At 46.6% G+C, this 71,805-nt stretch overlaps 3 protein-coding genes across 3 annotated transcripts; all 3 read left to right on the top strand.

Moving 5' to 3' along the window:
* Positions 1-8,563: 8,563 nt before the first annotated feature.
* LOC142814177 (uncharacterized) lies at positions 8,564-32,591 on the top strand. The gene is made up of 5 exons (XM_075892204.1): positions 8,564-8,703; positions 9,041-9,176; positions 28,560-28,705; positions 30,310-30,433; positions 32,289-32,591. The coding sequence occupies exons 1-5, from the start codon at positions 8,670-8,672 to the stop codon at positions 32,533-32,535; spliced, it is 687 nt and encodes a 228-aa protein (XP_075748319.1). The 5' UTR covers positions 8,564-8,669; the 3' UTR covers positions 32,536-32,591.
* A 12,668-nt stretch (positions 32,592-45,259) lies between these two features.
* LOC142813857 (uncharacterized) lies at positions 45,260-48,045 on the top strand. The gene is made up of 2 exons (XM_075891817.1): positions 45,260-45,456; positions 47,390-48,045. The coding sequence occupies exons 1-2, from the start codon at positions 45,399-45,401 to the stop codon at positions 47,917-47,919; spliced, it is 588 nt and encodes a 195-aa protein (XP_075747932.1). The 5' UTR covers positions 45,260-45,398; the 3' UTR covers positions 47,920-48,045.
* Positions 48,046-52,223: 4,178 nt separating this feature from the next.
* On the top strand, positions 52,224-65,601 carry LOC142814178 (venom protein 302-like). The gene is made up of 4 exons (XM_075892205.1): positions 52,224-52,358; positions 54,152-54,212; positions 62,169-62,292; positions 65,396-65,601. The coding sequence occupies exons 1-4, from the start codon at positions 52,292-52,294 to the stop codon at positions 65,513-65,515; spliced, it is 372 nt and encodes a 123-aa protein (XP_075748320.1). The 5' UTR covers positions 52,224-52,291; the 3' UTR covers positions 65,516-65,601.
* Positions 65,602-71,805: the final 6,204 nt, after the last annotated feature.

A 71,805-nucleotide genomic window follows, 5' to 3' on the forward strand; every position in this document is an offset into this window, starting at 1 on the left:
CTAGAAAAAATCACAGCATATTCACGGTGAATATTTATGAAAGGGGGAAACGTGCGTCCATCCGTTCGTGATTGTGTCTGTCCGTCCGGCCGTTCTTCTGGGCGTCCATTCGTCTGTCTATTGATCCGTGTGTCTGTCCATCCATGCTTTTGTCCATCCGTTCATATTTCTTTGCGTTCGTCCGTCCTTGCGTCCATTCATGCGTCTGTTCATTCGTCCATCTGTCTGTCTGTTTATCTGTTTGTCTGTCCGTCTGTATGTCACTCACACTAGTGCCACCTGCTCAGTGAGTAATACAACTAGGTGGTCACGAACCGGTCACAAAAGACATGCACGAATAGACGTATGGCTTTGGGAGCTTCGCCCCTGAAATTTGAGGCCCTTATCGGACCGTTTGTGCCTTTTTCCGAACTATTATTTCCCCTCAAGCGTTGGCTTCACCACAATAGCCGTCGAAAACCACTGAGAAAGTTGATGCCCTTGTCACGCACGATAAGGCTCAACTTTTGTCTGACGTCATATATTAAAGCGACGGACCATCTGTGCCTTATTCCGAGCTATGAAGTCCCCTGATGCATTGGCTTTAACGCAAAAAACGTCGAAAATTACTGAAAAGAGTTGAAGTCGTTATCACACATAAGTTGCCACTTTTTCTGACGTCATAGGTCAGCGATGAACCGTTTGTTCCTCTTTCCGACCTAATCATTCTCCTGAAGCGCTGGTTTTATTGCAAGACCCGTCGAAAACCACTGAAAAAGTTGTGGCCCTTATCATGAATGATAAGGCTGAACTCTTGTCTGACGTCATACACTGCAGCGACAGACCGCCTGTGCCCTCTTCGAAGCTAATAATTCACATTAAGCATTGGCTTGCCCGCAAGAAGAGTCGGAAACCAATGGTAAATTTTCAGGCCTTTATCACGCACGATAAGACCCAGCTTTTGTCTGACGTCATACATTGCAGCCACGGAGCTTCTGTGGCTTTTGTCGAGATAATCATTCCCCTGAAGCATCAGCTTGGTCACAAGAGACGTCAAAAACCACACGAAAAAGTTTAGGCCTTTATCACGCATGATAATGACCAACTTTTCTGTGACGTCGTATATTGCGGGAATGAATCATCTGTGCCCTTCCCCGATCTATAATATCCGCTGAAGCGTTGGCTCCTCTGCGACAAGCGTCGGAAACCACTAAAAATGTTGAGGTCTTTATCACGCATGATAAGGTGAAACTTTTGTCTGACGTCATAGATTGCAGCAAGGGAGCATCTCTGCTTTTTTCCGAGCTAATATTTACCCTGTAGCATTAGCTTCACCGAAACAGGTTTCCAAAACCACCGAAACAAATTGAGGCCCTTATCAAGCACGTTAAGGCCCAACTGTTGTATTACATCATATATTGCACTGACGTATGATCTGTCCCTTCTTCCGAGTTAATAATTGGCCTGAAGTGTTGTTTTCACCGCAAGAAGTGTGGAAACCCCCTGAAAAAGTTTGAGGACTTGATCACGCGCGATAAAGGTGTACTTCTGTTTTACGTCAAAGCTTGCAGTGGTGAGCCGCCAAATGCGTTACTTCCCAGCTGGATATCCCTGGCACGTTGTTTTCCCTCTTGAATGCCTAAAATTGTCGAAAAACTGCCCGCACCTCCCCGAAGGAATCATGAGAAACTGCGAAGGCATTTCTTGCACTGAGAATAAATGGCGTAGTAATTTTAATGGCATAAATAACGACGAGACGAGGTTTTGTACTGTAACCATTTATTTACACATTCATCAGCCAGGGAACGGTCGAGAGTGAGGGGCGCGCTTCTACTTTTATATACAGCAACTAGCGAGCGGACGGGAGACTGGGATGCAGGCAGGAGAGAGAGCGAATGTTGATACAAAGATCAGCGATGCACTGCACCAACCCTCTCCTACACAGCCTCCACACACGCGGTAGGTCCGCCTAGTTCCGGCGATGCGAGCACCCTCACACGCCAGAGTGCGCTCCTCCCCTTCACTCTCCGCACTCCGGCCGCACCACCTGCTCTACTTAATGGCGGTGGTAGTGGTTAGAAGAAGGCGCCTAATTTCTGCAACCAGTTAGGGAGCATGGCGCAGCACCTGCGGGAAAGGGGAAAGAAAGAAAAGTGGATAGAAGAGAGAAAGGTTAGGTGAGCAGTGGCGCAGACGTCTTCAGCACGAACAGCAGTCCGGCTGCTTAGAAAGGTTTCCTATTTTTTTTCAACATCGTCTGTCGGCTCACCCCGCTGCTTAGCATGTCGGTGTTACCTAGAGGCTTCCTGACGTTTTGCTATGGCTCTCTTAGCTTCCTCATTCCACCAACTCTTGGGTTTTTGTCTTCTTTTCCGAGGTTACTTGTCACGTGCCTTAGCAAGCTCTTGCTCAGTCTAATTAGACTCGTGTATGTCCACACTGTTTAATAATCCTCAGTGATTACTTTCTCGATTTGTTTGGTAGCTATTTCTATTCGCCTTTCTGAATAAAGAATTTCCTGTAGTTGCTCATCTTGTCTCCTTCCCACTTTCACTGCTCTTCCAAAACTTAGCTTGATACGTTTGTGATCACTACCCAGACTTCTGGAGCCACGTTCATCTATGGGCATTCCTTTGAGCCCATCAGACATCCTATGTGACATCAGTGCGTAATCTATCGTCGACTGCAGCCTTCCCAACTCCATTATTTGCCCTTCACACTTCTCAGTACTGTTACAAATGATCGAATCAAGCCTTTCACATATATCCATGATCATTTTGCCTGTTGGGTCGGTATACCCATCTATATCGTCTATGTGCGCATTCATATCTCCTAGTACACTTATCTCGCACTCTACTCCTAATTCCTCAATGGCCTTTGATATACACTCTACCATTACCTGGCTTTCCTCTCTGGCCTTTGCTCCCGTCCACAAGTACACCAAAACAAGGAGTGTCATTTGCTCTGCCACTTTCTCTTTTAGCCATAAATCTTCCTCGCACTCGTGCTTGACCATTTACCAGTCTGTACTTTTATGAATGAATGCCCATATACCACCCCCCTTTTTGCTGCCTTCTGTCCTATTGCAATAATTCCACGCGTAGTCCGGGTTGTTAGGAGGCGGTTCCATGTCTATAAGATGTGTTTCTACAAAACCGTATACCACCGGCCTCTCCTCTCTTAGCTGTTCTTCTATTTCTTCCCACTTCAGCCTATTCCTGCCACCCTGCATGTTAATATACCCAATGTCTGAATTGGCTCGGCCCTCGTGACTAAGTCTCTTTCTGCCCCGGACTTTACCTATTTTAGATGCTGGTGCCACTTTGGAATCATGTCTGTCCATACAACCTGCCAAGAGTTTCCCTGGTTGTTTTCCTCGTTACTAGCTATCCTCAACTGAGAGAGCCCGCGTGCCCCCCCTCCCCCCCAAAAAAAGCTACTGCACATCCTCCAAGTCCCCAACCCACCTCATGACCTTGCCGCCCATCGAAGTGAATTTTCTCTCGTTGAAAACCACCCCACCTATGTATCTCTCTGTTTATTTCCACCACCTCAAAGCCTTTCTCTGAACTCATCCGCCATATCTTTTGGTTTGCGTTGACAACCGCTCTTTGCAGGTTGCCGTCACGCACCGGTACCTCCGGTATCGTGCATTGCGCTACCTGTACTTGAGGAGAAGTGGCGTGCATGTCATCGACCCCTTTCGCCAGTGTGGCCCCTACTCCTGCCGTATGTTAATTTAAGACATCGTTTAAACCACCTGAAATTATCACGAGGTTTCGTCTATCAGCTGTAGTTTTGAGTTTTGCGCTCGCTTGCCTCATGACTGCTTCTAGGTTGCGTCCTGGGAACGTCCCTATTGCAACCCTCTTGTCACCTCTTACCCTCTCTTTGATTGCTTCTGCGCATCGATTTAAATTCGAGTCCCCTGCGATTATCAAATGCTGTGACTTTTCAGCTGGTGCGTCTTGCACCTGGGGGTTACTTGCACCTGTGACGCCGGCTGCTTTGTCCCCTCCCAACCCCACCACTACTTCGCTGAAGCTGGGTCTTGCGACCATTGAACCGGCTGAACCTGTTTTTTCCAAACCTGCTCGCTCTTTATTCTCCACCGTTCTGGTTGCCGTAGCCCTACTGTTATCTCCATCGGCCGCTCCTTTGTTAATCTTCGCTAGTGCTTCCTCAGCAAACTTCAGCCTTTCTCCCATAGCCCTCGTTTTCTCTTGCTCAGTCGCCAATGCATTCTAGAGCTCGGTGATTTTCATCAGCAGGTCAATCTGGGTAACCATCATTTTCTTCACTTTTTCCTCGACCTCACATTACCTACACTTCGCGTCAGCCTCTTCTCTTTCCGCTTCTACACTTGGGTCCACTTTCAAACCAACCCCACCCACATCCTGAACGCTTCAAAGTCTTTTTAACCATGTCTTTCCGACACCAATAGCCCCTATGACTTGTCTCTCTCGATAATTAGAAAACTCGAGCCCTGTCCAACGCAAAAGAGAAAGTCTAAGCGTTACTAACAAGAAATTGCGTGTTCAATGTACGTGCACTTCTCCCACGGGGTGTCAAGAGAAAAAAAACACAAAGAAACACACACACACGCACAAACTAGTAAATACCTGGTGACTGCCCCTTGAAAAAGCCGTACAATGTAATAAGTGCTACAGAGCCTTTAACTGCTGCCTTATTATCTATGAAGGCAAGCTCAAAACATGCAAAACCACTTATCTGCGCAGTCGATCGGGCGTGCTCAAAAAACACGTCCATTCACCGTGCCAGTCTGAACTGAACTGAACTGTTCGACACAGAATGCGCACAGTGCCATCTGGTGTATGATCATCCAACTGCAGTTTGCATGCATCTCTCTGGTACAGCACTATCTATTGTATGATAAGGGAGACGCTACTGGGTACGCCGGATAGACGAAGGGTTGTCCTAGACTAAAAGAAGCTTCGCCCTTAAAGGTTCACGCGATTCGAGCCTAGTCCTTCACGCTGCAAATGCGAGTGACTTGGCCATAGCTAAGCTCCAACGATTCCTTGGCTGGAATGCATGTGAACAATGTAAATTAGTCGTACCCCCCCCCCCCCCAAAAGAAAAAAAACATATTTGCGTTGCAGCACTAGGAATCGAGCTTGACCATCTACGCTGCAAACGCAAGCGCTTTGGCCATTACCATGAGTACCAATTCTTTCTTGAATCGTATGCCTAGAAACCATATAAACTTATTATTTGTTCTACCGAAGAAAAAAAAAAAACGTTACGATGCAGCACAGTGTTTCGAACCTAGTCCTTCGGCTGCAAGTTCGAGTGCCTTAACCACTGAGCTACACACCAGTCTCTAGTTGACCCGTGTGCGTCTGAACCTTGGTCTGAGCTATATAAGTTTTCTGTGCCGAAGAAGAATTAAGTTTATGTGGCAGTATTCGGATTCGAACCTAGTCTTTCACGCTGTGAATACGAGCACCCTAACAATTGGGCTGAGCAGGAATGCTTCTTTTACTCGATTGCCTCTGGAGCGCATGAATTCGTCGCATCAGAGAAAAGTAAAGTTAAAATAGCAGCAGTGACACTCAAAACTGGTCTTCTACGCGGCGAATTTGAGCGCCTGAACCATTGAGCTAAGCACCAACGTTTGCTCAAGACGAGCGCATATAAACCTTATGAAGGCGTGGCACCGACAAATAAAATGAAAGTTTCATCCTAGCAGTACTGTTTGATCCTGGTTCTTCGTGCTGTGAATCCGAGGGGACTAATAGGACAGCACCCACAGAGGCTATGTGGGGACGGATCACATGACGCAGTGCCTGTGGCAGCAAAAAGAACGACAGGAACTAATCATCAACCGCCGCCAGTTAAGCAGCCACGGATGAGTGGTGGGGGAGTCCCATAGAGTGCCGAACTGCCTTGCTGAGTTGGCGAAGCAACTTTTCTAATGAAGGCGATATGAAGAAGGCCCGATTACGCTATCGCATTGCACTTTCGACGCGAAGCTCAAGCAGCGCCTTAAACATTTTTAATACTTTATCTCATATTATTATTAATATTTATGTGTGTATGTTAGACCAAATGGGCACGTTATCTAGCCTCCAAAAATCTCGCAAATTTTGAGTTTTGAAATTTTTATTTTAATTTAGTAAAACTTATTTTGGTTGCAGTTGTTACCAAAGAGGCAAGCAAGCCTGTTCGCTATTCCGACTGAGCGGTCGCCAACTGGTGGCCTCACCTTGAAACGGCACTAACAGGTTTGACCGTAAAAAGAGGTGTGTTATTACTTTGCGAGCTTTGAGAGCTAGCCCTCGGTTCCTTGATTTTCGCCATGCCACGCGTGCCGAGTACATCAAAGAAGGAAGCAATGTGCAAAGGACATTGCTTGTTGCCGCAGTGCGTGGATTCGCAATTCTATCTCTTCCCTTAAGATGCAGTGACAGAAAACAGCGTAGATCAATAACTTACCCTTTGAAAAGAAGGTGACTGACACTATAGTGGTTCATCTCAATAACTTCGCGCGCGACGACTTCAGATGAGGACAACATTAGCGCGTGCACCTTCTTGACAATATTTGGGCTCCTCCAAAAGTGGCGTACAGTTTAGCTTGTATAAGCAAGCGCTTCAGAAAACTAGTCGCCTTATGTGTGTGAGTGTATTTTTGGCGTATACGCTCCTTTTAATACAAGGCTTACTGTTGCCCACTTTCAAATCAAGCTGCTGTAATGCTTGCCCTGAAATTTGTTTTATTTCGCATGTGTGTAAATTATAACTTCGTGAAAATTGTGGAGCTCAGCCAAACCCAGTCATCAAATATATATAGTCCGCGCTTTGGGCTTACTTGGATTCACCCTCATCAAAAAGTTTCTGAGCCGGACTCTTTCAGACTCACACTCATGTAAACTTTTCTGAGCCATACTCTCTCATACTCACACTCGCGAAAAATTTAGGGGCAGAGCTCCTTATGCCGTGGGTGGTGGGTCCGTGATGTATGTAGTAGTAGTAGTAGTAGTAGTAGTAGTAGTAGTAGTAGTAGTAGTAGTAGTAGTAGTAGTAGTATTAGTAGTAGTAGTAGTAGTAGTAGTAGTAGTAGTAGTAGTAGTAGTAGTAGTAGTAGTAGTAGTAGTAGTAGTAGGTTGGTAGCCACCTATCGTTTAGTCCTTGGAATGTCCGCTGAATGGCGGTACTTCTATATAAGGAATATATGAGGAAAAGATGCGAGGTGGTGGTGTTTGGAGTGTTCACTAGATGGACGGGTGGATGGACACATGGACGGACAGAGAGACAAGCGGATGAACGGATGGATTGACGAATGCATAGATGGATGCTTGGACGGACAGATGGACGAACGCATGGATGGACTCATGGACAGACGCACGGACGGATGGATGGACGGATGGACGCACATATAAATAAATAAAATAATATAAATAAATAAATAAACGAATGAACGAACCCTCAGACGGATGGATGGACCGATGGACGAATGGACCAAAGAAAGAAGGAATGGACGGATGGAAGCGCAGACGAAGTGACCAAAGCTTCGCCCCACTCTTCATCATTCAATCGTGGATACGCTGTGATTTTTTTCTGGGCCGAACTCTCAGACTGGCAATCGCCAAATCTTTATGAGCCAGGATCTCTCAGAGATACAATCACGAATTTTTTTTTCTACTGGTCTTAAGTGCACTGAAACTCCCCAAAATATTGCTCACCTCGTCTGCTTCAGAGTCAAACTCGTAGCTAGACGGGAGTGTGAGTGTGTCGACTCATGAGTCCATCACTCTAGCAAAAGTTACTTTTTGACCCTGGTGTCAATGCTCTTTAACGCTATAAGGTGCTCTTCGTGGCATTTTTCGATATAGCACCTACGAATATGAGTAATGAGTGGTTGCAAAGCAATAAGGACATTTCTCTTGAAAGGAACTACAACGTTAAATAAATTAAAAAGTGCGCTAAAATAGTTCATGGGGGGGGGGGAATCTGAGGTGATTTTCTATGTATTCACTCATCTGTTCAATGAGTAATTTGTTGCTATGTGAAATTTCATGGCCTAAAACCACCATATGATTGTGAGAGACGCCATAGTGAAAGGCTCCGGGAATTTCGACCACATGGGCCTGTTTAACGTGCACCCAAATCTGAGCAGGCAGACTCCTCTGTTCAAAAAATATTGAAAAATGTATGAACAATACTACTTTAAAACACGTGTTTATTGCGGGTACACTTTTGAGGAGAAATGCAAACCAATGTTTTGGATGGGAGAATTTTCGACTATGAATGGGACAAATAAATGTTGCGAGAAATGGGGAAAAAAAGAAAAGAAACATTTGAACAGACCAATTGCGTAGAAGACGGGAACCTTTGGCGGTACATTTTTGTATACTTCAACTTGTAAAGCAACAAATGAGTGTGGGTACGAAAGGTTCAACAGCTCTACGCTATGGCCACTGTTCAACAACTCTACGCTATGGCCACCGCAGCCTGTGCGAGGACTGCCGTACAGGTGCATCGCTTATTCCGGTAATTGTATCACACTTTCTCTGGCATCGACTTCCGCGGGCTCGTGTTACTTCACCGGCAGCTCGTGCGAGCAGTTTCGCTTGGAAGCGCTCGCTGTCAGTCTGCAGCCTTCAGCTACACAGAAGACGCCTTGCTACGTGCCTGTAGAGGACGATCGGAGGGTGGCGAATAAGACGATGTCCATCTCATTCACCGTTCTTACTGCAGCAGGTGAGTAATTAGGAATAGTTTAATAATATGGCTCGATAAACTCTTATCGATAGCAGGGGCCAGCTGTCCACACAATGTGCTGGCACATTTGTTTTGTTTTAGCAGGGTATAACTTATTAAAGTCTGTTACATTCTTCAATCGTTAAACAAATAACTTTCTAAGCATATGTCTGTCTTCCCTTTGGGTGACACATCTATGTAGAGAGAGTTAGCTTTCTTCGAGTAGATTGCACGGTACTATCGTTCATTACATTTGAGTAACTACCATTCGCGTCAGAAAGAGCCCTCATAAACAAGACCTTTACGCTCTTTTTCTCTTGACTTTGTCCATCCCAAGTGCTGTCGGCCTTTCTTGCTGCCGACGCGTGCCAACCGGAGAACGTGGACCGATGCGTGAAGGGCGTGTACGACAGCTCCAAGGGTGACCCGGCCTTCCTTCCGCTGAGCGCAGAGCAGCTGTCGCACTTCTGCACGTTTGTATCCTCGGACGTTTTGTCTCGATGCCTTCAGTGATACTAGTTGCTGGGGTTTTACGTGCCATAAGCACGACACCATTAGGTACGTTGTTGTGGTGCATTGCGGATTGATTTTAAGCACCTGGCGTGCTCTAATGTTAACCAAAGTCTAAACGCGTGGGTGCTCATCTTCGATAAAATACTTTTCGGATTGAGTCCTTTCATACGTGGCAATAACATTGCCGTATTTCATATGTATGACGTATGAAGCTAACCTTAGGAGCACTCGACATACCTTCAATAAAACAATAAACCAATTGATCATATAAATAATAATAAAATTATTATTATAAAATAATTGATTAAATATTGATTTATCTGAAGAAATTTTCCGTGTAACGATATAAGTGTAGGTTGTCGCTAGCCAATTTGATGCCTTATAACGCTGCAGAAATAACTTCTCCCTGCCGCTTCAAATAAACTGCGGAGCTATCAGGCAGCCCTTGGGCCATCACTAGGAAAAAGTATGCGGAAAATCTTGCGAACTTCAATGCTTTGATGCAGACACTGCAGTCACACATTTTTTTTGAACGAAGTGCAGAATAAAATTATCAACTTCCTTTACCAGATGCCGACCAAATTCAAGATAACTAATGTTTTGTGTTGCTTAGTCTGTATATCCTAAGTGCTGTAGTTACTACCCTTTACAGAAAAAAAAACTGAGTTAGGGACATGATTCATTTACTCAGACTTAATTTGAGACTTAGGTTGTTGTTGTGTCCCCGATTACATACTAAATGATGAAGGGGCTGGTAAACGAGCTAACGTGAAAGTTTCAGACGACGAAAAATATTCAGGGAATGTGCCCAACAAATAAAGAGTAAAGCACCCTTTTGTGCGCTTTTAAGAATAACGAGGGTTGTCTGTAGTCCCAATCTCTGCGTTAGAAAGCCTTTATACTGTTCATGATAGGTTGTTTTTTGCGCTAATATAACTGAAGATGGTGATAAATGCGAGTTAATAATGTGACAAGAATGTAAAGTGCCTGCCCTCCCTTAGCAAAGCCGTCCAAAAGTGCTTTAGATTAAGCGATAATTAACAAAAATTAAGAAAAAAAAACTGACGAAAACATTGTAATTTTACATGGAAAACGTGAATGTTCGGCAACTACTACAGACCAATAAAGAAAACGACATCTCCAGGTGACGTTCTCTTTACGTAACTTCACCGTCTTTGAACTTACGCTTGTCGCAATTCTCGGCTTATCCGATCACACACAAACATCAATACTAAAACATAGGGGGTTAACCTGCCTGCAAACATGCCCGTCTCGTTAGTCTTATGATAAACCAATCGCCCCCAGTATGAAACACACAAAAGCTGTTCTGAGCGCCTAAACTCCAGACTACTCACGTCCACAAAGCACGCATGCAACTAAAATAATAAGCAAAAAAAAAGTTTCCGCATGGACCCTGGAAAACTTCTAAGCCATATTCTTGCTTCTTATTGCTCCCTCAAAACCAACTAGCGTCATCCTTCACCCACTCGTATAGGAAGTTTTCAGGCACACACTCCGATACGTGTCGTTTTGCAAACCGCGCAGCGCTTACCTTTAGAGAAAAAATATACATTGCTTTAAAAATAAAACATACAAGACGTTGGCCAAACCATACCCGGTAGCCGAGATACCGAAAGAAAACATTCCAAAACCAAAATAGTCAAAAGTTCAAAACAGAACAAACAAGTCTGGTAGTAACCATATTTCGAAAACTTACGACTGTCACTCATTTCGCTGCATAATTTGCTTTAATTCTAAAATCTTCTTCGAAATGATCTATCCCATTACTTCGAAACGTTAGTGACAAGATAATCATCTTGTAATCAACATTTGATGAAAACTTAAAGTACCAGAAAAACACACAGGCTTAGCGCTTTCAAGCTTTCTGAATAAACTATACTTAATGATCAGTGCGCCTGCAATGCTGTCATCAGACTTCAGTGCCATGTGGCTTTTGTTCTTAAACATTGCTCCACATTTAAAAAAACAACGTACTTGCTGAAGTTGAGCTCAACCTTGTCATACAAAGCTTCCTTTATGCACGCATGCGAAACAACCGGCCGGACCATGCCATGTTTCTTAATCGCACCCCACGATCCCTTGGTCCTGGCGACTTTCGAGTTGGCCCGTAGCTACAGAGGACATCACCTTTGCTCGCTCTCTGCTACCATTCTTTGTTCGGCCCTTAGGTCACGTTCCTTCTGTTCTGAGAAAGGAAAGCCAGAAGCATTGGGCAAGAACAATTATTGCCCCTTCCTTTCTACTATAGTTCCTGCGTAGCATCCCTCTACTGTGGCTTTTTGTCGCCCAGATGCGTCTTGTTTTTCGACAATGCGCCTCTCTAGCCGATTCTACCTGACCCCACACGTCAATAGACGTTCTTTAGATAGCGCGTGCTCTGACGTGGGGCCGCTCTCATGTCGGAACAGAAAGACCAAGTGTCTCTGCTGCGCCGTGGGCCTGGTGGACTGCCCATAACAGTTGTTCAAGTCCGGAGCTTGCAATAGCACCCTCCCATTTGGACGACGTGGTGACTTCCCCACAGCGGAATGCGGAGCATCGTCAGAGCAGTTCCAAGCTAGCTTATATTGTGGCAGTAGGAACATGGATTAGTTGGCTGTATTTCGGGATAAATTTTGTTCAATAGCGTGGCAAAAGGGTACGCCCTGACCTGAAGAAGCCCGAGTGTCAGAGCCTGAGATCTGCTTAGTTTTCTGTGCCGTAGAGAATATTGTCTCCGCACCATGTAAAAATGTTTTGTGAATTCATTATACGAGATGGAAGGTCACGGTTCTCCAAGACATCAGCGCCGCGCCCCCCGATAGCTACGCGGTTTAGTAGTCCTCACGTAGCTATGTGGCATGACTCGTTGAGATTGGGCGGGGCTCCCTCAATGCGTTCCATATGAGCTGGGAACCAAACAAGTGTGCGTGGCTTGATGTATTTGTCCCGAAGAATTTGCAAAGCTATTTCCGAAATAGTTCCCTTAGAAAATGTTCGGACCGCTGATCTCGAGTCGCTGTAAATTGTGGACCTCCTGTTATCCAGCAAGGTCAACGCAATCGCCACTTGCTCTGCTATTTCAGCCACCATGATCCAGACCGTTGTCGAGTTGGTGATAGCACCTTCGCGGTTGATTCTCACTGCCGCATGCACCTTCTCCTCGGAATATTGGGCCGCATCGACAAAAGAGCAGTACCCGGCATGTTCTTGAGCCCTTTGTAGTAGAGCCCTTACCCTGGCCCATCTTCTACCCTCGCTATGTTCGGGGTGGACATTTCGTGGGATGGGGACAACGGTGATTTGTTCTCGTTGTTGACGAGGAATGCTGCAGAAGTGAGACTTGATTTCTATCGGTGGAATCCCCAGCTCCCGCAGGATGTTTCTACCGAAACGCGTGGTGGACCGCCTAGCGAATTGTGCCCTCTCCTGTGCCTCTTCAATTTCTTCCAGTGGGTTGTGCATCAGTCTGCATCAGTGGGTTGTGCAACAGTCTCTCCGTGCTTGTGTACATGATAAGCCTCAAAAGCTCTCTTGATGGCCTTTCTGATTAACGTGTTGAGGTTGTCATGCTCCGATCTTTTTGGCTGCAGGGAGCAGTCTGTCGAAAGTCTTTGCTGCGTGAACTGCACCAGACTCTTTTGCGGCTGTTTCCGCAACTATCCTTCCCAGTTGCCCATTTCACGATAATACCCTCGAAGCTACCCGTCATCGGGGACCTATTGTTCTCAGACATCCTCACATTTGCATTTTTTCAGATGCCAGAGAGCTGCACAATTTCTGAAGCACCTCCACCTCACCGCTAAACTTTCAGGCTACTGGAAGAAATCTGATCTTAGCAACCAGTGCTGTCTAGGTTTCTCTCTGAACTCTTTCTATGGATAATGACGTTACGTTTATAGCTATTACTTCCTTGATTGCAATTCGCAAACGCCCAAGGCTAGGGTTCTTCTCTTGCTCACCCCTTGGTGAGCCTCAGTCCACTTGCAAAAGCCTATCTAAACTAAGTGTCCAGAGACACTCGGATGGACAATATGTTTTCTCTAGAGGAGCTTCAGGCAGCTTTGGCAGCATGCAAGCGCTCGTCATCGCCTGGACCCGACGGAGTCACTTACATGGCCCTTGCTAACCTAGGACAAACAGCTCGGCGTGCCCTTCTAGCAGCATACAATGACTCGTGGAGCAACGGTTTGGTTCCTCCTTCGTGGAAGTGCAGCCGCCTTGTGCCCCTCCTCGAACCAGGCAAATCGCCTCTGGACATGGCCTCCTATCACCTATCGCACTTGCCAGCTGTTTTGGAAAGGTGATGGAGAGAATCGTGCTGACTCACCTGGAGTGGTACCTGGAACATAGCAATATATACCCCGATGCTTTGACCGGCTTTCGACGTAGACGGTCTTCCATAGACAATGTTGTTGATCTTGTCACGTCTGTACAAAAGCAGAAAAGCCTAAAGAGATTATCAGCGGCACTTTTCTTGGATATTAAGGCTGCATACGACAATGTACTACATGAAACCATCCTGGATGCCTTGGACAGCATTGGAGTGGGAGGCAGCGTTTACCAATGGATCTACAGCTATTTGAAGGACAGAACCTTCTTCGTTCAGACAGAAGATGGCGCAACAAGGCCACATCATACTTATCGCGGCGTACCTCATGGTGGGGTCCTAAGCCCCATACTTTTCAACCTTGCGCTCATCGGCCTCGTTGACGTCCTGCCACACTCCGTACATCTGTCGATATACGCGGACGACATCTGCACCCGGGCATCAGGGGTAACGCGTCTTCACGTACGAGCCAGGCTTCAGACAGCGGCTACACTGACGTCAGACTATCTTCAAGGAAGAGGACTGGAACTGTCATCTGGGAAATGCTCACTGGTTGCGTTTACGCGCAAGACAATGACGCCATACAGCATCAGAATCAATGGACACACAATCAGCTATCAAAAGACTCACCGTTTCTTGGGAGTAATAATAGATCGTGATTTGTGTTGGAGCCCTCATATCGCTTACATGAAGAAGAAACTGACCATGATCACCCACGTCCTAAGGTTTCTTGCGAGAAAATCATGGGGTGCATCGGTACGAGCCATGCTTCAACTGCATGCTGCACTTTTTCTTGGCTTCATGCGCTACAGCCTACCTGTGCTTGGTAAGGCCCGCATAACAAACGTACGCGGCCTCCAGTCATTACAAGCTCAAGCACTGAGAATATGCCTCGGGCTTCCGAGATGCGCATCCTCAGCAGCAACTGTCGATATCGCTCATGAACACCCTATCACAACCTACATTCGTGTCAATGCTTTAAGAACGCACTTAAGACAAGCCATCCGGATGCAATCGCATCACCTCGCCTCCCTTCCAACTTCCAGGCCACAATCTGCGTTCTGTTCTATTATCGCCCCACAACGAACGGTGATTCCCACGAACTTCACGCACGCAGCAAGACCGTCGTTACCATTTTGGTGTCTACATCCACTGGAAGCCCTGACAACCACCAATGCAAAAGAAGAAAATTTTGTCAAACTTGGCCCTAAAACAAACAACATTACTGTTTCTGCATGAGAAACACAGTGGACGCATTCACATTTACACGGATGGGTCGGTCACTTCAACAAGTTCAACAGGCGCAGTGGTAATTCCGGAGAAATCCACCACGATAAAGTTCAGGACCTCGCATCTGACATCATCCACGGCGGCAGAACTCGCCGCCATTCGTGCCACTCTGGAGTTCCTAGTTGAAGAACCGCAACAGACATGGTCAATCTTCTCCGACTCCAAAGCAGCCCTCCAGGGCATTGCCTCGCCATATCGTGATGGACCAAACGAACAGCTAATTGCTGAAATACGACTGCTTCATCACCGGGCTATAGAGAAACAACATGACATAGCGTATAAATGGATACCAGGCCACTGCATTGATGGAAACGACGCACGGTCGTTTCCATCAATGCGCAGATCGGGCTGCTTCATCTGCACGGTCGTTTCCATTGATGGAAACGACCGTGCAGATGAAGCAGCCCGATCTGCTCATGATGATGCCCCTTGTGTAGCTATACCATTATCAAGAACAGACGCCGCTGCAAGGCTTCGATCACTTGCACGAGAACTGACACTCGCTCAGTGGAATTCACCGGCATTCACCAACGTCCGCCTTCATAATTTGGACCCATACCTACAGCTCCGTCTTCCATCAGGAATAACCAGAGCTGAGCAGACACTTTTGTGCCTTCTGTGGATTGGGGTGGCCTTTACGAATGCGGATTCGTTTCGAATCAGAATGGCCAGCAGCCCGACATGTGACAACTGTGGCTGCGCAGAGACTTTCTCCCATCTTCTCTGCGAGTGTCTTCGCTTTAGCGTGCCAAGAAAAGAACTGTCGAATGCTTTAGATAGACTAGACAATCATCAATTGTCGGAAGAAAGGATATTAGAGCACCGGCCGAGACCATCCTCTGCACGCAAGGCATTGAGAGCGTTGTTGCGCTTTCTGCGGGCAAGTGGTCTTAGAGACAGACCGTATAAGCAGCGTCGTGGATCGTCTGATGACCTTTCCTCTCCTTTTTTTGAACGTCCCCTTTCTCCCATCTTTTATCTCCCTTACCCTCTCCCCCAGTACAGGGTAGCCAGCCGGTCTGAAAACTGGCTAACCTCCCTGTCCTTCCTCTTTCAATCCTCCTCCTCTCTAAACTAAGCGAAACACCAGGCAGCATTAATTATTTCTCACTTCTCCTGCTGTTTTGTACTGTCAGATCTCATTATCCGCACTATGGCGGGTGTCCTTTAAAAGAGGGTGCTCCTCGACGGTACTGCTGAAGTTTTGAAGCATCACAATCTCATTGTGCTCAAGATTAACTTTTCTCTGCGGTTTCGGAAGACCAGTTTTGTGCTCAGCCACGAAGAATGTCTCCAGCTCTGCAATAACCCGTTTATAGCTTCTGATACAAGCGATCGGCCCCATAGCGAACACTTTCCTGATACGTCCTTGGCCCTGGACCAGCGATACCTCCCTCGAGTACGTTTTCTACATTATCCCATTCGTGTAGACACATGCATCGTTGTCTAACAGGTTCTCACAACTCGTGCCCTGTCACTCCTTTGTTTCAAGAAGTGATTTTGCTGGTATCTCCCTGTCCTAATGAGTGTCATTCACTTCTCTTTGAACTGCTAAGCGCTGTTGCTCAGTTTAAAGCTCTAACCTCTTCATTTCAATTTCATATTTCTCCTTTTTGTACACTCTCTTAGCTTCCTCCTCTTTCAGAGTCTTCTGAACAAGTTCCTGAACGATTTCAATCTTCTTTGCATTACTACCACTTCCATTTTTTTTCATTCGAACATGCTTTTTAAATTCTTCATCACACTTTAGTTCCAATTCCCTACACAAGGGCAACACTTATTCTTCACACAATTTTTCGGTCCATTGTCACTGCTTTAAACGCTGACTCCACTCCCTCATTGATGCTCAAACACATGCAATTCGCATTCCAACAAATTACCAAGGAAATCAAAATATTAACCAAGAAATTGAAAACCTGGCAAACCTTTATGCAGAAACGAAACGCTCACCCAAAATTGCAGTGTCATGTCACCAGGTCTATCTCATCCGCTGATCCCTAGTTGTTGAACTACCGATGTCAGCAGGTTGCCACCGCTGCCATCCAGTTGTTGAGGTTGAGGCCTTGCTGACTGCGCTGGTCTCCTCACGTCCAAAGCAGTCGGTCGCGACCCTCGCCTTCTCGAAGAGCTGCTGTTGGAGGGTACCCCACTGAAGAGCAAACGAAGAGTACGAGAGGTTTATTCACATTTTCACAGAAAGAGTATGCGGAACAAGAATGTATCTCTTCAGGCATTCGCCTGCCACTTTTTGTCCCTTCGCAGTACCTTGACGTTAAGCTGAAGGAAACAGAAAACGACGTTTTCACCCAATCATGTCGCTACTGTTGCGGGTAGTTTCTCCGGCGCCGCTCCCAACATAGACGCAAGCACAAAACCCAAAACATGTATTGTTCCGGCAACGCTGTCGCATCTGGTGAATCAGGCCTTGAGCAAGCGGAGTGTAGGGAGTCCGTCGTGTCGCTTTGAGGATCGGCCATCCATGTGGTCGCACGGTGGTAGCAGGCCTGGTAACTGCAATGACATGTGCTTGGTCATCTGGCGTTGATGTGAACATCAATGGTCTAACAGTCAGTGACGCACTGCATGGTAGTCCAACGTCCATCTTCTGCGGAAACTGGGCGTTGTGGCCTTTCGTCCTGGGGCGCATAGGCGCCACATGTCGCATTTCCGCGCCGGTACCAGAGAAAGTAGCGCTGCGTCAAGTAATTTCAACCACGCACCTCCCTCTACATGAAAAAAAAATCACAGAATGTCCACTGAGTGCATGTTGATGAGTGGGGTGAAGCATCAATCAGTTCGTCCGCACTCCCATCCGTCCGTTCGTTCTTGGTTCCATCTGTCCATGCGTCCGTCCGTCCATCCCTCCGTGCATCCCTCCATGCATTCGTCCGTGCCTCCATGCATCCGTCCACACGTGTGCTCATCAGTGTGTCCATCCGTCCGCCTGTGCAGCCATTCATCCGCGCGTCCAACTGTTCATCCATGCATCCATCCATCCGTCCGTCATTCATCAATGCATATATCTGTCTCTCCATCCGTGCGTCTGTCCAGCCGCCCGTCCCTCTGGTGTACACTTCAAGTACCGCCATCTCGCAGTTTTTATCACATATTCATTATATAGAAGTACCACCATCCAGCGCACATTCCAAGGAGTGAACGAGAGGTGGCACGGCCGGACTAGAGGAGCGGCACGCGCGCACTTCCTGACAACCATGCGCTTCGTGTCTAGATCCCACCTTTCGCCGCATTATAGTTCATGAAACTGCGGCCAACTCTCGCTAAACCTTGCTAAAACCAAGAAGGTTACTCCCAGCAAGTTTAAGGTAGCAACGCTTTCTGGTCAGAAAGTGCTCAAAGTGTGTCCTTCTGCTACTAGTTTTGTTTCGTAAGCATCAAGTTCAAGGCAAATTTTAATATTAGGGTAAGTCACCGATACTCGTCTTTGTAGGTTATTTCATCAGAAACAACTTTTTATTTATGATTAACGTGCGCGTGTTTTCTCCTCCTTTCAAATGAGTGCGCGCGTGCCCCTCTTTTTGTCTGGCCGTGGAGTTGGCTTCTTTCTATTACGACGCTCTACTACTACATACATCGCGGACGCACGACCTACGGCTTAAAGAGCTTCGCCCCTAAAAACAGTCCGTCCGCGCTCCCGTCCGTCCGTACACCCGTCTGTGCGTCCGTCCTTGCCTCCGTCCACCCGTGCGTCCATCCATGCGCCCATCCATGCGTCCCTCCCCCCATCCATTCGTCCACCCATGCGTCCGTCTGTGCATCCGTCCATCCGTCCGTCTGTCTGTCTGTCTGTCTGTCTGTCTGTCTGTCTGTCTGTCTGTCTGTCTGTCTGTCTGTCTGTCTGTCTGTCTGTCTGTCCGTCCGTCCATACATCCGTCCATCCGCCCGTCATCTAAGCACCACCATATCACATATTTTCATCTTATATTCATTGCGGCCTGCGCTTCGTGTCTAGAGCGCACCTTGCACCACCGCTATTTCAAGGCACTGTAGTACGAACCTCGCTGAACTTTGCCAAATCTAAGGATGTCACGCCCTGCGAGTTTAACGTGGCAACCTTTTCTGGTCCGACAGTGCTCAAAATGCATCCCTATGTTACCGTCTTTTTTAGTAAGCATCAAATTGAAGGCAAATTTTATAGGAGATACAGTCGCCAATACTTGTCTCTGTAAGTTATTTCATCAGAAACGACTGTCCTTTTATTTTTATTAACGTGCGTGGGTTTCCTCCTCAATTCTAAAGAGTGTGCGCATGCCGCTCCTCTAGTACGGCTGTGGAGGTGGCTACCTAGTACGATGACGACTACTACTACATACATCGCGGACGCACAACTCACGGCATAAGGAGCTTCACCCTTAAAACAGCCGGGCGTCTTCACGCTCCTCCTTATCGCCACAAAGTGAGGCTGCTGCCTTGCTTCTGTCCCAGCGCTCGCGGCATAGGGTGGCTTGCCGATCGCAACAGTGGTTACGAACCGGTCGCAGACATGTAGAGGAACTGCGGACAAACCATGCATGAACAAACCCCATGGCTTTAGGAGCATCACCACTAAAAATGAAAGCTGTAGGTCCGCCTTAGTTCAGGGAGGAGTCGTGATGCGATGCGTCATGTATAGTGGAGTTGATTGCACCACACGCTTGTCTGCGCGCTGTCCCACGGAAATGCGATAGAAAAATGGTCGAAAAACGTGGTATACTTGATACCTCCGATTTTCGTCGTAATTTTGCATAGCATGCACGTATCAACGAACAGCACGACACCGCATTATGGTTTCAAATAAAAAAATGTTTTGAACGAAGGATTAATCGAGAAGCATCATCGGGTGACGACGGCCGTTTTATGAAGTGTGTGATTTCATAAATTTGCTATCATGGTAACAGCGACGCAAGCTATATATCACAAAAATATTCTTGCGTAACGCAAATAGAAATAATTGAGAAAAAGCCCACTTAGTGTTTTTTTATGGGCACCTGAACTATTATGAAGAATTCTCGAAAATGCTGTGTTTTTGAAACTCACTTCCTCTTTCGGTAGGATTTCTGCTTCTGTGAATGCTCAGCTTGTTCACACTCAGAGCACTGATAGTCCTTTACGGGAATAACTATTATTAAACTCATATGTGACTAATAATTTTTATGTAAGGAATTTCGCTGCTCGAAACATCAAAAACAATAGCGTTTGTCAATTCAAAATCTATAATAAAAAGAACTACCTTCGAATTTTCTCAAGAATAGATAGATCGTTCTCAGAGGACTGCGCCATGATATCCTGAAAAACATAATGCATCATGCTCACAGGAACACACTTACAAACGTTCCAACTTTGTGGTGTTCATAGAGTGTTCACTACCGCTTAAATGGCATCTCTTGTACCAAGAATATACAATATTACGCTTTTTTCTTGCTCTGATTTTCCGAAATTCACATGTTCAAGGTAAGGTGACCTTGTTCCTATAAGCCATGGGCTGTAGTGAAGTGTGTATTTTATGTGTTTCGCGATCCTGTGCATTATCGACGGGACGATCAACTGCGGCGCGCGGCCGGACACACTATCTCTCCTATTTTATATTGGCTACTTCCACAAGTTAAACTCCAGTTTCATATCTGTCTGGTTGTCAACAATTTCTTGTCGCGCAGCGTCTTGCACCCGCCGTCTGAATCTCTTACGAAGCATTAGTACTACTGGTGCTAGGAGCGGAAGATTTTACTGGGTGACGCTTTGTCGAAACACTAGGGACTGACTACGATCCCTTCTGTTGTGATGCCTCGTTGTCTGGATTCGTGTTCCGCCCGAGCATCTGGGCCTTGTGACGGTGCCAGGGAAAACGGCCCCTGGGAGTGGTACCACGAATGGTTTAAGACAAAAATAAGACTGCCTCATGGACCACGACAGCGATGACCCATTTGGGTCTGCTGGAATAGTAGCAAGCCATCACTCTGTCACTGACTGCTGGGTCGCAATCATGCCCGGTCGTGGTGGTCTCGTGGCTAAGGTACTCGGCTGCTGAGCCGCTAGTCGTGGGATTGAACCCCGGTTGCGGTGGCTGCATTTTAGATGAAGGCGAAAATGCTGTAGGCCCATGCGCTCAGATTTGGGTGCACGTTAAAAACCCCAAGTGGTCAAAATTTCCGGTGCCCTGCACTAAGGTGTCTCTCAGATACATATGGTGGGTTTGGGGCATTGAACCTCACATATCGATCAATATCAAAGGTTGCGATCATAAAGTGGGGAAACTTGGGCAAGTTGGTAGGATATAACTGAATGTAGGAAGAGCTCAACCTACAAGTAGTTACTTCATTACTGCGGAAACGAAATAACAAGGACAGAAATGTCTTGAGTGACATCTTTCTCGCGCATAAAGATTGCCACATTCAAAAAGATCTTGACTTGTCTCTTGTTGTGAAGGTCTGTATGTTTGTTGGTGATTTTATTGCATTTGTTGATTGATTGGATACTGTTTTTGAAGTTGTTGTCCCTAGTCTTTTAGGTTTGTTTAAGAAGCACTTGTACCCTCTGGAACTTACTCATGAGCTACTGTCTGGTAATTCGATTAGGTTCTTAGACATAATACTCTGTCTTTGGAGCAATCATTTGTGCTGGCTGTTCTCACCGAGAAGTGGTAAACCCCTTTCACATTTCCACTCAGCTCATTCAAAATTGGTGAAAAGGGGTATCATTATTGTTTGTCTGGTAAACGCTCTTAAGAGGTCATGCCCACACTGGATGCAATGCAGTTTCAAAGCACAGGTCAAGCGCCTGTTAAGCGCTGGTTACTCGAACGCCCTGATTTCTGCTGTTGTCGAAAAACTTCTGAAGCAAATTAAAAATCAAGGAGAGAAAGCTCAGCTTCAAAACGCGTCAGTTCCTATGAACTGTGTTGCAATCTCTTATCTGCATAACGTGTCGCATCGGCTGAAAAAAAAATCGGTAAACGAGCTGGTGTCACTGTTGTAATTTCCGCTCCAAAAAGATTTCAAAGCTTTGTAAGCTGGTCAATAATCCAGCTGCAATTAGAGAAAGATGCACTGTGAAACGCAGAACGCGCATTGTAATTTGTGTTATTGGTCTCGTATATCTCATTTTGCTATTGTGCGGAATGGTATACATAGGTCAAACCGCAAGGTACCTCAACGAACGTTTAAGAGAGCACAATAATAATGTGCACATTGTGGCTAAAGGACACCTCGGAGTCCACAGCCAAGACTGTGGCTGCGTGCCCCTTTTTGAGCGTTGCGAGGTATTCGGCAAGCACAACTCGCAGACCACCCATGAGATAATTGACCCCTATCAAATAAATAAGTTTGACGGTAAATGTGTAAGTTACCCATCGGGTGCGTTGTTGCAAAAAGAGATTGCGTATCTCAATCTTTTTTAAACTACATGTGATTTTGTTTTCAGCTCATTCAACAAAAGACAAGAGTTTTGCTGACATTGTATCGCAGTGGTTGTTCATGCACCCTTCTACGCATGCCCAATTTTCTTTTTTCGCTTATATATGAGCCCCACTCCAACTTCAAATGTTGAAAGTCAGCGCTCTTTTCTGTCCCTGTTTTTTCGCTTCCGTAGTTAGGAAGTAAGTACTTCTAGGTTGCGCTGTTCCTACATTAAGTTGCGAACATGACGTGGGCGAGCCATAGTTTGCTTGAATTGATAGTACGCAAACCTTCCGCCCACATCTGGCTTGACCACATCCAGACAAATTCGCAGCCGTCGTCCTAGAAACAAGTTTGTTAGGAACTCATTAGTTGGCCCCACCGCGAAGGTCTAGTCGATAAAGTACTCGGCTGCTGATCCGCAGGTTGCCGGATCAAATCCCGGTTTCTGTGGCTGCATTTTGATGGAGGTGGAAATGCAGTAGGCCCGTGTGTTCAGACTTCAGTGCACGTCAAAGAACCCCCAGTGGGTATAAATCTCTGAAGCCATCCCCTACGGCGACTCTAATAATCATATGGTGGTTTTAGAACCTTAAACCCCCATATCAATCAACTCATTAGTTGTTGCGGGAGTGTGTCACAGGCGAGATCTTTGAAGTCTCAAATGCAACATGACCATTCCAGTAGATTTAAGAAGAGAGTGCTTGAGAGCGTGTAACAGACGCTCTGCCACCCCTTTGGAGCTGGGATGCTGTAAGTACATGACGACTGTCCATTCCCTTAACGACAAACTTCAATTCTTCTGGAGTGAATTGTAGGCTGTTGTCAGCGACAATCGCTTCTGGAAAACCGAACCATGCAAACTGTTCTCTCAATCTGTCAACTCTAGCATCCACCGTAGTTGATTTCATAAACCTCTCCAGACGACTTGGAATGCGGGTCAACGACTACAAGAAACATTACGTGCAAAAAGGCGCCGGTGAAATCTATACGTATGTGCTGCCACGACGCTGGTGGCTACGACCAAGGATGAAGGGGTGCTTTGCATGACTCACAACAACGTCCTTGACAACTTACGCAACTCTTTGCACAGTTCTAGAGGTTCACTTCGATGGACGGTCAGAAGACGTAGCTTCACGCCAGTTGCTTGTTGCGCACGATGCTTGGGTGCCCTTAGTAAAATTCGTCCAGCAGCAAATTACACAACTTTGCCGACACGGGCACCCACGTCCCGAAGATGATGCAGCCTTGGTAAACTGTAAGCTCGTGGCGTCTGTGAAAATAGCCTTCAATTTTTTTTCTAAGACACAGACGATGATACTTCGACACTAACAAAATCCATCACTTTACGAAAGAGCTGTAGTTCGTGCAATGTCTTGGCTTGAAACTGGTATTTATCGGAACTGCTATGAATAAAATATTTCCTTTGGTTCTTACGTTTAGTCTTCCACAACTGATAGTGGGAGGCACCCGCAAAAATTGAATGCCGCGTTCTCGCTTGATAGTCTGAAGATAGGCGGGTATTGATAAGCTGACAGTATGACAGCACGGTGCTGTACACGTGCTATATGGTTAGCATACCGGTTGTTGTACCAAAAACTGTCTGAAGTGTTTTATGGTCAGTCACAACGTAAATGAATGACCATCAATGTAGAAAACTTTGTAGCAATAAATACTATTGCAAAGACCTGTTTCTTAAGCTGCCTGTATATATTTTTGGCATTGCTTAAAGTTCGTGATGCGATAGAGATTGTATTTGTGCTACCGTAATTCAAAACATAAAAAAACAGTGCCTAAACCATATTACGATGCGTCGCATGATATATCTATAGCTGCAATAGTTTGCATGGGTATGTGCCAAAGTGGAGGGAGATGCTGGCAAGCTCTTAACTTCGGTGAAAGCTTCCTGGCAGTGCTTATCTCTGCACGACGGGGCGTTTTTACGTAGCAACATGAAAAATAGCTGTGCTATCATTGCAAAGTAAGGAAGGAACTTGCCGTATTAACTTATGGCTCCCATGAACGACTGCACTGGCGCCTTGAGGAGTACTTGAAACTCTTCTCTCGTTGCAGAGATGCCTTCAGCGCTGAATCTGTGAAACGAACACTTCTATTTCTTGACTCACACGCCTCTTTAAAGAGTCTTTGTGACAGCTTCTAAGTTTATGAAATGCTCTTTGCTATCTTTACCCGCAACCAGAATATCGTCGAGGTAGCATCAAACCATGCGCAAGCCCATCAGCATGGTGTAAATAATTCAGTAGAAAATTCCGGATGCAGAAGAAATTCTAAATGTGAGTCGATTAACAGCCAACAACCCTTTCTGCGTATTTAACGTGATATATTGTTTTGACTACTGGCATGACCACTTGCTGATAGGCCCAATTTAAATCTGTTCTGTTCTGTTCTAACTGTTTTGCTGTAGAAAGATTGAGGTTCATATTGCCTCGGCTACTCCATTTCAATAATTTCTGCAGCGAAAAATTAAATAACAGAATAATACTAAACGGTACTCAATAATGAACAAAAAGCATAATATCACACTGAAACCTGTTGAAATATCATGTCGATGTAGGCTTTGCTTGTAGCTCTTCACACAATCATAATGTGCTCACACGCACACCTTTCTTCAATCTTCGAGCAATGCTTACCTCCCGACAAAACTGTCAATAGGTTGACGGCCTTCGGAAATGCGTAGAGGTCGATATCAAGGCACGGGTTTATGGTGGTCGTGTAGTGGTCGCAAATGCTTATGCTACCTGGCAATTGTTATAGTTCAAGCGACATCAGAACGAGGACAAAGAGGCAAGAAGAAGGCGAATGCTAGCACTCATTTTCTTCTCCCTTCGTCGTCGTTCTGATCTCGCGCTATAATAATCGTCATGTCATACCAACTAACCCTAACCACCACGCTAACGCCACCATCTTGCTTGATTACGGGTACCGCTGGCGAAGCGTATTCTGACATCGTAACGCGCTATATTATCCCCAATGTTTTCGTTGTAAACAGCTAAGCGTCATTGTCTTTTTGCAACGCAAATAGAACATTTCTGACATCTTGGAACCTCGCCTTCATAAGTGGTTTAAGGAAAACTGCAGTGTGCTCTTCCATGATCGGGCCTAAGTCGCCTTCGAAACTTATAATGTCGGATTCTATGTCCCAAGACCACGATATAATCACGAAAAACGCCGTAGTGGAGAAATCTCGAAAGTTTGACCATCTGGTCTTCTTCGACGTGCCCCGACATCACACAGCATACGGGACTCAACCATTTGGCCTCCACCGAAATGCGCCCCGCCGCGGTGGTCTAGTGGCTAAGGTACTCGGCTGCTGACCCGCAGGGCGCGGGTTCAAATCCCGGCTGCGGCGGCTGCATTTCCGATGGAGGCGGAAATGTTGTAGGCCCGTGTGCTCAGATTTGGGTGCATGTTAAAGAACCCCAGGTGGTCTAAATTTCCGGAGCCCTCCACTACGGCGTCTCTCATAATCATATAGTGGTTTTGGGACGTTAAACCCGACATATCAATCAATCAATCCCCCGAAATGCGATCATCTTCGAAAAATAGTTGGTAGTTTGCCAGCAATACTAGCGCCCCTTTTTTCCACTAATATGAGTAGTGTATGGCCTTTATAGGTTGTTCAGGTTTCTTATTTTCACCCACTCCAGCCAGACAGCGTATAGCCACTGTCGGACCAGTAGAGGTGGTCGCTTGTGGTGCACAGCGTAAAGCGGAAGATGCGTCGAACGTTCATTCCGCTGCACGTTGACCAAGAACACCTCCTGGTACCGTATCAGTGTTCCTGTGCAGGTACGCAGTTGCACGGTAGTATACGCTTCGGTGCAGCCGAAGGGAAGATCTGACACAACTGTGACGTTGGCATGATGGGAACAGCCACCCCCGCGCCTAGCGCCATGTTCACCAAGATAGTCATCTGTATGGCGACTGGGTCGAGCTTAGCCGTCGAAACGCCACTTAGACTATAGGTGTCTAAGCTTTCCGCAACACAACAATAAGCATTTTCACAATCTGTGTCCCTGGCGTTTAGAAGAACTCTTACAACTATTTCCATTAGTTCTTTTGATGTGTCCCTTTTTGTCGTAGTTCAAACCAGTTGCGTCCACGTGGGGTGCGCTTCACTCCTATGTTTTGCTGAACCGCAGCAAAAACAGCTTCTTTCTGCTTGTCTTCCGAGACTCGGTTTGCACTTTGTGCACTTCGCTAACTGCAGGGTCCCTGCTCCGAGCTCGTCCATGAAAAGCACTCGCTGAATGCCTTCTTTTAGCAAGCCACATGCGAAGCGGTCCCGAAGGTACTCGCCAAGCGCTCTTCCTAACTCGCACGTTTGCGACAAGCTAGAACGCTCGGGGACGTAATCAAATAATGACTTCGTTCTGATACCTCCGGTGAAACTTGGCTCGCTCTCCTGTAACGAATGGCTTCGGGGACAGCAGGTTGTTAAAAACTTTCTTGACGACTTCAAAACTCTTCGTAGAAGGCAGTTCTGGAGCTGTTAATGATTTCAACAGCCCGTAAGTCTTGGGATTGATGATGATCAAAAGGATGTGCACCTTGTTGCTGTCGGCCCTCGACTGACAATCAGAAACGACGTAAGCCGCTCTTTTTACGAAGCCCAGTCATGGCATGAATCATGGAAAGGTTCCAGCTAGCCCAGTCTCCCGGTGAAGTACAGTGCTCAACTCGGCTGTCTATAACGACGGAGCGTCGTGTGCGAAACAGCACAGGTGACATATGCAGCCGCAAATACGCCCCATCTGGGCATTCGCGGTGCCAGTGATGTGACTGCCTCGCAATACTGACCCCTGTTTATCGCTGCGGATGCGACAACCGCTTTGTCCGTCGAAAGCGCACTGAGCGATTTGGAAAAAAAAACAAAAAAGCAAGAAAGAAGAAATATAACCATCGTCACTGTGATACGATATCACGAAGCAAGACCATTTGTTTTTGTTGTTGTCTTATTTTGATTTTGTAACGTTGACAGCGCTTCGATGGCCAAAGCAGCCATCGTGGCCACGGAGATAAAGAAGCGTGAAAACTGCAGGGCAGGCACCTCATTGACGCCGCGCATGCTCAGATGTGGCGTATTTGCGACAGCAGATGTCACTCGTGCTGTTCCGCGCGCGACGCTCAGTCGTTACAGACAGCCGAGTTGAGCACTGCACGGTCTCGCGGGCTATGCTTCCGTCATGGCTAAAGTCGCCGGCTTTGCGCACTGTGAAAAGACAGTATTCTTCACTCGGTTAAATTCAGAAGCACTTGTCTTCTAAATTAAAGAACGAGAGCGCAAAATCCCATCCTTGTCGAGGGGCCAAAAGAGCAGCATTAACTATTCGAGGGGTGAGCGACGTTTACTGCTACATGTTCGCTGTTGCATGACTCTGTGCGTCACAGGCTCAATACGGCGCATGCAGTTTATCTTTCGTGCGCCGGCGCATTATCAACTTGACGATCAATTCGACGCTCGGCCGGACATCACATGTGGTAAAGACAAAATACACCGGATACCTAGAACAGTTTTCAGCGCAGGACGATAAAAGGAATAACTTTCTAGAAGCCATAGCGCGCATTTGATGAAAAAAAAGCAACGAAAAAGGTTTCTTTGTTGCCCTTCGGAATCAAGGTATCAACATAACGGCACACGTGGTGTTAAGATACAGTCTTGTCAGTATGTACCAAAACACCAGTTTTCCGAAGCAGTATTTATTTTTTTTTTCACTTAAAAAAGCACGTTTAATATGTTAGAAAGTGTGAACATTTCGTGTTCATTCCAGAGCATAGCCCCGGGCACTCGTAGCCATAACCATTGTAATTAGAAACTTTATTGAACTGAGCACAAACTGAAATTACTAATTCGTCGTTCTTAGAATAAAGATAAGTACAGTGCTTGGCGATAGAAAGGTGACACGAGGAGCATGTGGCTGCTGGTAGTGAAGTTGACAACGAGGTTATAGCGTTCGCGAAACATTCCAATTGCAACAGGGGTACACTGTTTAGTTAGTCGTTTTTGGCAGCGTTGGCAGAGCCCTACCAGCAGTGGCTTCAAAATATTGTGCTAACTTGCCACGCTGAGCTGCTGAGAGCAGGCGGGCGTACATTATGAAAGATTTCAGTGCTCCGCCGGATTACTTGAGAAGAAAAAAACTGACGTAGTGTTTACCGGAAGCTGTCAGCATGCATTACAAATGCTCTTGTCCCCACCATCACATTCAGTAGCCTTGAGATACGGAAATCACATTTCAATCGCCGAGCACTGTACTTTCACTACTAGAGTGATGCCTAAGTATTCTGACGCAGTTCGTTTGGTAAATTTTCAGGAGAGTAGTCGAAGCTAGAGGCTGCATACTGCGAGAATCGGAGGGTTGTCCCGACAGAGCACGGTCCTTCCTCGAAGCCACAATGGAAGGTCTTAAGGTGGCCTACGAAGACCTCTGCAAGACCCACCACCTGCAAAAGAATGCTGGTATGCCATTCTTGCCTCGCCTGATGATTAAGCTAGATGAGCAAATCAAGACCACCTTCCTTGGCGCAGCTTTTGTGTTCTGCATTGCTTGTGTAACCGCAGCTTTTCTCGTGCTATGGATGAAGAAAGCTGAATGGCTGGCATAGCTCACGTAATAAACTCTGCGTTGTGTCAAAACCGAAATTTGAGCGTTCGCACATTTCTTTTTAAAAGTGGAGCTGTTTGTGGTCGACGTTAATCTCTGCGTAGCGTAATGCAGCGCCTAGAGGGTATGCGCCACAGAAATCATGCAAACCCCACCATTGACATCTGATCCACCCAATCCACTAAAAATGAAACTGTATACAACTCGTCCAGTGAGCATGTACCGCAAAAAATGCGCAAAGTCGACTACTCACCTCCGTTTCACCAAGTGGTATGCACTTGAAATTCAAAGCGCGCTGACTGAGTATGTTGGCAAAACTGTTCTGTAGCTAAATCAGGCAATGAAATAGCAATACTATACCACCAGGTGTGCTGCTTGACCAGTCTTCAGGGCATTAAGCCAGTGAAGCCACGTAAAATGTTTTTGTTTCCAGTACAATTGTTTAGAGGGGACAAATAGCATGGGCACCTTCTTGAAGCAGCCCCACGTTGGGCCAGTCAAGGTATCTTTCAGAAACTGCACGGCTTGTGTTGAACAAATACACTAGAATTAAGCACACAAAACATTGCTAGTGGTTTCTAGCAGCATAAAAGCATTGTTTTAAGAATGATCTAGACAGTGCGTAAAATATTATACAGAGAAAAAAAAACAAAAAGAAACTGATAATTTACTTTTTATTTAGGCGACGGGTTGCTTCAAAAGCCGATTCCTACGTTGCAACGTTGGTTTGTGCCCCTTTTTCAGTCCTCGTGTTTTTGTACGCAGTAAAAAAAGTGTGCCAAAGGGGGAAATATGTCAGTGGCCCTACCGGTTGCACACGCAGCTACACTAGCAGAGAAAGCTATTACGCTGATAGTGCAACCAGTGAAACTAACCAAACAGGTGGAACTGCTCTTTGGGCTGGTTTCTCCGTTAGCCAGAAAAAATAATGCGCAAAAGAAGCAAGTACGATGCCGCAGCATGGAGCCACGAGTCAGATAATCGCCGATAATTTACACACCTTGTCTCGATGCAACGACAAGTAAAAAAAAATAGGCTAATGCTGTAGCGTTTATCATCTGGGAGCTTGTTTGAAATCTTACGATGAATAAGACGAGTACAAGGAGTAACAGTGGGATTTTTGTATTGTTTACGTAGGAAGCTTTGCTCCTCATTGATACCCCTTGCTTTTTTGTGATTACTCCACAAGATGAAACATATTTCAAAATGTTCTTTAACCTTCAATCCACCCACGACTGCCAGCCGCTTTCTCGACATGATAGCATGAAAAAAAGGAAAACACTGTGCAGTGATCGACTGAATTTATGTTTTAAAGCAGAAGCGTTATCTCAAAATGGTCTTCACGCACATATGCAGTGTGCTCCATGTAGGCCCACTATTCTTTTAAAAATACAGTACAGTTAACACTTTTTTTCGAGACATCCCACTACTACCATAATTAACGTTTCTGTGATTCCAGTGTATCTACGGACGGCGCAGTGCATTCGTCAGAATCCTGCCACACATTGTATGTACTTGTACATCAACCAGCTAGACTCAATTGTGGGCTCCAACGCTACAGCCAAAATGCAAATGGCTTGCTGGTAGGTCAACACATTTCTGTTTTTTTTTCCATGCAACTATTTTCTTAGCGTCTATGTTTACTAGGTACTAAAAACTGTAACAAAGCCACGATGATTGTTAGAACAAATGGTTTGCACTGCTAAACTCACTAACTTAAAAAACACCATAAGTGTTGGGGGGGGGTTGTAAATTGTTTATAAGATTACTGAGTAGTAACAAAACCGTAATCTTGGACAGATATAAAAAAAAACGTGAATTCGGCCACTGGAAATCGCTCTAAGATGACGAAACTCGCAATTTTGTGTCATTGCTGAAACGCAGACGCCGATGGCTGGTTGAAAAAAAATGTGTGCAGAGTTTAATATAATGTAACCATATTAGGTAGCAACCAATTATGCTGACATTACGAAGGTGGAGCCGTTCAAATAAATAGTGTGTAAAGCATAAGCTGGGAGCTACAGTATATTTGAGTGCGCAGCCCTGGCCATCGTCATAAATTGCCGCGTCGTCCTCATCGTAACTTTTTTTATGAGCAAGATCTTTTCCAGCATGTACGGAAATGTTCTCGCTTCTCACCCATTACTTTATCCACAGTATTATTAAAAGATAAATTCTCTTGCTCATGTGTCATGCGAATTATTGTATTTTCAGCGAGGAAACACTTGTTGAAAACTGGGACCTTTCCATGCATAATTAGTCATGCCATTACACGAGTTGACATCATAGCGTTAAACAGCTTGTTTCACGAAAATTCCGGCATCGGCGCCGGCGTGGGCGTCATTTGTATTGAGCAAAAAATCATCATCTTGTGCACTAACAAAAAGATTGAAAACGATGTTTATGGAATAAATATTACTAATCTCCGGGCACTCGTGATTACTGAAACCAGGAGTGCTGCAGGCCTACGCCTTCCTGCGAGAGTCTTACACCAGAGCCACGAGATTTGTTGAAACTGCTATATAAATGTCGTGTAGCGGAAGGAGTCTCCTTGAAGCTTAGCACAAGTGTAGAATCGCGCAAGGCGTCAGAAATGTGGATTGAATTACGAGTCGATTCTTCAAAGGCCCACCCGTAACAAAGGACTCAGACATAATTAACCATCATCAGCAGCAGAAAAAGTGAACAGCTGCGTAAGTTCCCGTGTCACCCGTCGAACGTGTAGTGGGCTATTGGATGATCAACAAAAGAAATAATAATGGCGTAGAGGGCACTTAACCACTGTTTTTGCACAATCCAAAGATTTTTTTTTCTCTCCTCTTGGCACGGTACGGTTGAGGCATGCACCGAGAACCGAAGCACGTTAGTAGTACCAGACCAGATCACGCTATCGCAATCGGCCCTTGAAGGCGAAGCTCAGGCGTCCTCCAATCTTTTGTGGACCACAAAATCATAGTGAATCTCTTATCGGATATTGATGGTTCACTAGATGAAACTACAGTGCGAATATTCTCTACTCTGATTTCGTACCACCAGTCACCAGCTCGCGCAGTGGAAATCATGAAGACTGAGCGCCCATAATCGTAAACTGCAGAGCGCAAATTAGGTGCGGGGCAAAGAACCTAAACAGCACAATACCAGTGCTGTTTACCCTTTGCTATCATGTACATGCACTGGACAGGCGAACAGGACAAGTGAGCAGGAAAGCCCAGGATGAACGCTTGCCTTGTGTCATGTGTGTATTATATCTCGTGCCTAAGTGGCGCTTTGCAGTTTACCATTATGAGGCTTATACACCAGCAACGAGTTCTCTTAATGCTCATGTTCAAAAGATGGCTGGACAGGCAGCCACCACTTTTTCTCAAAATTATACTGTGCATTGGGCGGTTATTCGGCTGTTAAAAAATCTCACCTTCTCTTGTCTGTCCATTTCTTTAGCAACATGCAGTTTTACTCGCTGTGCGCCCGTGCATCCATTACGAAGACATGCGGTGAAGCCGCGGCAGACCAGGTAATGGACCTAATAAACGGCATGGCGCAGGCGCCAATCCTGGCCAGCTGCGGAAACAACATACCCGGCTCAGATAAATGCCGCAACGTCCCCTACATCGCAGCTGACAAAGTGATGGTGCCTAAGGGTACAGTGCTGTCACGTCAGCTCAAGATCATCCTCGAGGAGTCGTGATCAAGTATGACGAGGAATAAACTGCACTAATACCTTCGGTGCATCGAAGATGAAAACGGTCGGTTATTTATTTTCAACCAATACTGCTACACGACCATTATCTGCAAAATCCTACCACATAATCAAACACTCGTACTGCGATTGAAATGTACGTGTCACATCCACTGCGATAGTATGTTAACATTTACGAGTTATAATACTGCATGCGCTGCTATTTTTTCAATAATATTTATTAGGATATCCATAAGAAGTGCAGAGGACCTGTGATAGTTTTTAAGGGGAATATAACAGTGAATGTCGCTAGAGAAAAAGTTTTCAGAAAGATTCTTGCCATTGTGAAGAAAACAACATCAAACATGAATGATGCCCCCGTCTAAGGAATCGGTATAACACGAAAGCGAAACACGACTTTATGAAAGTAATAGAATGTTTATAATGCATTTATGCAGGAGAGCTAGTACGATGCCTATTGAGTGAATAAAAAAACGAAAACACTGACCTGAAGACAACAAAAAATGTAATAAGGCGTATCGACACCTTTACTCTTTAACAATACAAACAAGAAAAAGCACACTCAACCGCACGGATGGTAATCTGCCTCCGCTTACGCAAGAAGTTCAGGCCACGTGCTGTACACTATTTAAACACTTAAATTCCACCTTTTGCTGTCAGAGCGGAGAACGTTCCCGTTTTGGGTGCCGAAGCATCTTATTGCGTTTTAAACGAGAAGCTTTTCTTTGCGAACTTCAATGACCTCGAGCGTATCTATCTATCTATTTAGCTTCTTACGTTCGGGTGCTCTCGTGGTCACCCCCTTAACTCGGCGTGAACCAAAGATAGCATGGGAGGGTAAGATGGTTGGACGAATATGACGCGCTGGTCAAAACATAAACAATGTCACAATCCCGTCGCGAGCGTCGTCAATCACTTCCCAACAGATAGTAACACATGCCCAAGGGCGGGTATGTGCCGCTGGTATGCGGGTATGTGCCACAAGTGATTGGAACTTAGAGAGAGAGAGAGATAAAGATGCAAGGAAAGGCAGGGAGGTTAACCAGACGCACATCCGGTTTGCTACACTGCACTGGGGAAGGGATAAAGGGGAGAGAAGAGGTTGCAGAGAGATGAAAAGGTACACACAATCATGAGCACACTCGGGGAGCACACACAGTCTACAGGCGGTCGCTCAGGTTTGTTGACTTCAGGTAAATTAGCAGTGCTTTAGTTGCTTTCTGTGCAACTGAGGCAGATGGCCAAGGTCCTAGTATCTTCTGCAAACAAAATGGTCCGGGGTCAAGTTGATTCAAAACCATCCCATCCGGAGCTGGCATCACTGTGTGTCGTAGCAAGCGCAGCTGCACAGGACGTGTTCGATGGTCTCTTCAGCTCCGCAGTAGTCGCATGTAGGAGTGTCTGCCATACCAATGCGAAAGGAGTACACCTTTGTAAATGCAACACTCAACCAAAGGCGGCATAACAGTGTCGCATCGGAGCGGGAAAGTTGTGATGGTAGCTTTAGCTTGAGCGAAGGACCCAGTTCATAAAATTGACACCTTTGGAAGCTGGTAGACGACCAAAACGTGCGTGTGAGATCTCGAGCCAGCAGGTAAAGTTGTCTTGCTGCATCATTCTTTGATAGAGGAATCGGGACTACACGGGTTCCTTCATGGGCTGAGCGGGCTTCATCATCGGCTAATTGATTTCCGGTAATACCTATATGTCCAGGCAGCCATTGATATATAATATCATGCCCTCGTGCTGGAGCTTCATGATGGCAATGTCTTATTTCTTGTACCAATTGGGCATGACTCCTCCTACGCATGGCAGACTGCAAACTCTGAAGCGCTGCCTTCGAATTACAGAATATGACCCATTTTCCTGGACGTTCTTGAACGACATATTGTAAAGCAGCCCTTATAGCAGCAAGCTCTGATGCCGTAGATGTAGTCATATGCGACAACTTAAACTTGATTGTCATTGCTGCAGCCGGAATTACAGCGGCACCTGATGAGCTGCTGGACGAGACGGACCCGTCAGTGTATATCTGCGTTCGGTCTAAGTACAACTCATGTAATAATTGCAGTGTTGCTTGCTTCAATGCTAATCTGGAGTGATTGCTTTTCTTTTTGATTCCCGAAATTTCTAGACGTACTTGCGGCTGGTCGAGGCACCATAAAGGACATGCTATTCTCACAGGTGGCGTATATCTTGATGGAATGCTGTTCAGGTGCTTGGCTATGACGTCTGAAAACGTAGCACGTGGTTTTCTGGAGGGTAGAAGGGACAAGTGGTGGTCGGGGACACGGCTAGCATGTCGAATGTGTGCTCTGAGGCAATCCACAACTCTATATGTCCTGACCGGATGGTCTTTGGCAAGCATGATTGTGGCATAAGTAGAAGCGCATCGAGGCAGTCCTAGGCAGATACGCAGTGCGTTACCCTGCAAGCTCTCCAATGAATGAGTATTGGATTTGCAAGTGTTAGTCAGTACCGGCAAGCTGTAGCGCAATAGACCCAGAAATAGGGCCCTGTACAGCTGTAGCATGGAGGCCACAGAAGTTCCCCATGCTTTCCCGCACATGAATTTCATTATATGCGCAGTAGATAGCAGTATCTTCTTCAAGTACGCACAATGTGGGCTCCACGAAAGACTTCTGTCGATTATTATGCCCAGGAAACGATGCGTCCGTGCATATTTGACACTCTGTCCATTGATGTAAACAGGGTATGGCGTCATTGGTTTGCGTGTAAACGCCATCAACGCGCACTTCACAGTTGATATAGTTAGGCCTTGTTTCTGAAGGTAGGCTGTTGTGAGGGTTGCTGCCCACTGTATTCGTGCACGCACCTGAGGGCGGGTAACTGCAGCACTCCAGAGGCAAATATCATCGGCGTATATGGATAGGCATACCGACTTTGGCAGAACCTTCACCAGACCAATGAGGGCAACATTGAACAATGTGGGGCTTAAAACACCTCCCTGAGGTACTCCGAGGTAGGTGTAATGTTCAGCAGTTGTACCCTCATATGTTTGCACAAAGAAACACCTGCCAGTTATATAATCTTTTATCCAATGAAACATTCGTCCACCAATGCCCATTGCTGCGAGAGAAGTGAGGATGGCATCGTGAGCCACAATATCATATGCACCCTTCACGTCAAGAAAGAGTGCCACTAATATGCGCTTGCGACTTTTTTCTTGTTGAACAAATGTCGATAAGTCAAGCACACAGTCGATGGAGGAGCGGCCCCGACGAAAGCCTGCCATGCAAGAAGGGTATTTTGTGTATCGTTCCAAGTACCACTCGAGACGAAATAGAACCATTCTTTCCATCACTTTTCCGAGGCAGCTTGCGAGGGCAATAGGGCGATACGCTGTCAAGTCCAATGGTGATTTTCCAGATTTCAAAAGTGGTATAAATCGACTTATTTTCCATTCTCGGGGAACACTGCCGCTGAGCCAGGAGTTGTTGAATCATGTTAAAAGTTCTTTTCTGGCTTTTTGTCCAAGGTGTCCCGACGCACTATAAGTAATACCATCAGGACCTGGCGATGACATGCGCTTAGAAGCGACTAAAGCACCTTCCACTTTTTCCATGGTGAATGTAATGTCCATTTCTGGTAATCGCGTCTCAGGAACGATCACGGCGTCGATGCTCTCATTCATAATATTCCCGGCAACTTTCGTGCAAAATTCTTCAGCCACCTCGAGTTCTGTTTTTCCATGATGGAGTGCCAAAGCTTTAAAAGGATACCGTTGTTGCGGAGAGGAGCGAAGACCACGAACTGTTCTCCAGATTTATGACAGCGGTTTATGAGGGTCTAGAGATTCGCAGAATGCTTTCCAGCGTTCGCTCTCAAGCTTGTAAATGCGTCGTTGAATCTTTTTCTGGAGCCGCCTTGCTTCCCTCAGATCCTAAATTGATCTTGTGCGTCTGTATCGTCGTTCAGCACGCCTTCGTATAGCACGTAATCTTTCCAGTTTGATGTCAAACTGTGTTACTTTAGACGAAAATGGTAATTTACATTTGGACGCTTGCATAGCTTCCGCTATGGTATTTTCCAGGCTGCAGGCGAGGCCTTCTTGGCAAGCGTCCTCAACACGTGATGTAAACATCGACCAGTCAGTGCCAATTGGAACACCGGAAGAGAAATTTTTTATGATACCATCGATCGTCACGTAGGTGGGTATGTGATCACTCCCATGAGTCTCAATATCGCAAAACCGTTTAACTTTGTGAGAGAAGCACCGACACACCAATGTCAGGTCAACGCAACTGCCATACGTGAGACCCCGCAGATACGTGGGGGTACCATCGTTCATAATGGGAAAGTCGTAATCGGAAGCGAATGTAACAATGTTCCGGCCCCTGGCATTCATCCTAGTGCTCCCCCAAAGCATGTGATTGGCGTTGAAGTCACCGGTGATGATCCAAGGCCCATCAGTCCTCATTAGGATGTCTTTTAATCTGTCGCAGTCAAATTGCGATGACGGAGATATATATCCACCAATAAGCGTGAACAAAACTGCATTCTTCTTTACCCGAAGACACACGTACTGATTGTCGTCATTTGAACTTATTGGGTGCGAAAGATAAGTCAAGTCTGTGCGAATGTAAACAATTACTTTGCTTCGTTCTTCGCAAGCGGCTGAACAAAAAGCTTCATAACCGGACAATCTATAAGGTGTTGATACGTTTGGTTCACATATGACAAGTATAGGAAATGGATTGGCCCGGACAAATTGGCGAAAGTCCAAGATACGGGACTTCATGCCTCTGGCATTCCACTGAAAATATCGACGCACTTTTAACTTCAGTGCGGAAGATGAGATTTTGTTGAGCCATTGTGCTTATACGAAGTTAGCAAGAACTGGATTCAGTGCATCCAGTATTTGCAGTGCACTCTTAGCAGACGGAGATTGTATGCTGCTCAGTAGCGTGCGAATCGTGGCAATTAATGATTGCACGATTGCAGTCACTTGCCTGTCTTGGTTGGAAAGATCTCGAACCGGGATCGCGGACTGGCCGTCTTAAAACTCCTTCGGTTCGCTTGATGCTGCTTCCCTTTGAAGTGCAGGCCACTCTGTCGCAGTTAGGGTATGCTGACTGGCTTTGTCCTTTACAGCCTTTCCCACGGCATGTGGTCTGGGAGGCAAAGGAGGTGGCACTGATGAGGGATCTGGCAAACGTGTCGAAGAGGTAGCGGGCGTCCTGGAAGATCGACGTCGACGTGAACGACGCCTTCTGACTTTAGCTGCGGCTTCTCGATGAGATGAGTGATCGCGCACCATCTTCTTCAAAATGGCAATTTCCTTCTGAATCCGCGGGCAGTACTTCGATGTGGCTTCATGGGATCCATTGCAATTAGAGCATTTCTTGACGGTTGCGATGCACTTATCCGCTTCATGGGGCTCGGCGCAGCGGTGGCATACCACCGAATTCTCGCAGACGTTGCTCACATGTCCAAGTTTCATGCATTTACGGCACTGAAGAGGCTTTGGAATGAAAGGCCGCACAGCATGTCTGAAGTACCCCACCTCCACATGAGAGGGGAGTGATGTGCTCTTAAACGCAATCTTCACACAGCGAGACTTGCCTAGCCGGGTGACATCAACAATTGGAGTATCAGTTGTTGACTTGACAAGAAGTTGTAAGTCCTTATTGGAAATAGCGACATCAATGTCGTAGATCACGCCGGTTACTACATCACATCCCAAGGGAACATGAGAGCGCACCTGGTTGCCGTCCAAGTGAGTTACACTGCGCAGAACGCCCAACGCACTTGCGTGCAAAACGTCCACAGCCAGTATATTCTTTCTGGCGTTCACTCTTATGTCCGTGATCTCATTTGGCACGAGCGTTTTCAGAGACCTCGACACAGACTGTCTGTTAAGGCGTTTCATGCTGACGGTAGGAAGTGCAGGCAGAAAGAGGATGGTATAAGAGTTCGATTTTGGCGCTTCACTTACAGTTTGAATAGTTGAGGATGAGGATGTCCTCATGTTCCTCCTCTTCGCTTTGCGGCTCAGCACAGGTTGGAAACCGTCATCTGAAAAGTCCTCACTGCTGAGATAGTAAGCATGAGTATCTTCACTGTCGCTGTCACTCGCTTGTCCCATCCGCTTCCTGGAGGCGGCCGCTGCTGACGCCGCTGGTGCCGGCAGGCGCCCGAGGTGGTCTACGTCCATCCCCTCCAAGGGAGCAGCGAAAACTGATCAACAGACTTAAATTACAACTGAAATACGCCAGAGTTAGCCGAAGTAGCTTTTATTCAAAACACACTTCTTCGCCTTCCCTTGGAACTTAGTATGTACCCAGAAACTACGAGGACACACATGGGCAATTTTAACGCGCGAGCGAATACCCGACATCGGTAGCGTCGATCCGACGAATGCTAAAATAAATTTGAGCACACGGGACAGCATTCTCGCCTCCATTGAAAATGCAGCCGCCGCTGCCGGAATTCCATCGTGTGACCTGCGGGTCAGCGGCCGAAAACTTTAGCCACTAGACCAGTGCGGCGGGTCAAGATGTCAAGATGCTGTTTGTAAAATATCGAGAATTATGCACGTGACCTAAGGCATCCAGTATGCAGTGCGTTTCAGCGAAGTAAATTGGGATAAATTAAAAATTCGGCAAATCCCACGTACCTAGGAACCGACGTTATGCGAAGCATTCGGAGGAAAGGTGACTTCGTCGCAATTTTTTTATTGAGCGACACATGATGAAATGACGCTCAGTATGTGGACATGCAAAAGAAAGATGGCCGTTTTTTTAGAAGTACGCCCAGAAAAGGTAAATGGCCAGAAATCTCGGTGTCAGTTGTGAATTTAATGGATGTCTCTGCGCTCCAAAGCCTCCTCCTTAAGCCTCCTTCTCCAAAGCCTCCTTCTTAAGACGCAAAACCAGTTGTCAACATAACACAGGAAAATCTCCGGGGTGTGGCCAAAGGGCGCCAAAGCCCGTGTCTCCATCAACTCCATGGCAAAATGAAAAGAAATCGCATGGTTATAGAGCAGCTTCCTTAGAGTGCGAAAAAAAAAACCAGTAAAGAAGACTAATACAGAGGACAGAATCTCGTCGTCTGTATTCCCCTGCTTCCCTGGCTCATTTTTTCTTCAAGTTAAAACAGAGCTTCGCTATTACTATGCGATTTCATCTTGAAGTAACTCGCCCAATCTATACTTGTAGTATGTGGTAAGGTTCGCCGCCATGGCAGAAATTGAAGTGCCCATTGTAGCTTCATGCACGTGCGTGAAGACGACATCCTGAAACACAAGCTATGTTTCCCCGACAGAACTTCAGAAGCTTTAGAAGGTTAGCTTCGTCTACTGGTCATCTATCTTTAAATTTTTTTCGTCAGACTGCAAGGCAGCCTTGCACACCTCAATGGCTAGATACACTGGAATACTTGTGGAAATTGACTTCACATGAAAAGTAATTTATATTAAAATTTCGTCGTCTTCAACCGTGATGTCTCGCACCTTTTCTATCGAATAAAAAATACTCTGGATGAAAAAAAAGCCTTTTGGCACGAAAGATGCAAACACGCGATGAAGGTAGCCAGAAAGCTAGCACAGAGGGGCACGAGTGTAGTCCACAATAAGACGCAAGGGATACCGAGCTTGTGAATGCTCGGCAAGCCGTACAAAGCAACTGCCGAGCCATTGTGGCAGAAGAGCGAGTAGTACAGATCTTTCTTGTGCGGAGGGACAAAATGGAAGACTTCGGCGAGAAACTTCTAAAGCTCCCTTTCCACCTTGGACGTGGAATTCAGCTTAATAAGAATGTACGTGCTACCATCTCCAAGCAGGATGGTAATTTTGCTTTCGTAATCTTTTTTTGATTATTATCACGGTGACGTTACCCTTGCCAGCAGCTAGAATAACGATGTAATATTTTTTAGGAGTCTCTTCACAGTGCTAGGCTGTGCTACAAGTACTTTAGAGTGGGCGAGTTGGGTCAGGATAAAAACCTATTGCTATATAGCGCAGCTCAGAGGGAGCATGAAAAAAAGATGTAACAGTGAAGAAGACAAATACAGACAACATCCCGCTGTTTGTATTTTCCTTCTTCACTGTTGCATCTTTTCTTCATGCTCCCTAATCACGTTGTATGTATTTCCCTTCTTCAATGTTTCATCTTTTCTTCATGCTCAAACTAAACCTGCTCTGAGGAGACGGCAACCGAGGTACCCCGAGGAAGCTATGCAAGGAAGCTTATAGAACTGGTACGAGCTTCTTCTCGCCGGGGGTAGTGAATGTGGTCGATCGCGCGCTCGAGCACAATGATCATGTTAAATCTTGTGTGGTGCAGGTCGAGTATTAAATTTGAGTCCCTACTCGAAGATGGCAAGTTCTTGATGAATGGGGCGTAAGAGGGCACGTTGTACACGATGGATGAGGCATGGTGAGGCGGAACCTAAACCGTTCTCACTGCTTTAAAAAAACAAACAATACCAAGCAGTGTCACAAAGGTTACTGCAGGAAAGTCAGCCAGATGTAAAGGGCAAAAATAAGAGGCCTAGATTGAACCTAGTGTGATATGGGAAAGTAACTGATGAAAAAAAGCAGTGATATTAAAGAGCAACCAAGGAGTGAGTTGGCCATATTAGGTAAGTGGTCATAGGATTGAAGTAAAGCCGACAGCTTGGTATGTAGACAACACGCTGAAAACATTTTGTGTCGATCTAGACTACATTGAATTTGGTATAAATTCAATGTCAGTTATCCCAGCATACCTTGGAAAGTATATGCACACATAGAGCCTTCATCACGTAGAGCATGTCTCGAACAATAAACAAAGAAAACGTTATTATCAAGTTAGTGTATAATAAATAGAAAAAAAAGGCCAGCTGCTCCTATGGCAAACGCACAAAAAAAAAAACGAAACAGCAAACACACTGATGCATGAGAAACATCACGTCTCTACGCCTTTTGCTTTTGACACGTTTGGGGAGCCCATACAAAGGAGGTGAGAAATGATGTCCCAGGCATAAGGATGCTTGCATGGAGCGGCGGGCACAAGCTAGTTTATTCTTTTTGAGCTGCGCTTGAATGCGAGCATATTTGAGTGAATAATGGGCTCGTTTCACGGAGACACTTGACTTGCGCAAACATGACACGCACTGGCACGAAACACGTCAGGTGTTCCAGAATGCGTGCCCCTGGTTTCCACATAACTAACCAGAATGGGTTCGTAACTTTGTCATCTCACACAGATCAAGCGTCGCTAAATAGGAAACAGTTGCACAGTGAATCGTTTTATCTAGCAAAGATGAGAAACTCCAATTATTTGTTCGGGTTTGTTCAGGTCTTTAATGTTTCAAGAAGGAGGTAGAAACCTGAACCGTGATGTGGCGGCACAGGAATGGAAACAACTTTTATGAACGAAGCTGTTAATCTATCGGTAAGTTGTGAATCGTTATGCAAAACTGCTCGGGTGGTTATGTGCTACAGATATTAGGCAAACACCCCCACCGTGCACAGCAGGTGCAAACGTTAAACAAAATGACTTATTCATTCTAATCCCCCTCGTTCTTTACATATTTTCTTGCTTGCTATTGCGTTGTGTCTGTCCCCTTTCTCTTTCTTTTTTATCTATTTACCATCTTTTCTGACTTCTTTCTTTCTATGAAGCAAGACAAACACGTTAAAGAAAGAAAAAGAAAAAGAAATAAAGAAAACAAACAAACGAGGAAGAAGTTAATTTTAAATCATCTCCGTTTTTTTCTTAAAAAGAAAGATGGACGTAACGTTATAGAAAGCAAGAAAAAATGGTGACATATAAAGGAATGAAACAAGGGGAGTAAAGAGAATAAGTGAAATAAAAACAACAAGACGGAAAGACAGAACGACATGCAAAGACAGAGAATGCAAGTGAAAAAAAGGCACAAAAATGAGGTAGAAAAAAACAGGGAGAATTACAGAAAGAGAAAGAAATACACAGATAGAAGGACCCAAATGAAAGATATAGACAAAAACAGACAGAGATGAAGACTGAAAAACAAAGGAAAGAAATAAAAATCAAGATAGAAGAAGTGAGGAAGAGAAAAGAATAGATAGAAAGAAACAGATACTGAGAAACAGATTTATAAGGATTATGTACAAAAACAAAAAAGCAAAGAGAAAAAAAAGATAGAAGGGAACAAAAAAAGGCCACCCACATTCGCTTGGCACTACTAGTTTGAAGCTACCGTATATGCTGTTTGTAAAATATCGAGAATTATGCACGTGGCCTAAGGCATCCAGTATGCAGTGCGTTTCAGCGAAGTAAATTGGGATAAATTAAAAATTCGGCAAATCCCACGTACCTGGGAACCGACGTTATGCGAAGCATGCGGAGGAAAGGTGACTTCGACGCAATTTTTTTATTGAGCGACACATGATGAAATGACGCTCAGTATGTGGACGAACGCTGCACGCACAGACATATGTTGAAGAGTTGCAGATGTTTATATACCCAGTTGCTTGCACGTGCGCAACGATTCCAACTGGAACATGCGTATCAGCAATACCAGAAGCTGATATGAAGCGCTGATGCTCGCGAGAATGCTGGCCCTGGACACTGCTACATAAATGAACTTCAGCTCATGGCAACTAACCACAATTGGTGTTAAACCGACGTGACGGCTGTATCAACAGGGTATATATGTAATGTTTATAAAATTAGGTAGGCACCACTGCAACCACTATTGACGTTTCACGAAGATCATCGCCTATTTGAAAAGTAGTTCAGAGACCTGGCGTAGCTCTGTGGTAAGATGCTTCAGTGCCACGCAGAATGCTTGGGATCAATTCCAGCTGAGAACGTGACATTTATTATTTGCAATAGTCGTGTCGACGCTACCAATGTCGACTATTTCTTAACACTGGCAGGTTGAAATAGCCCATGTATGTTCTCGTCGTTCCTGATTGATTGATTTGATTGATTGATATGTGGGGTTTAACGTCCCAAAACCACTATATGATTATGAGAGACGCCGTAGTGGAGGGCTCCGGAAATTTAGACCACCTGGGGTTCTTTAACGTGCGCCCAAATCTGAGCACACGGGCCTACAACATTTCCGCCTCCATCGGAAATGCAGCCGCCGCAGCCGGGATTCGAACCCGCGCCCTGCGGTTCTCGTCGTTCCTGGGTAGATACTAAGTGTCTATCACCTGTGGCACATACCCGCATATTAGTGTCACATGCCTGCCCGTGAGTAGGTGCCATTGCGTGGAAGGAAGTGTTTGGCGACCTACCCGACCGCATTGTGACATTATTCATGTCTTGACCAGCACGTGATATTTGTCAAACCATCTTACCCTCCCATGCTAATTTTGGTCCACGCCAAGTTAAGGGGGTGCCCATGAGAGCATCCAAACGTGAGCGGCTGGATAGATAGATAAGCTCAAAGTCGCCGAAGTTCACTAAGAAATGCTTCGCATTAAAAAAATGAAACATTGTGAGCTTCTTATACACTCTACAACAGTTGAAGGTGAAAGCTCACTACCTTTTCTTAAGACATTATGTGTTGCAATCTGATACCAGAGCTAAAAAAACAAAAAAAACACCATGAGGCACTACGCGAGAGACAGCATAAAGTAACAATTATGTTCTCATTCGGTTGCAGTACAATTTTGAACTTCATGAGTGAAAATAGCTTATACATTGATATAGGCAGGAACCTATAAGAGGGATTTCGCCCAGTCTGTTTTATTTTACATCCTTCCTTGTCTCAATCTTAAGCAATTATTATCTCATTCTGAAAAAAAAATACAGCCAGAGGACTGAGAGTTACAAACGAGGAAAATAAAAAGATTATTATTCATCCGGACTGCGTGCTAGTCTCCTCTTCATCAGCCACCGAGTGTTTACATAGGAGCACTATAGTTTGTAGAGCTTGCCAGTACCCCCATTATGTGTTTACACAGACAATATTTACAGTACTGCTTTCGCAAGATGGACGTGCTATGTCTGCGAGAAAAGCGAACACGGTACACTGGAAAAATAGCCTTACACTAATGTCTGCACGGGAGTAATATAATGACGCGCAGAGACGGAGAAAGTACCCTACCGTATCACGAGTGATTAGACAGTTTAAATGCCCCATTCGCCCTCGACTGCCTATACGACTTCGCACTCCTCATCTCCGACAGAAAGAATATAGGTACAAAAGATTGTCCTTGTCAAGCACAATGAGAGTAATTCTGTTGTATGTTGTAATAACAAGTTCTTCAATCTGAGGATGAGCATCATGTCATACTCCTCTTATTAGTTCTTGTGAAATATAAGTAGCAAGTAAATCACATAGTAAGCGAGCAGTACGAGGTAGGTCAAATGCTATGCTAGCATGGTGATATGAATACATATTACAGCGCTGGCTTGCAAACCTCAAGTCTTTCCGTGAGAAGAACAACAAAGGGAAAGAACAGCGCTCGCTTTGAAGGCAGCCAAGGGGAGGAAAGAGTGCGGCGGCAGCGCCTATTCTTCCCTGGAACACAATCACTTCATTCACGCAAGTCCAGAGTGCGCAAGGCAGAATGCATCCGGTGATTACAAAGAAGGTGTGCGGTATCTGCGCAGGGAATAAAAAAAAAAAAGGAAGGGAGAAAGTAGATAAAAAGAACGAACCAAAAGCAAACGTGACAAGCTCAAGCCAGGTGGAAAAAGAAGCCGAGGAAAGGTTACTGACCCCTCCCATGCCGTCTCTAATCTGGGTTGAAAGCGACGCAGCAGTAAAAAGAAGCAAGGGGGCCTCGTTAAGAGGCGGGAACGGGCCATTTCCATGAGGCCGAACGCGATGCAAAGCAGGTGCAGTCGCATCTAAAAGGCCTTACGGCACTTGGGAGACCAACCGTCACACTCGCGATTTCCAAGATGAGGCTTCGCTGGACGAGGTTGATATTCAGTCTACTGATCTCCCACTTCGTACCAGGTAAGCCAAGCGCTTACAAAGTGCTTTGTGTAGCACTATAACGATTTCTACGAAGTACCGTGAAAATGTAATAGGGCGCTTGTTTGTCTCCTTTTTTTTTGCGTCGCGTTAGTTGCCGCTGCCAATATTTCCGTATAAATTGTAATACTATAGCTTACTTGGGCCCGTTGATAAACGTCTAGCGTAGCTGTGTAAGTTACTATTTCCTAATACACTGCACCAGAGCAAAAACACTCGGGACGTCAGAGGAAGTCGCATTAGAAGACATCAGCGAGATTAACGGGGCGGTAGTGCCAGCATTTTATAATATATATAACAGGAAACCATACGAATGCAAAAGAATTCTCTTCACTGACACCTATTTGTGGCCCAAAGTAGGAAGTCGGAACTGATAGAACGGCATATATAAAATAATCTTATAAGTTTCCGTAATGTCCCTTCCTACCTTAAAGTGCGAACTAATCGTTATAAAAAGTCCACTATGTACCTTTATTCCACTTCCTTTCGCACGAGTGAAGAACTACGTTTGTACTTTAAGTGACAGAGGAGCACCACGTGCAGTACTTAGCAAAAAAAGAAAAAAAAAGAAACGTATATATGGTATGCCGTACAGTGCGTGGAAGAATAACGATGGATCATTAACTCATTTCCATTAGGCATTGCAGTGCCGAGTCGTATTTTTACGACATGATGTAGTTCCACAGGGCGCGCCACAGCGAAGAAAATCGAAACTGCACTGCGAAGCTCAAGAAGCTCAGCCACGACACCCAAACTTCGCCTTCATGAGATCGCATACATGCAAAAAAAGCTCCGTCAGCTGAATAGTTGGTTCAGTTAAAATGCCGTAACCGAAGCTCGTTTTTTTTGTATTTGAAAGGCTGTCCACGAAAAACCTTCTTATGAATCTCATTATTAGAATATTATCGGTCGTAATACAATTCGCACAATGCTGCAGTTTAACATGAACAATGGTGTATGATATGAAAAAGGCGCAACTAACGATGTCGCAATAATTCACAGTTTTTCAAAACAGCATTGCCTACATGACTGCTGTATGGGACCTAGAGTGTTGTAATTGCTAAATAATTATATGGTCTGTGCTTGGATTTGGTTCGTGTCATGTTTTGTCTCGACTCAATGGCAATCCGTCATCGCAAACTCCCACGTTTATTATGTTAAACTGCGTGATTAAAACGGCGCACGCCAAATCAAGGGACTCTGAAGCTTCGCCTTTAGGAGCTGAACGCGATAGGGATATTCTGTTCCCAGTGCGTCATCAAACACTTAGTGCAGGGAACCATTTCGAACTTGCTATGCACCCACTATGTGGCGTGAAGAGAATAGGTACCGTAGCGTGTGTGCCTTTCGTAGTGGGTGACCAGCTTTAAACTGCGAAGCCTTTATGGTAATGACATGTTCTTAAACCCTGGCAATGAACGCTTATACCGTCATTATTACTACTGCAATATTTCATGTTGCGAAGCATGTATAACAGACGCGTGTGTTTGTAAAGTACGAAAGCTACTTTCTGCATTTTCAAGCAGAGTAAGTTTCTTTCACAGTATTCAGAAGCAGAAGCGTTGCCGTGTGGTAGAGACGGCACACAGAGCAGCGCGTGTGTATGTCGTCCCTTTCCTTGTGGTGCGTCTGTGGTTGCGTTGTAAAAGTACCTCTACGATTATGAACAAACTAGGCCCAAAATAAGTGTTACTGAAGTTCACTTGCATCGTTCTCGATTTTTTAGATCACGAGCATAAGATGAAAGTTTTTTCGCACACCCCCACCGACGCCGGAATTTCTGAGAAACGAGCGATATCACATTTAACACAGTTTCTAGACAAACTTGTTTAAATTACCCCCTCACCAAGCTTCTTGTTATGCACCCACGTCCATCATCCTAATGTCACAGTCGCTCTGTGTCCACCCTGCGCAGCTAAAGGCGCACCGGCCTCCCAAGAGTGGCGCCTGCGGTACGCCGAGTTGAACACGAAGGACCCGGAGTCGTGCCTGTTGGAGCCCGAACGAGGCCTCTGCTACGCGGCTTTCACACTTTACTACTTCGACGCCGCAGCGGGCACGTGCGAGGAATTCCTGTACGGAGGTTGCGGTGGCAACGCAAACCGCTTCGGCTCGCTAGAGGAATGCCAGGCCACGTGTGCCAGGAGCTCCGGCGTTCCTGCCGCCGGCGCAACGCCAAAGCCGGCAGAAGCCGCGCACCGACGAAGAGGAGACGCTGCTTCTTTGTCGTCCGGCGCCGGTTTCGTTGTCTCGCATGCAAATGGCGACGCGGGCCTCGATGCAGCCGGGACGAGATTGCCGACCAAGTCGGCACACGCTGCTCAGACGGTGGCTGTAAACCGACGCAAGGAGCCCCCCTCGGCGAATGATGGCGCTGCTTCTGTTTCTTTGGACTTGTTCCCGTCGTATCACGGAGACCAAGTTTGGGATGCTGCGTGGCTGTAACTGGAGCCGCAGCCATAGGCAAATGAGACGTATTTAGCCAAATTTCTTTGGTATGTGCGCAGCTTTCAGCGTCATAACCTTGCACTTCAAGTGGAGCGAATATAAAAGAGCTTGAGTAGAGTAAAATCTCCGCCCTTTCTCTTTACGGCCTCTTTGATAATCATATCGTGGTATTGGAACGTGAAACCCAATTAATTATATTAAAATATAATGTTGGGCGAAACTTTCCGGGGCTTTTTGGGGCGAAACCAATGTATCATTATAACGCATTCAGCAAAAACAGCCTCCATGATAATCTTGGCGTTATGGTTTTTTTTAATGTAGTTAAACTAAACAGGAGACCTGAAGGAAAAAAGAGAATATTTTGATTAAGTGTTATTGGTTGGCTACTTTGTGTTCTCATGGCATGCAAAACTCGTCTATCACAGAATAAGGATAACGCACGTGAAGCTTTTATTGTCACTAAAGTGAAAAATTGATTTGGTTTAGATTAAGAAACTACACTTCGAGAACTCTAGTGTCGTTACTCTAGACCTCAAAAGTTCATTATTAAAAGAAAAAATCAAGGTCACAGAACAATTTTGAAATTTCACGTTGAACTTGGCGTGCGTGACGTCATGACTTTCAACGCTTCTTTGTCGTATCTCGCCGACAGTAGCTTAATTAAATTTTCTGGAAAATTGCTATAGTTTTTCCGCGACCAAATCAAAAGGAAATGTGCTTCATTTTTACCCAATGGAAGCTACGCAGCTACGTAAACGCCATCCAAACTTATGACGGCAAGGTCATTTGGTTCAGGCATTTCAAGATGGCGTAGCTACCTAGGTTTTCTTATTGCGCGTTTTCTCGAGCCTCTCGTCACGGCGAGCGTGAACACAGTCGACTTTGGAATTGCAAAGTTTATTAATAACTACATAATCGCTGTCTTCTTTACTGTCCCTTTAACGTCGACATTACTCTGAATTCACTGTTAGATCAAATCGAAGCTTACGTGCTCAGTTTCCTAAATGTTAACTTGTAATTCCAAGATGACTAAAAAAAAAGGAAGAGCATGGGTGGCAAGCAATACTAACTTCATCTGTATGCGATATAGTTAAGTTGTAACGTCTATAAAACATTATAAGAACGTATGTCACTGTGACACTTATTTATTAAAGCAGTGTTTTTGTTCCCTATATCTCTTATAAACTTGTGATTTTGTGAACTGCAGCTCAATCACATAACACCATTTATTCGCTAAATGTCTAAAAGTTGATGAAGTTCACAGGTATAACATCATGTCATGGTGCCTTGAAGCTTGGCAATGCATTCTTACAATTATTAGGCCTCAATGGTGTAGAATATTTTTTTCCAAAGATTAATCTCTGAATCACCCGACGAATGGGTCATGCGCCAGTTTCCTGCATTCTTCCCGTGACAGCCAGCGCTTTCAGGCAGCTGTCCCATATTGCCCTCACTGCCTTCAAGAGCGGGACCCATATTTTAGGTTAGGGAAGCGTAGTATTACATCGCAAATCTTTTGAAATCTACCGAAGAGAACTATCGCGGCATACACAAAAAAGTGCGTCACTCTTCACGTGCTTAGAAAAATTAACTAAATTGGTGCACTTTTTTTCCCATAGAGGCGGTAACCTCTACTACATACACTTTTACAGTGAAAATGCTGTGCTTGATGGAGGTTCCTGCTCGGTTCAACTGCATGTGTTGGTGCAACCTGTATCTTTATGCGTTTCCTGCCAATATTTTTTTTTGCTTCCCATTCTACAGCCTTAATCCAGCGAATAGCACGTGGTCTGCTCAATCGTGATTCGCAAAGAAGGCGTCCAAACACGCACGCGTTGCTCGTTTACTACATGTGACCCTAAGCACTGAGGGATGCAACGTTCGCATGGCCGTGCCAAGCACGGCAAGCGTGTCTCGAAGGTCGTCAATACGATTGAGGGGAATACGATTCCAGATGAACACTGCAGCTCGATACATAGCCGCACTAGCCAAATTTAAGCACCGAGTCACGCGAAGTAATGCTCACCGTTTCCTCTTATACACAGCAGAGTGCTGCAAAGCAACGCATACAAAGCGTATGTGGGCACTGCCGCATGGTCATGCTGCTAGTTTGAACGGAGTGGCCCATTGTGGAAGCTGTAAAGCTAAGTTCCGGGCACATAAACGTCTGTCTCCGCAGTTAGCGTTTCGTTTTCCTTATAGACGCCGCAAATGGTTGTAGCGTTCTGTTACTAAGGGTGAGGTTGTAGGCCTGAGCCTCGATCTGGGCCACCACATCTCCTCGTGATAAGAACGTAAAATTACCCTCGTTAGCAATCATAAGTGCACGATTAAAAACCTTAGTTAATAAAATAGTATTGCTGCAGACACTCAGCGGAAGTTTTCTAAGTATGCATACGCGTTGTGCCACTTGCTTGTCTCCATCGTTTTCAATACCCTACGTGCTTGGAAGATTTGGGGTTTGGATGGCTAGATACCTCGTAGGTCCGGGTTCGATGCCGTACTCACATCGAATGTACGGGGATCCACTTCATACCAACTTAAAAACTTCGGGGTTATAGTTTCTGTGCGGACGAAAGGTCTACTATCCGGTCTCTTACATGCTCAGGAGGTGGAAGGTTCGAGCGCCGACACACTTGGTAACTGTGGGTTCCCGCAGTTATTCACAATATGCTCTCATACGTTTATTGATGATGTGCTGTATAAGCATGCTAAACTAAATGTCCCGGCTTTCGGAACTGTTATCTCGCTCATGTTCAGAGAGTACAAATCGGCGTTTAAATAGGCAAATAAATCGGCACTGTCACCATAATTGTGTCCTTAGTTACCGTTTACTAAATACACCGCGGATGTCATGAGGCGCCGCAGCAGCTGCTTTAACGCCTTCAGTATTACGAAGTGATGCGTTGAATTTCCAATATGTCTAAAACTAGAGGACTCTTGCGGACTTGCAGCTTGCTTTCTAACCACCAAATGCGCGTAATTATCACAGGGGACGCATCAACACCAATATTGTGTAGGCCATAAATTGAAGTGAGAATGTGCTTTGGCATGGCACAAAACCCCACATGAAATGAAAGCTACTACCAGGGACGAAACCAGCAGAGCAAGGACATCGCGAAGAGGCGAATTACTTCTATGCATGATCTGCGAAACTAATCGAAGGAAACTTTCAATCAGAGACCATGTTTTCTGGTTTAGCGAGTGCTTTGTCTTTAATGTTTTTTGACGAAAACTTAGCAGGCACTTCGTAAGCATATGGCTTTATTAGGCTTTTTATCACTACTGGAAATACGTGGAGCAAGCTTAAAAGTAATAAAAAACTATTGCCCCACCACGGTGGTTTAGTAGCTAAGGTACTCGGCTGCTGACCTGCAGGTCGCTGGATCGAATCCCGGCAGTGGCGGCAGCATTTGCGATGGAGGCGAAAAAGTTGTGGGCTCATATTTGGCTGTTCGTTAAAGAACCCCAGGTGATCGAAATTTCCGTAGCCCTACACTACGGCGTCTCTTATAATCACATGGTGGTTTTGGGACGTTAAACTTTGCATATGATTCATCAATCAAAGCTACAAAACTAGACGAACGAAGATGATACCGAAAGGGTGCCTAATGTCTCATCTCAGTTTTTCTCGTTTTAAAGCTTGCGACACGTATTTCAAGTAACTATACACCAACTGGCGCAACATAACGCCGCGTTATTATTTATCATGGCAAGAATCGTGCCCACCTACAGTAGTGGTCACTAGGCAATGCTAACTTTTATCCACAATTATGGCAGAATAAAGCAATCAAGCTATAGGCAACCTGCTCTAAAAATATTTCATTACGGCACGCATTTAAAATAAGTAAAAAGATGTAGGCTAATTTCAAGCTTAAGGAAACCACTTTCTTAACCAATGATCTGTGAGAGCATATAGCTAACGCCGACATTTAGCGTGTTTTTTCAAAGTTGAAAAAAAAGAGCGAAAGAAGAACAAATTATTGCAGTATTTCAAGTGAAAGTAGGCTACAAAGTCTCTCTCTCTCTCTCTGCTTTTTTTATGTAAAAAACAAGCCAGCACCGTAATTCACGTCAAAAGCTGTATGTCACCACAGTTTGCCGCCAAGGAAAGTTGCAACATTACCGATGCCAAAGTGAAAACAAGTGGATTATACCGCCGTCGCTGGAGACTGAAAGACGGCAGAAGACAGTCGGCGAGAATGCGCAGGTAGATGAGAAGCCGCGGTGGACGGAAACACGTGGCCGACTGTTTACCACGTCAATCATGACGAAGGGACGTTTCAGGTTTGGTCAGAATGAGGAGAGGGCATTTACACGTGCACGTGCCGTCTGGAGTTTGTTGTAACCTTCGCCGCTCGCTTATAAAATGACGGCAAGCGCAAAGTCTCGTACGACAGTGGACAACGACGCCTTGTTCGATTGCTTCGACTCAGGTAAGATTGTCTAGGATTTGATGGTTTCTGGGACGTCTATCCCATAAGAACATGTCTGTTGTTTGAACTAGAATACTTATTCCAATTGGGGTGTCGCCCATAGAGAAGCAACCAGGCGCGTCCACAGGATTTTTCCTTGGAGGTTGCAAACCTATGTTAACTCAAGGCTCTATGGGGAAGGGGGCTGTGCTTGTGTGGCTGAACGTCCGTTGGATTCACCTGCACCAATAGGAACCGGTTCACGGCTGTGCACACTATGTCCAAAAGTTTTGCAGTGCGAGTTAAGCGGTGCTGGCACAGCGCGACACCCGAGACTAATGACTATGAACCGACAAGGTGGAGGCCTTATTTCTCTTCACTTAATTTATACCATTCAACTAACACTGACCGATGGCAAACCGCACATGCGGACAGTTCATGAAGCACAAACATCTTCGTAAAACACACCGTGTTAGTAGAGGCGAGTACGGCGCCTACGCTTAAGCGCTGCGTTGTCCGCTCAGCTGCACGCGCTGCTGCACAAAGTCGGCACCATCCGCGTAGGAGTTGTTGGAAAATCGTGAACCAGTGCTGCACATGTTCTGCACGTTTTGAAACGAATGGCAGGGTTCACAGGTCGCCAATGCTGCACCGCTAAAACGATTGGATTGGTGCAGCACCTCGAGAACTAGTTCGTTTGGTGCAAGCGAATTAAGCGGACCTTTAGGTGGTGGACAAGCGCTGGTGCAGCTAAGGTGGGGGGGGGGAGAGGGGGACATTTTTCCCTTTTTCATTTTTTTAATTTCCGACAAGTCACGATAAAATTATTAATTACGCATATGAATATTAAGCATGTGCGCAGTGACGCACAAACTTAAAGAAAATGTTGAAAGTAAAATTACCGATGAGAACAATAAATATACATAACACCGAACGTCGTTCTGTGTATGCATAAATCGACTTAAGAGGCAAGTTTAGTGGTATGTTAAGGCATAAGTAAGAAAACCGTGCACGGGAGAAATAATCCTAATGCAAATAAGATTCAACACAATTGAACTGCCACTTGAAGGATCTTTTAGCGATGTTCAAAGTAAATCAAAATCACATAAAATCATAAAAACATGAATGCTTGTGTAGTATATACAATAATACCGTTCGCAGTTGGAAAAATATTCTGGTTGAATAGATGAGGATAATGAGGTTCTGTCTGATACAAAAACTGTGTTTCCTACGTACAAGGTGTTTAATTAATATATGTATTTGCCAGTGAAGAAAGAAAACCACTCTGGCTACTACTTATAAACCAGTGCCACTTGATGTATTTTGTCACATTCATTTAAGCCAAACGAGGCAGCCTTTATATGTGCATGTTATGCGTGAAGGGTTTGAAGTGTGTTAGTATTTGACATGTTGTGGTACCGTCGTTAAAGGAATGTTCATAGCATTTTCCTATTGGAACCTAATACAAACAAAAGGCGCGTTTTCTATTTGAAATCTTTGCACACGCCAAGAAGAAAGGTGTGTGTGTAAGCACGCAGAGTCTTTCGAGACATATCGCCAATTGTATGAAACCGAAAGGGACATACGATAACAAACAGCAACAAACGAAAGCCTGTTGGTCTTGGACTGAATAAGACGGTTACAGAGGAAAACACGACACTAAGAGCAGCAGCGGCTGCGACATCCGTGACACCTAATGTATTCCACTCACATCCACAGACAGGCCGCCTGTGGCTTAACTTTTACTTGTAGCTGCCACCGCTTTCGCCAGCAATGCTAACGGTCTCAACTTTCCTTGGCTTCTTTGCACGCAGGACGCAAAATGAGGACCGTACCAATTTTTACCTTTTTGGTCGTCCTGGCTGTGGCCGAGTGGTAAGTTCTCACGACGATGGAATTATGGTCACGATGGTCGAATGTATCCTAGTCTTCTGTTACCTGTCCCCCAAACGAAGTCCAGAATGAACGGATGGATGAGGCGACGCCTTTATTATATTACAGTGCAGCGTTGTATTATAATCACTGCAAACTTTTTATAGACACTTTTCATCCTTCTTGACATAGTACATCCTGCAATGTGGCAATATATTTGTACAATAAAATAACGAGAATACGTGCAAGACTCCCCCGTACGTCAAAGGTCATTGGCATAATTCTAACTTAAACATGCCGCATGTAATTATACAGATGTTGTATATGTTTTAAGTACAATTGCTTAGATGGTATGCCTAAGGTTTTATAAAATCAGTATATATTCTGTAAGAAGCCAGTCAGACTGCTCGCACCAGTGACGTGACAGAACCATGAGACATTCGAAATTAAAAGGGCGGCTGAAGGCTAGATGCGATGGTAGCGCTGGAATCTGCAGTGATGCGGGTCGATAAAACCGTAAAATAACGTCTATATTATGAAGATTTCTCAAATTAGGCTGGTAATTACGCGAAGAACTCGATACATTTATACAGAATTGTCGGGAAAAGTTTAACACTCCTTCAATGCATTGAAAATCTTAAAATGTTCTCAAGGTGTATAATAATAATAATAATAATAATAATAATAATAATAATAATAATAATAATAATAATAATAATAATAATAATAATAATAATAATAATAATAATGAAATAATAATAATAACATCTGAAGTTAGGCCCCACAAAACCACCATATAATTATGAGAGACGCCGTAGTGAAGAGCTTCGGAAATTTCGGCTATCTGTGGTTCTTTAACGGGTACCTAAATCTAAGTACATGGGCATCAACGTGTCAGCCTACGTCGAAAATGCAGCCGCCACAGTGGGGATTTCATGCCGTGACCTGCGGGTCAGCAACCGAGTGCCGTAACCATTACGCCAGTACAGCAGGGTGGCTTCATAGAGAGAGATGCTATTTATATATATAAAAAAACACATTGGTGTGTGTGCGAAATTGCGCCAAGAAATCATTCGTTCTTACGATCCCTCTGGTTACCATTGTGACCTCTTTGCCAACATTTTTCGCTAAGTGTCCTAAACCTGGACCTTGCGTTTGTTCTTTCAAGCCAGTATAGCAGCGCTATCAAGAGGCACCGTAGGTAATGGTTGAAGCTACGACGATGGTATCAAAGCTTAGTATCCAAATCATTGTTACGTCACTCACTTATCTCACTTAGGAGAAGTTTGTAAAATATTGCCGTACAGGCAGTTAAAAAAAATGTACTAGTGCATCGAACTAGCACTTTCAGTCAAGAATTGTAACATCATCACATCCACGCACATGGCGCAGTATGTTAATGCAAGTGTTAATGCAAACCTCGAATGATAAAAAATACAGTTACTGAGATACTGATGTCAAAACGCGACTATTAAACGAACGAAGTTCTCATTCAGCGTTTTTTTTTTTAACAGCAGATGGCGCAACACAGAATGGGGGAGACAGCTTCAATTCAATCCACGTAAAAACGCCGCCTTGACGTTCTAGTTCATGCTTAGGGCTGTTAGCCAGTAAAAAAAGCACAAGAGACGAAAAAGGTGATCGCGACATGTGGTGATCAGCGCATGCCATGTGACATACCTGCTCACCCATTTTCCCACTAAAAAAATCAGGTTGCATGCATCAACTATGTAAGAAGCCAATCATTAGTAGTGAATTACTCGAAAAACAAGCACTGAAGCCATGGATGATAAGTACACTACATTGCTTAGTGATTTTAATATTGAAACTATCTACTTTCTGCTGTATACTTTCTATTTTCATCTGTCTACTTTCTCGCTATGCACGGCGCGTCCTGGCACGTGTCTAGAGTACACGACGTGATGCTTTGGTAACCGATGTATCCGGGAAGTCGCAAGTCGGTCGCTGCTACGTACACTTCCTGCAAAGCAAGCACATCATACTCGCTCTGCAGGAGATGTGAGGAGAGGTCTGCATGCCGCCGCCGCAACGAGTGAGCGTTCCATTGAAGCACACACGGGCGGCGGCGGCGGTGGTTCTCTGCAGCATGTGGATGAGTGTCAGCCATGGTGGCTGCTATGAGGGTGCGCGCCACCTGCCTGAAGGCAGATGGAGCGCAGCTGGTTTTCAGGAGGCAGCAGGTCCGCAACTGCTCTTAACAGGAGCCTCAGGTTTGCATTTTCCTGGTCCACACGGGGCTGGGAAGGTACCTTCGCGGGTGGACGAGTCGTGGTAGAGTCTGGGTGCTTGAGACCAGCCGAAGGGCCCCGTTGTTGTACGCCTGTCTGGCCTGGATGGGTCGAGCTGACCGTCATCTTGGATGGTGATCCCACTGCGGCAGCATAGCTCTTGCCCATGGTCTGCTTCAGCTGAGGACTATCAGTTACACTAGGGCTTGCCCGCAAGACTGCTTGAGCCTCGCGGTGAGGCAGGTAGGTGGGAGCTGACGCCTTGATGGTGGCCAGGCGCCGCTCTCTTTGCCAGAGCTGACAGTCTGCGGAATCAGCTGAATGTGGCCTGCCGCAGTGCAGGCATCTTAATTTGTTGGTGCAGTTGGCGTCTTTCCCATGGTGGCCACCACATCGCAGGCACCGCTCTGGTCCTCGGCAAGTGACGGCGATATGCCCATAGCGTCCGCACCGCCGGCACTGAAGCGGGCGAGGTCGGGATGGCCTCACTTCGAACACCATGCGAAAAAGGCGGACCCGGGTGGGAGGCACGGGAGAGGCGAACCGCAAGACTAGTGATGTCCCTTGTCGCCTGGCTGCAATCACCGGCACATCAGACGTCACGGCGGCCAGGAGGGCTTCGTCGGTATAGTCGCCATCGACGCCTTGCACCACGCCACTGCTTTGTGAACGGTCAGCAGGGAGGCGGGCAGTCACGGGTATTCCTGCGAGCTCCGATGTTGCTAGTAGGCGATTCATCCATTCTGGTGTAGATGCGTCTGCTGCCACGATGTTCTTTTTCGTGTTTACTCGCACCTCCTTGACTCCGGGCAGCGCAGAGAGAGCTTGCGCAATGGCAAGACGAGAGGTGCGGTGAAAGGAAGCGCTGGCGTTTGCTGGTCGAAAAAGAATAGTGCCCGAGTCTAGCGACGATGAAGCAGAAGCCGGCATGGTGTGTTCAGTGGCGCGTACCCCTGCAGGAGCGGTCTGAGTCGCAGTGGGCGCATTAGAAGTCCCTGGAGCAACGTGGGCAAGCATAGCCGTCGATTCAGTGGCGGGACGAGGACCAGTGTGGGCAGCGGGTCCTTGAGATGTCGAGGCTCGCTGTCGGCGCTTCTTAGACTTGGAGAGGACGGTCTGAAACTCAGACTGGCTGGTTTCGTCAGTTGCGTGAGTGACGGCGTCTTCGTGGGCAACCGCATCATTTGACGTTGGGGTAAGACACGCAACTGTGGCACGTTCAGGCGCTACTGCGTGCATCTTCCGCGAGCCACCCTCACCGTCGCTGCCCGACTCGCTAGGACGCGAGCGCTTTCGCGTTGACGTAGTGTCCATGTCTGCAATATCAGGTTTCTCGTCTAACGGCAGTGGTACGTTCTGCGGATCGGTGACGTTCACGCACAGAATTGACCCGGCATCTTCGAGTTGGGCTGTATGATGCGCCGCTACAGTGGTCGAAGATGCTGTGATGCTAGTGGTAGGGCTGGAGGCCGCCGAGGACGTCAGGCCCCTTGCAGTTGTCTCGACGTCGGCAGCAAGCACCGGTAGGCGAAGTGATGTCGGTTTCTCGCTGACGACTCTGCACAGTTTCTGTGCCTGTTCATGATGCAACCGCACCGCTTTGGCACTGGAGATGAGGTTCCACAGCACGCGGGTGCACGCGACGCTCGCTGAGCGTCTGTGTGACGATGTGGGAACCAGGGAACGCGACGGGCGTTCCAATGGCGTAGCCGAGAATGGAGGAGACTGCTCTGCCATGGTAGTCGGGATGACAGCTGCCCCAGCGACGCGCAGGAGCAGAGGACGCTGTCACAGGGCTCAGGTCACCGAAAGCGGTGGCAGGGATCCAAGGGCATAATCTGTAAAGATTACTCTCCTTGACAAGACTCGAACGGGTATGAGAGTCCAGGAAAGCGAGGAGCACTGCGCGGAACGCGGTCGCGTCTCTCGCGGGCTGTCGCGGTAGCGTCTCTCGCAGAATCGGGAGTACCGGGCAACACGTCTGCTCTCTGTGAACGCTCGAGAGAGAAAATCCCCAGGGACGACCACGTTGTGCAGTGTACGTGCGACGAGAACTACCACATGTGCACATAAACGTGGCTGATGTCACTGGAGGGGCTCTTGAGTGTTGTGCCGTGACGGTGCGGCTTCGCGGTGTGGACACGACAGTGGCCTCTGTGTATGTGCGACCTGGACAGCGGTGGGACGCCTCCATGCTGTTACAGCTCACGGCTAAATTCGGAAGAGACTACCTCATATGTGGGGACATGAATGCTCATCACACCATGTGGGGGAGTAGCACCTGCTCCTCTCGAGGAAGGGATCTGGTGGACGTTATCCATCAACTGGGCCTACAAGTTTTGAACACCGGATCCTTCACTTTCGTCCGCAGAACAGCACGACCGTCATGCTCCGCCATTGACGTCACCTTGGCCAGTGAAGGGGACCGGTACGATTGGGCAGTGGAGCCTGACTCCTGGGGTTCAGACCACCTGCCGATCGTCATCTCACCTGTGGGCGGAAAGATCCCAAGGAGGAGGTTGTGTAGTACGATCGATTGGCGGGCTTTTCGAAGGCAGCTTCGAGACGTCCCAGAGGATCAGGATTTCCTGAATCTGGTAGCAGTGGCAGCGCAGGCGGCAACTATCCAGACCAGGGTGCCAGAGCACCATCCTGTGCCAGACCTCCATCACTTGAACTTACGGGCTGCGAGGCGCAGGGCTGAGAGAAGGTACCTAAAATCCCATGACCCAGCTCAACGTACACTCTTCAATCGTGTGGATGCGGTATGTCGGCGACATGCCAACCGTCGCAGGCGGCAAAGCTGGCAAGGCATCTGCCTCTCCCTGAGTCAGGCAAGAGGTGGCGCAAAAGCATGGCGACTTCTACGATCCCTCGTCACTGGACCAATGGTGCGGCAACCCGTCATTGCGGTGGCCATCTACTTGGGCATTAGTGAAAAAGAACTGGCAGAGCGACTGGCCGATCGCTTCACAGAACTCCCACCAGCCAATCCTTCAGCCCTCATCGCCACGCCTGCTCCCAAGCCACCGCAAGGTCATCACCCTGCCTGGACGGCCAGCCAGATCGCATCTCTGTGTCAGGATCCTATTTTCGAACACGAACTGAACGTTGCTCTAGCCAGAACCAAGCGCCGCAGCTCCCCTGGTGCCGACGGCATCACATACCAGATGCTGCGCAACCTGGATATGGCCTCACGACGACACCTGTTGAGGACTTTTAATGAAATATGGCAGAGCGGCAACCTACCTGAAGCCTGGCTGACCGCTTTTGTGGTGCCGATCCGGAAACCTCGCCGCCCTTGTGCCGCCATTACGTCCTACAGACCCGTTTCTCTCACCTCTGCTGCCTGCAAGCTCATGGAAGCCATAGCACTGGCACGCCTAAATTGGATTGCGGGGGCAAAGGATTTCCTACCAGAACAGCAGACGGGCTTCCGACGCCACCGATGCACAGCAGACTCGATCGCGGACGTCGTCTCTACCTTGGAGGAGGCCAAGAGCAACGGCGAAGTGGCCCTCCTCGTCCTGCTGGATGTACAGAGCGCTTTTGACAGCTTGCCTCACATAGCGATAGAGAGTGCTTTGGACACACTCGGCATCGTGAGCTGCCTACGTACCTTTATCAGTGCCTTTCTGGCAAAACGCACCCTCCGGGTTAGAGTACGACGCGCGCTCAGCGATCCACGGCCAGTGACAGCAGGCGTTCCACAAGGTTCCGTCCTGAGCCCCTTTTTGTTCAACCTGGTGCTAGCGGGGCTGCCGACCGCGATGCCCGCAGACAAGCGTTACCCCACGCAGTGCTCCTTGTACGCAGACGATGTGGCACTGTGGGTTAAGGGGCCTAGGCAAAACTTCACGGCCATAAGGCGTTCCCTGCAGCGCTCCTTGGATGCCGTCGCCTCTTTCTTCAAGGCAATCGGACTGAACGTGTCGCCCACGAAGACGGAGGCACTGCTGGTTCACCCCAGAGCCACTGCGCGGAGGGCCGTCCGAAGGCTTGTGCTAGGTGACCGACCTATCCCGTGGAGCGATGCAGTGACGTACCTGGGGCTAAGGATCGACCACCGCCTTACCTGGATACCAGCCGTTAAGCTCGCCGTCTTCAAGGCCACCAGGGTCGAGACTGCCGTAAGCAAACTGCTCAGCAGGGGCCAAGGGTGCACCTCACGGCTGGCTCTAAGACTCTACGAAGGGGCTGCAACGACAGCGCAAACTTATGCACTGCCCTTGGTGCAGCTGGCGCCACACCGCAAGGAGCAACTGGAGCGGCAACATCGCATGGCAATTCGGCGCTTCATGGGACTTTCCCGTCAGTCACCCATAGCTGCAACCCTGGCGGAGGCCCAGACCTGGCCTCTGTCACTCTTGATGCTACGACAGGCGCTGCATCATGTGGATCGCCTTCACAGGGCCCTCGGGGGCGCTGCCCTCCTTCGGAGACTGCGGAGCCGACCAGCGTCACGGATGGCACAGATCTGCGCTCTCTATGAAGAGCTGGTCCCCGATCCCCCCAGACCAATCCAACCCCCTCCACCACATCAGCAGCCTCTGGACGTACAATTAACTCTGGACAACCTCAGAAAAAGGCGCACACCGGCATGCGAGCTCCATCAGGCAGCCGTGGCGAAACTTCATGAAAGACTTAAGGGGCAGCTCCTGGTATTCACGGACGGGTCCGTTCGGGACAGCCCCCATTCGGCCGCGGCTGCCTGCGTCATACCATCGACTGGGACAACCATCCGCTGCCGACTTCCCTTTCACGCCAGCTCCACTGCAGCTGAATTGGCCGGCCTTCACTTGGCAGCCGACCACCTTGCTGCCACGTTACCCCAGTTGCCTGTGGCGATTCTGTGCGACTCCCGACCAGCCTTACAAGCGCTGCTCCAACCAGACCAAGCAGGCATAACTGTGGCGTTGCTGCACGCAAAACTGACCGCCATCAAAGAGAGTGGTGTGCGCCTGTCCCTCCACTGGCTTCCCTCGCACGTTGGAATAGCTGGCAACGAGGAGGCTGACGCCGCCGCTAAGGCAGCACACCACTGCGACACGCCAGTCACTAAGGCGGTAACCCAGTCGGATTACTCACGGCAGCGTCTGCGGAAGCTCTTACCAACGGCCCACCCTGACACACGGGTGTCAAGCGGCAAACCTCCACCATCCCTTCCGGAGACCGGCCTGGACAGATGCGAGCGGCGGTTGTTGCTTCGCCTGCGTACTGGCAGCGTCTGGCCTGCGGCACGCATGTATTCCGCGGGTCGCTCTTCATCGCCAGCGTGCCGAAGGTGCGGTGATGACGAAACGCTGCAGCATATTGTTTGCTCCTGCCCTGACCTGGCCACTGAGCGTTGCACACTGGTAAGCCGCTATCGTCTGCTTGGACTACCTGCCGAAACAATGGAAGACATACTTTTTCCCGCGCGCTCGAAGACGAAAGCCCTTCGAGCCTTCCTCGAGTTCTGTGCTTGCGCGGACCTCGCCGCCTTATAGACGAACTCTTTTCATTCGCACTACTGACTGTACTGACAAGACGTTCTCTTGCCATGCCATTCACTTTTTCTTTCCCTCCTCTCTTCTTCCTATCATCTTTACTTCCCCTTCCCCGATCCCTAAAGGCGCTGAGCCGTGCCCCCGCGACGGGAGGCAGAAAATAGCGTCCTTTTTATCTCTTCCTCTATCTATCCTCCTCCTCCTCCTCCTCCTACTTTCAGTGTATCCGCCACAAGCGTCCCAAATTGCCAGAATGTGAACTGCGCTGAGGCAAGATGCCAGCCCGCTGACTGCACATGCGGATCATACAAGGACGCTTGCGGCTGCTGTGACATCTGTTACAAGGTATAATTGAACGGTCGTTCCTACAGACCACTTGCTGATTTCTCAGTAGTGACTCATTGCTTCAAGCAAGAAAAGCGAATTCTTTCAGAGTGGTGCTTAAATGTGTGGCTGAGTTTTTGAAACAGATCAAGTAACGCGAAGGGTCGTAGAAGGAGGCTTACAGTCAATTTTGTTCATTTGGTTTTATTAAGGTCCTTTCCACGTTAAGCACACGAACGTGTTAGAGTTTCGGCTTTTGTGTGGCCACCACAGCCGGAACTTATTTGTCGTGGTAGATGAACAGCAGCGGCTCCGCGCTTGCAGGCAGGATTCAATTCCTTAAGGCCGCAGTTCTTTCTCACTTAAAGCCACGAACACTCATGTACGTGCGTTTCTGCGTGGTCTAAACAACCCCCGCAGCCCCGGTGGTCCAGCGCTAATGGTGTTCCGCGGCCGATCCCAGGGACCGAATGCTGGCTGCATTTCGCTGTTTGAGGCCCGTGTGCTTCGGTATATAGGATCTCACGTTAAAGAACACCGGATAGTGAAAATATTTCGAACTGAGGCTTCACTCATAAATATGTGTTGTCGTAAATTCTGAAAATTCAAATATAAATAACACAAAATGATATTGTTATTTTGGTTTCTAAGACATCTCAACCTTTCAGAACTGCATACAATTATTTTGAGAAACACACATTCATGCATTTTCTGATTCTTTTTCTATCGCAATAATGAATGGGCATTTTCGAAAATTTTCCAAGCCTTCTCATCGAAGCAGTCAGTTGATGGCGGCAAGTGCGTTGGCCATAGAAACGCTGTGCTACATATTTCAATGATAACCAGCTCAGAACAACTAACAGTCTAAGAAACACGGGCACACCAGCCCAGCGCTAATCTTGTGTGTAAGTATTCTTCATTGTTCGCCTTTTTGTGCTGGGTAACTTTGCAATAACCTGTGCTGTACCGTAACTTTAAAAAAGGAAAATACCCAGTACCTTTCAGCAAGGCGCCTAAAAAGTGGTTCACGAGAACAAGAAATCTTCAGTACAGGATCAGTGCGCGATACACGGAAGTTTTTGTCTTTCCTCTGACTGGCGCCGATATGCAACGGTACAATCGCTTTAGTTAAAAATCACGCTTCTTTGAGTATGTATTTATTTGATTTTTTAAAATTCGAAGCACTTCTTAGCGAACTTCGGCGACTTTGATCGCATCGATCTATCTATCTAGCCGCTTACACTTGGGTGCTCTCGTGGTCACTTCCTTAACTTGGCGTGAAACAAAATTATCATGGGAAGTTAAGATGGATTGAAGAATATGACGTGCTGGTCAAAACATGAATGATGTTGTAATCCTGTCACGTACGTCGTCCAACACATCCCGCCAGACAGTGAATCATACCCACGGGTGGTATATGTACCGCTTGTATGTGGGTGTGTGTCAGAGGTGATTGACTCTTAACATCTACTAGAAATGAATAAAACACACATGGACAATTTTAATGCACGAGCGTTAAGAAATACCCGACATCGGTAGTGTCAACCCAAAGAACGCAAAAAATAAATTTCATGGTCCCAGCTGGAATCAAACCCGAGCATTCTGCGCGGCAATGAAGCATTTTACCGCAGAGCTACACCAGGTCTCGGAACCACTTTTTTCAAATACACGCTAATCCTCGCTAACGTAAATAATGTTTTCACTGCTGCCTACCCAATTTTACAATCATTATGTATGTACTCCTCTGATACAGCCGTCTAATAGGGTTCACGTCAATTTCGGTTAGTTGTCACGCCCTGAAGTTGACTTATGTAGCAGCGTCCAAGGCCAGCATCTTCGCGAGCATCAGCACTTCATATATGCTTCTGGTGTTGCTAATACGCATACCCCAGTTCACATCACTGTGCAAGTGCAAACAACTGGTTATATAAACATCTGCAACTTTTCAACATATGTCTGTGCGTGCACCATTTGTACATATACGTAGCGTCATTTCATGACGTGTCGCTTCATAAAAAAATTGCAACACGGTCACCTTCTCCCCGCATGCTTCGCATAACGTCGATTCCCACGTACGTGGGATCTGCCAAATTTTTAATAGCTAATATATCCTAGCTTGGAGTTTACATGAGAGATGGGCTGTTATGCAGTGACAATTAACAACTTCAAGGCTGGGTTGGCGCACATTAGCTCTGCCAGTCTCTTGTTGTGTTTATAAAAAATAGCTTATAAATTCGTAGTGTCGTGTTGAGCACCCTGTCGTCTCTTTTTCAGTCCTTGTCTCCAGTATTACGTTGTTTCGTAAACGTAAATGTGCTGTGGTCTGCAGTGTGCCGGTGATGGGTAGACCACTTTGGTGTGATTCCTGCGGCAGGATGGACAATGTGCAAGCAAAAACATCAAAGTGCCAGGACAAGAATGATTAAAGTTGTGAAAAGAGGACAACTTAGATCTAAGGCGTCTTAGTTCTAAGTTATCAAGACGTGCTTCAGATTTAAGTTTTGTAACAATACTGTGGAAAGAATAACTTGAATAGATGTAGCGAACTGCGTGGTTTTGTACTGCTTCAAGGGATTTATTTCCATTAGTTTGATGAGGTTCCCAAGCGGAGCATGCGTGTTCTAACTTGAGCCGTACGCATGTTTCATAAGCTAACAGTTTCACCGATGGGGAAGCAAGGCGGAATTGCCTTCGAAAATATCCCAATGTGCGGTTAGTTTCGTTAATGATGGTTGTGATGTGAGAGATCTAGGGAAGATAGCCGGAGATGGTGACGTTGAGTTACTCTCATGAGTTGACAGGAGAAATCGCAGTGTTGCCTAGGACGTACTGTGCTGGAGGGAGATTCCTTCCGATGGTGAAAGAAACTAGCACACACCGGCTCAACTAATAACATGCTCACAGTTATTCGATACCTTTTAATAAGCAGTTTTGGTTGCAGTATTATAAAGACCAGTGAACAAAAGAAGAAGCGCAAACCGATGTTCTCTAACTATCGACTAAAAAGAAAGGTAGGACATGACTGCACATACCATTCAATATTCTTGGTCCTGCATTGCAATGAGAACCTTCTTGATTTTACTTACAATACAGATGTGCTTCTAATTATGATTGCTTTTTTCAGTGCCCCGGAGACGTGTGCACTCCATTATTTCAAGAACGCTGCAGTGGGGACAAGATCTGCGAGCTGGATGAGCCTGGAACCTTCTTTTTTGGAGGAAAGGGCAAATGCAAGCTATCATAGTATACAAAACACGTTGCCTCACAAAGCATAGTGTCACTCTATTTAAATAAATACTGTGCAAGGTGCTTGCCTTTTGAACATGATAACTTCAAGTATTTTCTTATCCCTTTGAAATCTTATTTTGGAAAGTGTTCAATGCATTATCGTACATAATACGAATGCTCCATGTAATGTTTTCCTAATTAGGGATAAAAACAAAAATATTAGTTTATTAATAGGCACGTGTAGAGTCCCTAATTACGGAACGGGGCGGGGAGGGTGACAATGTATCAGTGCGAATGCCTCTACCTTTTCTCATATAGTGGAGTACGCGAGAGAAGCTTCGCAATAAATGAAAAAAAAATTACCGACGGTTAAGATACTGTCAAATGTGAATTCTGGTCTAACTTTGTGTTGGGTCCATGACAACTGCCTGCCGTGGTGGTCAAGAGGCTAAGGTACTCCACTGCTGACCCACACGTCGCGGGTTTGAATCCCGGCTGCATTTCCGGTGGAGGCGGAAATGGTATAGGCCCAAGTGCTCAGATTTGGGTGCACGTTAAGGAACCCCAGGTGGTCGAAATTTTCGGAGCCCTCCCCTACGGCGTCTCTCAATGGTGGTTTTGAGACGTTGAACCCCACATATCATCGTGTATGAGGTTTTGGCTATCCGTAGTTGTACCAATGTAACTTTCGTTACATATTTCCACAGAAACTTCCAGCGCTCGAGCGCTACGCAAGCCTCACTGTTCATTGCAAGTGTGGCGAGCCGAGCGAAACGATTGTAGCACCGCTACGACAAGCGAAGCCAGCCGCATTGAACATATCAGCCGTGCATGCGCACGAGCTCTGAGTGAGGGGCTGGTGGCTCGGGATATCGACAGACTCCGCGATTACTTTCTGTCATCCTGAACGACCTTCCATTGGTTCCTGGCTTATTTAGGGAAAAAGCTATATACCAGAACACAGCGAGCTCCATGCTTGCTGCCATATTGAGAAGCGTGTGGCGCCGTGTGTTGCAAGCGCGGTGAAGCAACACACTCAACTGCCAGGCGAGCAGACGCTCTGCCAATCAAACACGAAACTTCACAACTCCACTCCGGCTGTAAACATGTTTCGCGCTGTTCATGTGCTAGAAGTTTATGCTGATTTCATGTGAAACGTCGAGCAGACCTTCCTCGACAGTACGGAATGTCTGCAGCACGTGCATTGCAGACTACGGAAGCAGCTTTATCAGGTACGTACTATTGCGATTGAAAGAAAGGCGAACAGCGGAAAGCGTTGCTTTCGACTCAGTCGAACTGCGGCCTACCTTGGCTGCGACAAGGCAGAATTTGTGCTGTAAGCCGGCGTCGATGTAGAGCTAGAATCTGGTTCCAACTTACGCTTATGCACCGCATGTGTATCAATTGCCAGTTCTGCCGGGCACTCGGAACAGACACACTCTGCAAAAGTGCCAGCCAAAAGAAGATTTTAAAATGCTACGGTGACGCCGGTCGAAAGCACGTCTAGATTCGCCTAGTGACAGTCAAGGCATGTCGCCGTTCAACCGAGTCGAAAAACATGCTTTCCGCACCGTTCACGCATCGCGATAGCAGGCCGTTGCAGTTGTAGTAAACATGCGCGGTGCGTGCATGTACGCGCGAGTCGTAATACGTATATTCTATTATTGACATGCAGCCTGCGAAAGAGTACGGCAATAATTATGTGCCCCGCCGCGGTGGTCTAGTCCCTAAGGTACTCGGCTGCTAAACCGCAGGTCGCGGGTTCGAATCCCAGCTGCGGCGGCTGCATTTCCGATGGAGGCGGAAATGTTGTAGGCCCGTGTTCTCAGATTTGGGTGCACGTTAAAGAACCCCAGGTGGTCGAAATTTCCAGAGCCGTCCACTACGGCGTCTCTCATATTCATCTGGTAGTTTTGGGACGTTCAACACCATATATCTATCTAATAATTATGTGCCTCATACTACAGGCATACTGCACGTAAATCGCTGCTGTAAAGTGAAGCAGCTGGAGTCGTGCTTGAATAAACGCAATAAGATTGATGATATGTGGGGTTGAACGTCCCAAAACCACTCTATGATTATGAGAGACGCCGTAGTGGAGGGTTCCGGAAATTTAGACCACCTGGGGTTCTTTAACTAAACGCAATAAGTATACTTACTTGTACACTTTCCTAGGCTTGTAGTTTTCCCTGCTGATTGCGATTGTATTCTAAGGCGGTGGAGCTCGGCGTTTTTCATTGCGAATGGAAATCTGTGCAATCGCGAAACACCGCACCGGAAAGATTCCCGTAATGCGCTGTGAACTTCACAGGCAGTGCTCAGCCATCTATTCCTGTTGCGCTGGTTGTTGTCGCATCAGATGATAGCGCAGTGGTACCCAGATGACACTTGATAAGCGGGCGCAGCGTGAACAGGCGCTTTTTCGCATTTTTAACTCCCAGAGCCACTGCAATTTCATGCTAGTGAGGCGCGCCTTGGCAGTTGCAAACAAATTATGGCGTCTCTAGCAGCGAGGGTATACCGCCGAAGGCGCCTGGGTTCGAGATAGGCGTGCTCTGGTCTATAGACCTATTCCATGTTTGTAACTATATATATATGGTAGGCGCCGAGTGACGTCACGGCTGGGTTCGAGATAGGCGTGCTCTCGTCTATAGACCTATTCCATGTTTGTGACTACGGTAGGCGCCGAGTGACGTCACGGCACGTTGGCTCCGCCCAGTCGTCCCAGCTGGAAGCGCGCCACCAGCCACTATAATCACGTGACGACGAGCGGAGCAGGTGCGCAAGCTGCCTTCGAGAACAGCGTGTCGGGACACCTCTCGCATGTTTACAGCAGCGGCTGCAACAGAGGAATTGCAGTTGCCGTAGATGGGTTCTGAAATGAACATATGAGCTGTGTTGACGTAGCTTTAGCTTTGAGAACCTCATCAAACATATGAAGTACTATGAACTGCGGAAATGTAGCTCATTTGCGAAATATCATCGTCGTTGCTGCAGCCTAGGTCAAACATGCACACCTAAATTTGTACCAATGCAAGGAGAGACCCAGTTCAGCAAGAGGCTCTAGGGTACACTATGCAAATACGTGGTGTAAAAATACGTAGCCATGAATCGCCACGGTAAATCCTCACATTTATTAAATGTGCCGGATTCATTCAAATAACCAGAACAACCTCCATGGCACTTTCTTCCCCAACACACTTGCGATAAAGCTTTAACAATATGCTGCGGACAAAGCGGTTACGTACTTGTAAGTTTCGGGGTTCAATTCGTACGCTCAAGCCAACCCCACGAAATTCGTATGACTGGGCAAGTTTCTTGCGTGATGACTTTCTGTGAATTCACGCAGACGTGAAAATCTAGCGAAACGCACCAGAGTTATAACAGGACGCTTATGTCAGGTGTCGTATCATCTCAGCCGCATGCATATAATCATAAAAAAACATAGTATAAGTCATCCTTTCGTTCGCTGCTACTTTCATGAACCGTACCTACGCAGAAAGAAACACATGCTCAATCTTTGGCTCGATGACCGAGTGACACATTTAGTTCACGTCAGTATGGCGACATCATTTTGCAGTGTCGAGGACTTTTGCAGTTATATCAGCAATGGCAACCGTGAAAAATAATTCGCATATGATAATGCTATCCAAAATGCTAACGTTCTTTGAGGTAAGTGTGCTCGATATGCCTCCACGCCGTATTAACAAAAGCGTAATTCGATGGCTTATTCCAATGATTGAGAGAGCTAATCACTTTATATTGCCACAGCTCGACTATCTAAGAACGGCCATGCACCACCATCCACCGAATCAAGAAAGAGCTCTCAAACTGAAAACCCTCCATCGCTAACCGGATCAGACGACGGCACTGACACAACGACGGACAAGCGCAGTAATGGTGACGTGGCATCCGAGCTACAAGTCAGAATCGACGACGTCGAAGCCATAGCGTTAATATACACAGGTGCAGACTACTCAGTAATAAGTAGCACGCTCGCAAAGAATCTGAAGAAAGTGCTCACTCATTGCACCAGACCGCAGATACGCACCACCGGAGGGCATTTAGTCAGCCCCGTAGGATTGTGCACAGCGAGAGTGGGAATAAGAGGCCATGTGTACGTCTGCAGTTTTATTGTTCTCCCCGAATGTTCCCGTGAGGCAATTCTGGGCATGGACTTCCTGCAAGCAAGCAGTGCCATCATCGACTTGCAGAAATCCCAAGTTTATTTCTCTACAGAGAACGCTGTTGCCGTGTGTATCATGCGGAGCAACCGATTGTTTCGTCTCTTCGTATTGTGGATGAAGGTGTGACAGTGCCGCCACGTAGCAGCGTGACAGTTTCTGTGAAAAGCGACGTTTTTTGTGAATATGCCGGACTAGCTGATGGAAATATCGGACTGCTACTCACAAAGGAGATACGCGTGGTGAGAGGTCTAGTGAACCTGTGGCACGGATATACTGATGTGTTATTGACTAACTTTACCAACGAGGTACAGCATGTGGCGAAGGGAGGAGCCATAGCATTACTTAATGACTACGTACAAGTATCAGATGTTTGCACCATAAAAAAGTACCTACAACGCCCTCAACAGTGGACAGTGTCCTCGAGAAAACAGATATTGACCGAGAGCTTTCATCTCTGCAGAAAGACCAGATTGTGGAGTTGATCAAGGAATTCGCAGAGTGTTTTTCCTCTTAATCGAAAGTCGGACGTACGCCTTTAGCAAAGCACCGCATTGTAATCAAAGGGCATGTTAGACCAGTATGTCAGCATCCATACCGAGTAGCTCCGAAAGAAAGGGAGGCGATAAAGAAGCAAGAACAGGAGATGCTCGACGACGATGCCATACAGCCCTCCAAAAGCCCATGGGCATCGCCGGTAGTACTGGTGAAGAAGGAGGACAACAGCATGCGGTTCTTTGTTGATTACAGAAAACTCAACCTCGTCACAAAGCGAGACGTGTACCCACTCCCACGAGTCGACGATACGTTGGATAAACTGCGCAATGCTCACTTTTTTTTCATCGTTGGATATAAAGAGCGGGTACTGGCAAATAGAAGTCGATGAACGAGATCGTGAAAAGACGGCGTTTGTGACACCCGACGAACTCTACGAGCTCAAAGTACTCCCATTTGGTTTGAGTTCTGCTCCCGCTACCTTCCAGAGGATGATGGACACTGTGCTCTCCGGCCTCAAATGGCAGTCATGTCTTGTCTATCTTGATGACGTAGTAATTTTTTCCACTACGTTCGAGCAGCACTTACAGAGATTGAGAACGGTACTGGACGCTATTCGTATGGCTGCACTTACGATCAAACCCGAAAAGTGCCACTTTGGATTCCGGGAGCTTCGGTTCCTCGGGCACATTGTCAGTTCTCACGGTGTCCGCCCAGATCCGGATAAGATCACTGCGGTTGAAAATTTCCCAAGGCCAAGAGACAAGGAAGCTATGCGACGTTTCCTGGGGCTTTGTGCCTACTATAGGCGCTTCGTTGAAAACTTCTCCAAGATTGCGGAACCACTGACACGGCTTACGAAGGAAGGTGTGCCATTCATCTGGCACCAAGAGCAAGAAGACGCCTTCTCTGAGTTACGACGGCGTTTGCAGTCACCTCCAATACTCGCTCATTTTGACGAAGATGCCAAAACAGACATTCATAAGGACGCTAGCAACGTTGGCCTTGGTGCTATTCTTGTTCAATGGCAGAACGGGGAAGAAAAAGTTGTTGCTTATGCAAGCCGCACTCTGTCGAAAGTTGAGTATAATTATTCAGCTACGGAAAAGGAATGTCTCGCAGTTATATGGGCCATCAGTAAGTTCCATGCATATTTATACGGTAGATCATTCCGAGCCATCAGTGACCATCATTCATTGTGCTGGCTTGCGAACCTCAAGGATCCTTCCGGAAGACTTGCTAGATGGAGCCTGCGTCTACAAGAATATGACATCACCGTAGTCTACAAGTCTGTCCACAAGCACAATGACGCGGATTGCTTGTCACGAGCACCAGTCCAGACCTCGTCTCCTGAGCATGAACAAGACTCCGAATTTCTTGGAGCTGTGAATTTGTCGGAGATGGCTCATGATCAACGAATAGACCCAGAATTACTTCTGCTCATTCAATACTTAGAGGGGCAGCAAGTCGAAGTACCACAAGTTTTCGTCCGTGGACTACGTTCCTACGTCCTCCGCAACAACGTTCTCTACAAGAGAAACTTTCAACACACCGGTGAAACGTTCCTACTGCTGATACCATCATCACTGCGAGAGGAAATTTTAGAAGCGTGTCATGATGACCCATC

This window comes from Rhipicephalus microplus, chromosome 4, assembly GCF_043290135.1.
Source record: "Rhipicephalus microplus isolate Deutch F79 chromosome 4, USDA_Rmic, whole genome shotgun sequence".
Lineage (NCBI taxonomy): Eukaryota > Metazoa > Arthropoda > Arachnida > Ixodida > Ixodidae > Rhipicephalus > Rhipicephalus microplus.

Coding starts and splice junctions, on each gene's coding strand:
- LOC142814177 (XM_075892204.1), top strand. CDS start 8,670: ATGTCCATCTCATTCACCGTTCTTACTGCAGCAG. Junction 8,704..9,040: donor CACCGTTCTTACTGCAGCAG/GTGAGTAATTAG, acceptor GTCCATCCCAAG/TGCTGTCGGCCTTTCTTGCT. Junction 28,706..30,309: donor CCACCTGCAAAAGAATGCTG/GTATGCCATTCT, acceptor CTGTGATTCCAG/TGTATCTACGGACGGCGCAG.
- LOC142813857 (XM_075891817.1), top strand. CDS start 45,399: ATGAGGCTTCGCTGGACGAGGTTGATATTCAGTCTACTGATCTCCCAC. Junction 45,457..47,389: donor GATCTCCCACTTCGTACCAG/GTAAGCCAAGCG, acceptor CACCCTGCGCAG/CTAAAGGCGCACCGGCCTCC.
- LOC142814178 (XM_075892205.1), top strand. CDS start 52,292: ATGACGGCAAGCGCAAAGTCTCGTACGACAGTGGACAACGACGCCTTG. Junction 52,359..54,151: donor GTTCGATTGCTTCGACTCAG/GTAAGATTGTCT, acceptor CTTTGCACGCAG/GACGCAAAATGAGGACCGTA. Junction 54,213..62,168: donor GTCCTGGCTGTGGCCGAGTG/GTAAGTTCTCAC, acceptor TCCTACTTTCAG/TGTATCCGCCACAAGCGTCC.